Source organism: Miniopterus natalensis, chromosome 14, assembly GCF_054644295.1.
Source record: "Miniopterus natalensis isolate mMinNat1 chromosome 14, mMinNat1.hap1, whole genome shotgun sequence".
Taxonomy (NCBI): Eukaryota; Metazoa; Chordata; class Mammalia; order Chiroptera; family Miniopteridae; genus Miniopterus; species Miniopterus natalensis.
In genome coordinates this window covers 41274454-41335601 of record NC_142094.1, presented here as the reverse complement: position 1 = coordinate 41335601, position 61148 = coordinate 41274454, and the positions used below count along the sequence as shown (strand labels likewise).

Genomic DNA, 61148 nt, shown 5'->3' with positions numbered 1-61148 from the left:
TAAATTTTAGCAGCTGTATGCTATGGCATTTCAGTTTAACCAATCCCCTGAGTCTCCTAATATTCTAACAACACCAGGTGAGTGTCCTGAGTGGGATTTTAGCAGAACCTCGCAGGCGGGGGGAGGGGTCCATGGTGTGAGGAGGGGCTCTGGGGAGAATGGTCCTTGGAAGCACTTTTTCCACATATTCTCCCTATTTGGAGGTGAGTTTCTAACAGTGGGTTTCTGAGACAGATGTCAGAGCAGTGAAGACACTCCCCACTCCCAGGGTGTTTTTTCCTACAAGGGGAGCAGCCTGCTAACTAATGGGCAAAGAACAAAGGGGCTTCTAATTCAAGACAGGAGATACTTACAGATGTGGCCTTTAACCCCTGAGGACTCGGGAAGGATGCCAAAAGGCAGAAGAGAGATGTCCAGGCCTTCAAAAGGAAAGGTGAACCCCAAGAATTACGAGTGAACTGGCTGCAAGCCCCTCGGGCCACTGCAGAGGCCTGTTAAGCACTTGGGAGAGAACGTGCCTCTCTCCAGGGCCCAGTGACCGATGCTGCCCTCCCTCAGTTTTCCTGAGACCTGATCAAGGAGATTCTAGTGGGGTGTTTGGCCAGCGGGCTCCCTGAGGGGTTCACCACCCTACAGGCCACAGGACCGGCAGTGGGAAGCAGAGTCAAGCCCGAGCCTCTCTCTCCTTAGATGTCCCACCCCAGCACCTCCCGGACATTTAATTCCTTAATGAGGAGCAGGACAGCACAGAGACACTCACTGCTCTCACAGGCCCTTCTCCGGGCCTCAGTGCCCCTCACCTGTAAAATGGGAGTCCTGGGGCTTACGTGAGAGGCTGCACGACTGTGTTCAGCACAGCGCCTGGCACATGGGAGCCCTAGAGAATGGTCTGCAGAGATTACTCTCCTGAGGCCTGCAGGCGGCAGGGCTGCTGGGTTATGCAGGCGACCTCCCGCAACTGCCCCGTGTGGACTCGGAGGGGGCGTGTGCAGCTCAGCGCCCTCTGTTTAGTCCCGGCCCGAGGCCAAGTATGGCAGCGGGACTGCAGCTCCTCCTCTCTTCCTGCTTTCTCCCTGCTCCTCCCCCAGCTGAGGCACAAAAAGCTGAGGGCAAGCAAGTTACTGCTCTAGTACTGAGCAGAAATGGCTGCAAGTGGCCGAGGTCTCAGCAGGGCCATAGGTGCCTCTCCCTGCCCTGCTTGGAGACAAGCTCACTGGGAAGCCAAGGGACGCCTGAAGCCTGAGTACGACGCGGTGGTGATAGGAGCAGGTAAAGCGGGCTGAGCCAGAGCTGAGGGCTGGGGAGGGCCGCTGTGCTCAGGCTGGAGGGGCCCCTTCCCAACCTTCCCTGTTTTCTGGGCATGAGATAGCCAGGAGTTGGGGCAAGAGAGAGCAGGGGCTGTGGTGGAAAGCCCACCAGTCTACCCACACGTGCTGGGGTTCTGGGGTGGCTCTGCCCTCGACTTGCTGTGTAGTTTGGAGCAGATTCTTGCCCTCTCTGGGTTTAGGTCTTCCCATGTAGAATGACGAAGGAGGACTAGGTCATTCTATCGCCTGTGAAATTTGCTGGTTCCCATCACATTCTTGAAAAGCACATGGTACATAAGGGTTGGAAAGAGCCCTGGGACAACAGACCGGTGAAATCCAGCCATCCCAAGTGCCCCGAGTTCTGGTCACCACAGCCTGCCCTGGGTTCTGGGGATGGGTCACCACAACCCATCCCCAAAGGAAATGAATTGTTTTATAAAATGGAGCTAGGAAAAAGTAGAAATGAGTCCCAGAGATCTTAGTGCATGTCCACAGAGGATGGCAGCCCCCCCTGCCTTGCACATCTGGGTGTGGGATCTGCACCAGTGGTCCTGCCACACTCTGCTGACCCCGGGCTGCAGAGCCCCGATCCCACCCAGTGACTGCAAGGCTGTAGGCCAGGGCCAGATGGCCTTTCCTCAGGGCCTGCCATTCACACTCAGAAGGCCTGAATTTCAACTTTTGACATTTCCAACTGGGTTTATACAGAGAGACAACGATAGGACTGGAAGAAGAACATGCCCAGTAGACAGCTCTAAAGCTGCCCCGAGCTTTGGCGTTCCTTCATTTTTGTGTGCACAGAGCAGCCTTGTGCCAGTAAATGTTTAACAGTCACCCCTCCGGGGGGAAGTATGTGCAAGTACACACATACATCAGTTAATTAGAGATGCTGAAATAAAAGCAGTGGAGCACACAGTTTTACAGATAAAATAACAGTACACTAAATTCCAGGTAGCCAGTTGACTGACCAAATATCTGTGATTTTTACCAAACTCAGTAGCCAATCTGTGGTTGCAGTTGACAAATGAGGATAGTTCAAAAAAAATGTGTGATATTTTCATTTACTTAAAGAGTAGAACAAACATGAAATAAGTGAAACAATGAATATTTATGTGCAATCTTCACTCTTTCAGTGATAGGACTACTTTCCTCCATCAGCTAATATTTTTTGAATACTGGAAAAACATTTCCTCCATTTTTTGTCCCATTCACGAAGTTACAGCTGCAGACACAACACACTGTGGAGTTTAATCTGCATAATCAGCATTTTCTCCAACAGTTCTTAAGTCTATCAACAAAATAATGCATCAAGCCCCAATGTGTAATGCCTGCCGATTCCCATGGTGTAAGTACTCTCGCCATGGCCTTATTCAAGTTACCAACATGACGTCGCTGGGTGTGAATTTGGGTGGGATACACAGCAGCCCATCATATAGTATAGGCACCTTACAGATACACAGAGGTAAATTACAGCAAGAGCACAGTAAAACATGTAATAATTAGGAAGTGACAGTGTTGAGTATTGATTACCTTTGTTTTTAATACAATTTATTTCATTGTAAGTTTGTGTGATTTAATTTTTAACAACAGCTGTTTTGACCCCTCACACACATCCTGAGCTGGGGAAGCCAGCTCCAGCCCCCACCGACAGCTCAGTAAATGGAAACACCCAGCCCTCTCAGCCTCAGAGAGGACCCCTGCCTTTCTCTGTCCTTGATGACAGCTTACCCCTGCTGCTTCCTGGCAGGGAGATTGACTCTAGATCTCATCTCTGTATCCCTGAAGTCACACCAGTACCTGGGAGCCACCTTGAAGATGACTCTGATTTAGTCATCTGACTCCATATCCCTAAGAATGACCCAGGAACATGTTAAAATGCAGGTCCCGGGCCCTGGACCTGGTGATTGTGATTCTCAGGGTTGAAGGTGACTCCAGAGGTCAGCATGCCTAACCAACACTTTGAGTGGATCCGATGCAGGCAGCTGCAGCCCAAACGTTCAAGAGGCCTTGTTCAGAGCAGCTTCTCCACAGAGCCCTGCTGCCTGCAGATCCCGGGAGCCAGGCCTGGGGTTAGCTAAGCCTGCCTGCAGCTTAAGGCCACTTCAAGGGGCAAGGGGAGGCCAGAAGTCACAGGAGCGCTCAGCCAGAACTGGGGGGTGGAGGGTGGAGTGAGAAGGGTCCTGGGATATCAGATCCCTGACCTTTGTCATTTGAGACGTGTCTGTGCATTCGTAGGCTTATCTGTGATGATTGACCTGGAACCTACTGCCTGGAAGCCTTATTAGGTTTCCAAGATTTATAATCAACACTAATTAAAGGACAAATAGCTACCATCTATTGTGGGTCTGCTAAGGGCCAGGGCTTTACCTATATTGTCAGTTATTTTCTCCACCAGGCCCCCAGCATCCTCTCTGCTTCACACATGAGGAAGCAGAAGGCTCCTGGCCGGGCAACTCATTCCCTCGGCCGTGCCTGCGAAACAGCAGAAGCCAGGCTGAGCCCAGGACAGTGGCCTTCAGGTTGCATGTATTTGAGAGCAGGGCTTTTCAAGCCACAGGTGCCAACGCATTCATGAGTCCCACCCAGCAATATTTTTTAAATTTTCTTCAGAGAATTTTCAAGTGTGTAAAAATAGTATACCCACCAGCATTTTTAAAAATAAAATATTATCAAATAGATCATCACCTGCTTCTCACATGGTAAGAGTTAACATCGGATCATGAAACATTTGTTTCTGCCAAATACACTTGCGTGTGGAGAGTGAGCCCGGCCACAGCGTAAGATGTGTTTCTTCCCACGGATCATGGAGGAGTTTGAAACTCCGTGCTAGAGATTCCTTGAGTGGATGAGAGGTTGGCTCAGTGACCTCTAAAACCCTGGGAGTTTCTGTGGAAAATTTAAAATCAACTCAGCTGTGAAGAAATCCATCATGTGGGTCATTGCTGCTCCCCTGTTTATGGATGTTTGTGAAATTACTGGTTGAGCATTTTATTTAAGTCAACACATGTTTCAGGTTGGCGCTCAGCCTTCTGACGTCTCTGAAGATGCAGAGCGACCTTTTATTCCCCAGGACAGACACAGGCCGAGTGGGCCAGACTAAGCCCTGCTCCTTCCTGAAAATGGCTGGGGCCTGTCCTCTGCCGAGGACTCTCCATCAGCAGCTGCACCTTCTCCTGAAAGTAAGGAAAGAGGAAGCCACTCAGCCCTGGGACCACCTGCATCAGGACGACCTGGGAGCACGTGGAAACCCAGTTCCAGGCCCCGCCAACGGCCTGCTGAGGACGCCGGGAGGGGGCTGGGGGTCTTGGCATTTATGCGAGTCCTCGGGTGATCCTGAAGCTTCTCAGACCTGGAGAGGCACTTGCTACCAGTGGGTTTGATGTGGAACATGGGCTCCCACCCAAAGGCAGCTTTCCTAAGGTCTTGGGAAATAAGCTTTATGTGTAAAATACGCCAGTTTGCCCAATCTTCTGGCTCCCCTGAAGCAGACCAGCTGCTCCAGCACACACGGAAACTATGTTTAATCACTTCCTTTTGAATGGTGCTTATTTTATTTTGGGAGCACTGGGGATAGACAAAGACAAACCCATGTGCCTACAGCCTTCTGGGTACCACTGTGAACACTTGGCAAAACAAGGCAGGCTGGACAGCAACCGTCCACGTGACCAACTAGGTGGCTGCCAATTCCACGCCAGGCAGGGACCTCCAACATCAGGGTCCCGGCCACGTTTCCCTTCTCTTCCCTGTGACGCTCGTCCCACAGTCACCCTTCATCCTCACGTGACAGAGGCTCAGCAATATGCGGCATCGTGGGGTAGCTTTCATCTGCTGAGCGTGGATCCCTCCCCGCCCCTCGCTCCAGCGTGGAGCCCCAGCCAAGCCAGGGGAAAGGACACCTTCCAAGCCAAGGCAAGACCCAGGGTTTTCTGACTCCCCACAGACCAAGTGTCTTATGGCATCAAACTAGATGCTGTTCCAGCATCCAAGTACAGGCTTAGGGGATGCCCAGGTTTCTGCTACCTCTCCATCTTCACAGGCATGGAGACAGGGATGGGTGACCACACTACGCAGGGGCTGTGTCTGCCTGCCTGCTGACCTTTGGTGCTTTCCTCCTCTCTCCCTTGTGTCATTGCAGGTCACAATGGGCTGGTGGCCGTGAGTACCTCCCCTTCTGCCCCCTTCACTGGCCCCTGGGCAGGTGGCTCTCAGTAGCCACAGGAGAGAAGGAAAGGCAGGCTCGTCCCCTCTCCCTGGCGCTGACCAGTGGCCCGTGGAATGGACATCTGCGGGAGTTAAGGAGGATGTCAGGGGCTCGCTTTCCTTTCCTTCCTCCATGCACGTAGATGTCCCCCTTGACCTTGGGAGAGTCAGGGAACTGTCAGAGGCAAGCTGATGAAAAGCTGGGCATGTGTGCACTGGCAGAGCCTAGGATCAGGTGAAGAGAGCCAGAGTATGGGTGATCCTGTGTGTAGAGCCCTGTGCCCCCGGCTGGGTTCAGGCCACGTACCAGCCTGGAGTACACAGCAGCCACCCAGTCCCAAGTGCACCCTGGAGACAGGAAGGGAGCCAGTGCGGTGGAGGAGGTGCCAGTCTGAGCTGGGCCAGGGTTACCCCATGGTTGGGCTTCTCAGGCCTGAGTCCACGACTCCTAGGAGGCCACAGTGTCCCAGGGGTTGTTCAGGACCCAAGGCAAACACAGAGCATTTTCCCGAAGCAGGGGCAGCTCTAGAATATCAATATAGGGGACTTAGCAATGCCAGGGAGCGACAAGGTGCGTGTCAAATCGCAATACTTTCCCTGACATCAATTTTACTGGGACATTTTACAGGGGGACATCTGTAACTCAGCCAGTTGGTAATTTAAAACATCAATTTTATGCTAATATGAACCTGGTTTGTCTCCCAGCTCTGCCACGTTCTACCTGGGGAGGGAAAGCAAGTCCCTTAGGCTCTGAGCCATGGCAACATCAGGGTAAAGAGGCCCAGCCTCACAGAGTAGTTGTGAGGGGAACACAAATGTGAGTCATTGCTGGAGGTTTCCAGCCTAAGGCCCGCCAGGCCCCCGGCCATTCAGTGAGCCGGGTAGTGACTCCTCGCAGCAAGGAGGCGGCACACCCCAGGGAACCCGGGCGACTCTGAGAGGGCGTTACGAGGAGCCGATTCTCCGATGTGCACTTTGGTTGGATGACTCGAGGGAAAATCTAGGAAGTAGGGGTTTGCTCTCATTTGGACACTGTCAGAAAGTGGGACAGCTCTGTGGGCACCTGGATAAATCTTGTCTGGGGGGGGGGAGTGGAAACTGGTGACAAAGCAGCAGTCACTCGGCCCAGAACGGAGTGGCCCAGAGCCCCGGTCTGTGTTGGTGCTTAGACAGAATTGTGCAGGGGGCTTGCTCTGTCTCAGTCTCTGCTCTCCAACCACCCTGGGCAGAGGTGGTCATTCCAACAGGAGAGCCACAGGCTCACCTCCGAAGGCCAGCCAGCTGGGTTCAAGTCCCAGCACCTCTACTCATTGGCTCCGTGAACCTGAGGAGAGCGATTCATCTCAGCCTTGGCTTCCTTATCTGTGAAATGGGAAGAATTATAGTCCCACCTCAAGGGTGCTGGGTGGATTACATGGACTGATCCAGGCCGGTGTCTGGCACATAGTAGTTGCCAATTGAACTTTTTAAAAAGTCTGACTTCTGAACTACACCATCCCTGTTGTCACCTTGGTGGTGGTAAGAGGACCAGCACAGACTCAAAACCCAACTAATTCTACCCAACAAATATTTTTTGATTTCCAACTTTTCCAACTAAGTGCTGGAGAAAAATTAATAAAACCCCTTCATCACTTCTTCCTCCAACTAAAGCTGTGCCCACAGTCTTAGCCTCATTTACTGGGCACATCCTCTGTGCCACGGGCCAGCTCAGTGATTCCTCACAGCAGCCCCATGAAACAGGTGACGTGGACATTGCTACCATCGCCCGTTTCTGCACATGAGGGAACGGAGTCAGGTGGATGGGGTGCTGAGGCTGCAGAGGAGTGGAGGCCAGTGGCCTGGCTCAGGGCTCACAGGCGGGTCCCTGCTGCCCCTGGGGCTTGTGAGGAGGGATGAGGCCCCCCCGCCTCGGGGAGAGGAGCCTGAGTGCCCAGAGGCACCTGGGCCTGGCAGGAGGGAAGGTGACGCCAGCCAGGAAGTGGAGGGGCAGGAGCAGTCACGTCAGATCTTAGGAGATGTTTGGGGAAGTGAGAGTTTACAGGGGAAGCAAGGGGAATGGCTTTCCCAGAGGCGGGAACAGCCTGAGCTGAGGGGTGGCAAGCTGGCCCTGCAGTGAGGACCCAGAGGCCGCAGGCTAGCCCCAGGGGTGAAGGGAGGGCTCTGTGTGTCCCCCCAGGCGGCCTACCTACAGAGACTGGGGGTGAACACAGCCGTCTTTGAGAGACGCCATGTGATTGGGGGTGCAGCTGTCACTGAGGAGATCATTCCAGGTAAGCCCAGGGGTGGTGTGGGGGCAGGCGGCAGGGGGTGACCGTCAGTGACCACTGGTGACTGTCTCCATCTGATTTGGTTTCAGGGTTTAAGTTCTCCCGAGCGTCCTACCTCCTCAGTCTGCTGCGGCCGCAGATCTACACTGACCTGGAGTTGAAGGTAGAGCCCCCGCTGTGGCCATGGGGGGGGGGGGGGTTAGTTCCATCTTCCCACCTGGTGAAGGCTCCCTACAAGGTGATTCCCTGCACCTGAGGTCTCTTCCATCTGAGGGCTTGACTGTCCCACAGGGTCTCCTTGGTACATTCCTACAGTTTTGCCTAGTCCACTCAGTATCTTAAAAAATCGGGAAATTGCACATAAAACCGGATTTATCTTGATGGACGGGCTTTGTCGGCCTGAGGCCCGTGCTCTTCCACGCAGTGCTGTCCCATACCCGCTGTGGGGCACGGTCCCCAGCCCTGCCCTGCCCTGCGCATCGCTCTCTGGCGTCTTGCTGGCCCTCACGAGGAACCTCCTGAAACCGTGGGCCAGCCTCTGAGTTTGCAGAGCTGTCTCAGGACTGGAGCCTGCTTAAACTTTCATCCTGTTACCATTCTTGGCAGCTTGAGCAGGGAGCCGGAGGGACTTTCACCTCTTCTGGCCCCTGGGCTGTTGTGAGGAGATCTGAGACCTCTCAGTCCACCCTGTTGACCTCCCTTAGCTTAACTTTGGTCCACAGGCCGGGCCAGCACTGTCCCCACCTTTTCAGATTCCTTTCACCCCTCACTGCCTCTTTTATAAACTCTGCTCACCACATCCTGGGGCGCACTTAGCTTCTCCCTGCTGGTGCCTCTGTCACCCAAGGGAAAAGGGTCCTCCCTGCCATCTGCACAGGAAGCTGCTGTGCCCTTTAGCACTGACTTTGCTCTAAATTGAAAGTTTGAAATTAGTAAGACGGGGAGCCACACTGTTCACAGCCCTTCCGCTGCTGGAACTGGTTCATGTAGAGGAGTCCTCCAAACTAAGTAACTACAGAAACACACTAAAGATATTATTCTTTGAGCCCCTGAGAGACAGAGAGAGAGAAGAAAGAGCCTATCACCAGCCAGGACCAGAAGAAATCTCGCCTCGGAAGGGAAGTGGGTCTCTGGTCTCTACAGTTGGAGGCAGTTTGCAAACGCACCAGTTGGTGGCAGACGTGGTGGGGGGGTGTGGGTAGGCCCTCCTTGTGAAAATCTAGCTTCTGAAAACTGAGAGTCACAGAATAGAAATTTTCACATGATTATTCACTTTATTAAAAAAAGAAAAAAAAAGATGTGCTCCTGAAAAGTTCAGTGTGCTACTCAAATATTTGTAAATCAAATCATGCTTTAAATGCATCCCAGCAATTTCCATTTAAGGTGACCCTGGAGTAAATGAGTCTGCAAAGTAAATAAAATTTTTGATGTGAATAATTTATCTACCTTGTAAGTATGGATTTTCACCTAATTGTTTTTTTATTGTGTCTTTCCAAATTTTAATTATTTATCTCTGGAGTGGGGGCGGCTGTAGCCCAGAGCTGAGAGTGAGCCAGGGCTTCAGAGTCGCAGAGATGCGGTTGTGAAACACAACCCACCTCCCAATGTGACCTTGGACAAGACATTTAACTTCTCTGAGCCTCTAGTGTTGCATTTGTACAATGAAGGTGACCTAGAGTTGTTGTAAGTTAACCATTGTAAGCCCCAGTGCAGTCCCTGGCACAGGGTAGCATGGTGTGTGGCGTGGTGTGCTGTGGTGTGACACGGTGTGGCCTTGTGTGTTGTGGTGCGATGTGGCATGGTATGATGTGATACGATGCTGTGATGTGGCGTGGCGTGGCGTGGCGTGGCGTGGTATGGCATGGCTTGGCTTGGCACAGCATGATGTGTCCTGGCGTGGTGTGGCATAGTGTGGTCTGCCATCGAGCGCCTGAGCAAGAAGGCTTTTACACACTTTAATTAAAAATAGGAATCAAGACCTTGGGAACCTGCTTGAAGGAATCTAAATGGTCATAAACACAACCAGAGAAGGGTCAAGGGCAGAGGCCACAGATTCCTTCAAACGCTGCGTCTTCTGTCTGTGCTCTGCAGAAACACGGGCTGAGGCTTCATCTTCGAAACCCCTACTCCTTCACCCCGATGCTGGAGGAAGGCACGGGGAGCAAGGCGCCCAGGTCCCTGCTTCTGGGCACAGACATGGTGGAAAACCAGAAGCAGATTGCCCGGTTCTCGCAGAAGGACGCCCAGGTAGGGAATGCGACTGCGGCTGGCCTCCTCCCGCTCTCTAGCCTGAGGCGGCTCTGGAAAGGAACCGGGCCTAGTGGGAGTTGCCCTAGAGCACGTGCCCAAGGGCCAGGGCGTTCCAGCCTGTCCTAGCCTTTGATCTTGGGCACTGTGAAGAGAAGGGGATGGTCAGTGGTTAGGACCAGTGGACGCTGGAGCCCCTCAGCCCCGTGTGTGTTCAGTATGTGGCCACCATTCAGGTGCCCTCTGCCTGCTGAATTCCAGAAGGGAACCCACTGGCATGTACTTACGCCGTGTGTGCTTCTGTCTCTCCCGCTTTCAGACAGAACTCTAAGTGGCTATCAATACGAAAGCACATGAAGGCCAAAGAGAAGGATCAGGGGCGGATCAGAGACAATTAAGAATAGAGTGAACTGGATCAGGAATTTAGAACAAGAGAGCTCTAATAAATATTCATTCGATCTGGCATCAATCCCCTGGCAGCCCAAGGCAAGAACTTGTCCACAGTGGCGTGCAGGTCTGATGGAAGGATGTACCCCCATCCAACAGAGATGCAGTTTTTCTCTCGGGATTGCATTATAAGGAATTTGTTGGGTAGCTTTGTCTAATGAGTTATTGAATGTAATGGGCCTGGTGTGATTGGTTTTGTAGATATAAAAAGATTCCTTGAATGGCTATGTTTTTGTGCTAAGCCCAGATATAAGCTGAAGGCATAGCATTAACTCACATCTTGGTGCAGACATTTTTATAAGAACCTAGGTTAATACCATCAATGTGTGCTGCTTTTTATTGTTAATCCAGCATCGGGTAAAACCGAGAGAACCACAGACACACAGTATATCTCTTCAGCCAGTAATTTCCAAACCTGGCTGGCAGTCAAACCACCTAAGGAGCTTTGCTTTTCTTTCAAAGTGACTCTTTTGTGCAGCGGGTTGGGGACCACTGCCTACGCCCTATTCTCCAAATCCTGCCCATGTCAGATGCACCAGAGAGGATTTAGGATGAGGTCGGGCCCCTGGGCCTGCAGAGCAGCGGCTGTGGCCTTGAGTGCTCCCGAGCACAGGAGCAGGAGGCAGGGGCCACATACACGTGTGGAAGGTAAGGAGCCTGAATTCTGGCTTTGTCTTTGTACATTGTCCTATGAAAGGCCTGCTGCAGAGAAAGCTGCTTAACTTCATTTTATCAAGACTTCTCAAATGAACTTCAACACAGGACTTTTCTTTATGTAGCAGTCATTAAAATTCCATGGGTAGATCTGTGAGTCCAGATGAACCAAAATTAAAAGTTCTGGGCTGAAAAAAGAAGATAAGGCCTCCAGTGACACAGACATCCACCCAGTTCCTACAGTCCATCCAGTGAAGGAGGGTTGGTGTCCAAGTGGATTCTGTCGTGGGAGCTTGTGGGGTGAAAGGATGCAGACTAGTTCCTATTCCGCTATGATGAGAGGACTTGGGAGATTTGCAGACCAGGAGAGAACAGTCAGCATGCTGGAATATAAGCAAAGAGATCTTACTTTTATCAGTAATATATGGACAGACAGGAGAGAAAGAAACTTTTCCGTGGCTTTTGGTTTATCACAGAGACCGCATCCTAGGCACGTGCCAGTTTTCTGTGGTTGATGACTGGTCTTGGCCAGCATTAACCCCTTGTTCCTGCCACCACCTGGTAGCTCTTCCACTGCCCAGGCTCCCTCTGACCTCCCCTGGTGCTGACATCAGCACAGACCTGGAACAGGGAGCAGCTCAGCACAGCCGCTCAGAGACAGCCGGGCACCAGGCCAGAGGAACCACGGAGGCTCAGCTGAGGGGCAGCGGACCACAAGGGGGCAGCACTGAGGGCAGAGCATGGGGACAATGTCCCCTTCCTTCTAGGCAACAGGGCCTTGACTTGGGGCTCTGTTCCAGGCTTTTCCCAAGTACGAGGCCTTCATGAATCGCTTGGCGTTAGCCATAGACCCTCTGCTGGACGCAGCCCCCGTGGACATGGAGGTCTTCCAGCAGGGCTCCCTGCTGCAAAGGCTCAGGTCACTCTCCACCCTCGCCCCCCTGCTGCAGGCAGGTAAGTCCCCGGCGCCGGCATCAGGGCAGAATGAGTGACCTGCACAGAGCTGAGCCCACTTCCTCCATGATCAGACAAAAGTCCGAACTCAAGACAGCCTGCCAACTGCCATCCATTAATGGGCTGCCCAGAGCAGGTTAAGCAAGGAGGTCTTAGCCTAGGGTGCCCTAAACCAGAGCCTGATCCAAAGGCTCATGTGCGAGTAATTTGTTTTGAAGGGTGATCCAGGGAAGGGAGGAGTGAAACTGAAAAGAAAGGAGTTGATACCAAGTGTGCTGCTGTGCTGGCCGCCACGAGGCTGACAAGGTGCTGGGTCCCATGAGGACCCCCTAGAAGCCTAACAAAATTCATGTGAGGACCACTCCCAAGAGAAGAAAAGGGAATCATTTCTCCATCAGATTCTCTTCCATTGATCAAAGGTTGTCCCATGGGGTATTAACTCCCACACAGGGCTATGCACCCATGGGTGTCAAGTGGCTTTTTGTGGATGTTCTGTCATGGGGTCAGAGAAGCCCCAAGGTGGAAATGAAAAGGCACATCTTACAGGCTGGAGGTGAGATGCTGTGGGTTGCACCGTGTGAAACTGATCAAAGCCTGCACGAGTTTATCATCAAAGCCAGCTAGAATTAGAAAGAGGGGCCAAGCGAGTTTGAAGAGGTGCCCCATACAAAGAGGATGCTAGATGTGGGCTTAACAGGAAAAACTTCTGCGATCGATTAGTGATGTCTGCCATGGCTCTGAGAAGGGAAGTTTGGCTAAGCATGCTATTCTTTCTACTCCTCCTCTAGGGTATAAAGAGCAGTTTAGCTTCTCTCATAGAAAAATACTGAAACAGTTAGCTATGATCACAAAATTGCTGCATAAAACTGTAAAACTCCATTGGCATGTAAACATAAACACTTATTTCTCATGAATCTGCATGGTTTAGCTGATCCCAGCTGGGCTCAGCTGATGTGGTCTGGTCTCATGCATATGTTTGTGGCTGGGGCAGATCAGCTAGGGCAGCTCTGCTCCAGGTGTGTCCCCTCCTCATGGGAGCTGCAGGCTAGTCTAGGCACTGCCTTCTTACATTAATGGCAGAAGCTCAGAGAGCAAGCCCCAATGTGCAGGCCAGTTTCAAGCGGCTGTTTGCATCACAACTTAATACATTCTCTTGACCAAGTAATCCATGTGGATAAGTCCAGGATCAAGGAGCAGGGCAGGAGAACTCAGCTGTGGTGGGAGGCACTGCAGAGTTACATGGGAAAGTGTGTGGATATGGGAGGTGTGAAGGATCAGAGCCAGCAGAATCTATCACACACACCAAGAGGAGACATTATCTCTCAGATTACCAGCCCAGGGTGTCATGCAATAAAGATGCAATAAACGGTCATGCACTGAACATTTATTGAGCAACTACTATGGACCAGACACTAAGCTGAGTACTGGAGCTACAGTAACAAAGATGATCCCTGCCCTTGTGGCCTTATGGCCCTATCACTCTGAGATACTCTGAATCAGCATCAGAGGAGTGGACCAGCCAGGCAGGCTGCCTCCCAGGCTCAGGCCTTACAGAGTTCAATGTAAGGGAATGAGGTACAAATTAAAACTTTACCCCCAAATACTTTCAGCAGCTGAAATGTATTGAGTGCCTGTGAACTTGCCCACGCTTTACATATCTCATTTAATCGCACAGTAGGCCTTGGGGGCATGATATATTGCTCCCATTTTGCAGACAAAGAAACAAGTGCAGAGATATTGCAGGTCAGAGCTTCCTTCTCGCTATTTTATGGGTCTTCTCTTTCAGGCCGCATCCTGGGAGCCAAGCTGCCCCAGTATTACCAGGTCCTCACAGCTCCAATTACCAAGGTGAGGGGGTCCCAGCCTCAGGATGGGCCTCACAGTGAGAGTTGCTCTCCTCCCAAGGCCAGGCCCCTAAGCTCTTCTCCCTGCTGTTTGCTGTCCCAGGTGCTGGATCAGTGGTTTGAGTCTGAGCCTCTAAAAGCCACTCTAGCTACGGATGCTCTGATTGGAGCCATGACAAGTCCCCACACTCCAGGGAGTGGGTGAGTGCAGAAGGCGAGGTGGGGCAGTGGGAGTGGAGTGAATTCTCCCCAGGGAGCAGTAACAACAGTCATTTACCGAGTTCACCCCGTGAGCCAGGCACGAAGCCATGGACTTCATTCACGATTCCTCTAACTCTCGTGCTAACATCTAAGAGCCGTGGTTCAGAGAAGGAAAGCATCTTGCCTAATGCCACACAGTTACTAGGTGGAAGATGTGATTTGCAGCCCAAGTTGCCTGACCTCCCCCCCCCATCTTCCCTCAGCCACTGTGCTCTATTCATAAGAAAAGCCTCTCACCCACCACCTGCTGTGATATCTCGCAGGGAAGTGCCTTCTGCCTACTCTTTCTCCTCTTATCTCCCTCCCTCACTTCTCTTCCTATCTCTTCCCCTCCCAGGAAGCTGTTGCCCCTCCCTCTCCCACCATCCTTCCCCTGGGTCCCAGGACATGCGCACACACAGACACTTTTGTAAGGGTGGGAAGCTCCTTCCCCTTCGTGAGTGGAGTGTGCTGACAGCCTGCTCCGAGAGGGGGCAGTCAGACACAGTGGAGTCAGTGTGGTAGGACCTGGTGAGCCCCTGCAGGAGCAGGGAGGTGTGTGTATGTGTGTGTGTGCTCGCACGCGTGTGCACACCCACACGTGCACGCGGGGATAGAGGATGCTGCCAGGTGTTGGGCCATGTCCAATGCACCAAAAGATGCAGCTAAAAGCTGTCAATGTGGCTTTTCTCTCAAGGGATGAGAGCGCCCCTTGGAAGTGGTTTTCAGCACACATCAAGCCAGCTCCAAATCCCCCAGGGCCATGGAAAAGCGGGGCTGGCAGCAGTTGCCACGCCTTGGCCAAGCTCTGTGATCAGTCAGTTTGCATCGTCCAGCTGGGGCCTCCTATCCTCCTCTCTGTGGGTCTCCGGGAGGCTAAGCTACGGCCCAGGTTGTAAAATGTGCCTTTAAGTAATTTGTTTCTTCATTAATTCTTTCAATAAATATTGATGGAGCACTTGGCTGTGCGAGGTGCTGGAGCGACAATAGTAAGTGGAGCTGAAATCCTGTGGGCGAGGTAGACGCAGAGCAAGTAATGAGGGGCGTGCGGGAGTGCCCAGACGGAGAAAGGCGGCCTCCTGGCCGAGAAGCCTCCGCTCTAAGGCTCTAAGGACAGCAGGAATCAGTGGAGCAGAGGATGAGGGAGGAAGGGGGCCCCAGGCTGGCAGGGCAGCCCTGCAAACGTTGGGAGCTGGGAAACCGTGTGGTCTACTGAAGGCACTGAAAGAGGTTCAGTTTGGGAAGAGTGTGGGGCGAAGGGGGAGCATGGTGAGAGATGAGGCTGACCAGCAGGCAGGAGCCCTGGGGCCATTTCCAGAGTCTGGCCATGACCCCAAGAGCAACAGTGAGCCAGGCAAGCTTGACAAGAGAGAAGGGACAGGGGCATAGCTGGGCTTAGAGACTGGGCTCCAGGTTCTGCGGAGAAAAGTCTGCAGGGAAGAGCAGGGGACAGTGGTCCAATTAGGAAGACCTCGCTGCGGCCCTTTAGGGAGAGAAGAGCCGCCTGGGCGGGAAGAAGCGACGGGGAGCGGGCGTGGGAAAGTTCTTCAGGACTCTCGGAGTTGACAGCATGTGACTGGATGTAGGCGACAAGAGACTAGTAAGGGGGCAAGAGCTGACACCCAGGTTTATTTTGGGAACTGAAGGTGCCATTCACTAGGATGGGGAAGACTGAAGGAGAAATAGGTTGGGGGGTGGGTTTCAGATGCCTGCCAAGAACCCATTCAAATGGGGTATCAGTGGGTAGCTGGACAAAGGGGCTGGAGCTCGGGAGAGAGCTGGAGTGGTGGGTACCAAGCCACCTCGTTGCTGGTACCAAAGCTGCGTGCAGACACATTTGCACGGGGAGAGCATGTAGGATGGGGAAGCAAAGGACTCTCACAAGGGCCTAGAGCTCATTGAAAGGCTGGTGGGATGGGGCTGGATGGGGAAGGGAGAGGCTGCACGTACAAGACAGGATGGAATATTTGCACCTTGGACTCTGGGGAGATGAAATCCCACCTCTGGTGACCGATTCTGATGATCTGCCCTCAGGTATGTGCTGCTGCATCACGTGATGGGAGGCCTGGAGGGGATGCAGGGGGCCTGGGGCTACGTCCAGGGTGGCATGGGTGCCCTGTCTGATGCCATAGCAAGTTCAGCCACGGCACATGGAGCAAGTATCTTCACTGAAAAGGTGACTGGCCCCTCTCCCCCCTACTCTGATTATTGGCTGGGATCCTAGGATAGAACAGAATCTCAGATTTGGAAGTTCCCTTGTTTTTCTGATGGTCAAGGTGGGGCTTGGAGTCAAGGGGCTCAGGTTATACAGCCTGTTAGTAGCTGAGCAGTTGTCAACCAGGTCCCAGCTCTTCTGCCACCTCCTTTGAATTCACCACCACTAGGCCACACTGGAGCCGAGCCTTCCAGCTGGAGGGGGTGGGCTGTGGCTTCACCGAGGAGCTCCACAGGGTGGATTCAGGATCAGGGAGCTGTGAATGTCTAGGAGAAGCAGACACAGTGGAAATCCTGCAAGATCTAACCTCGTTTTCCTTCCCGGGGGTTTCTGGGGCGTCCTCCTGTGGGTCTAGACAGTGGCTAAGGTGCAGGTGAGCAGCAGAGGACGCGTCCAAGGAGTCGTGCTGCAAGATGGCTCCGAGGTGAGGAGCAAGGTGGTGCTGTCCAACGCGTCGCCGCAGATCACCTTCCTGAAGCTGACGCCACAGGTGAGGCCTGGGGGTGGAGGTTAAGATCTCAGCCAAGACAGAGGCTGAGAACTGGGGTGACCGAGGGAGCCAGGGCTACGTCGGGCTGGGAGATGCGAGTGCCAAGCCTGGCCACATTTGGGGAAGCCAGACCTTCTCTTTCTTACCTAGCAGACAGGTAGCAAACGGGAGAAGCCGCACAGGTGAGTAGGAAGGCAAGGGAGGTGAGGTGTCCCAGGCCATGCAGGTGACAGAGGACAGAGCCGGGGCTGGAACCCAGCCCTGACTTTCAATCCAGAGTTATTTTGGCAACTTTCCTGTTATCCCGATTTCTCCCTTCTGTCCAACCCTAGTCCCACTGTCTGTGTTGATATCTATTCCCGTATGAATGCCACATCGCAAACAGCCACGGGACTCCTGGGCACATCAAGAAATACTGATTCAGCACAGAGAGCTGGAGAAGTCCGTTGATCTGGCTGAGTTCAGCTGATTTGGGCTCCCTCGGACATTGGTGTCAGCTGAGTCAGCTCGCGGGCCCTGCCGACCTTGGCTGTGCTCGCTCACAGGCCAGGGGTCAGCGGGCTGTGGCTAGTGCGGGACGGTGTCTGCCCGAGTGGCCGGGGCGATCGGCTCTGGCCCACATGTCTTTCATCCCCTAGCACATCCTCAGCATCTGGCAGAGGCAAAAGCAATTAAACTCAGCCGTGCACCTGCTTTTCGGGCTTCTGTTAGCATCCTATTTACTAGCATTGGTCTTGTCTCATGGCCAACCTCAGAGTCAGAATGGGAGCACATTACAAAGGGGCATACAGGGAGGGGTGAAGATTTGGAGCAATTTTTGCAACTGACCACACCTCCCTGTCCCTAAAATGGATGATAATATGTGTATGAGCTGGAGCACCTGACCATCCTTGGGACTAATCTTGGGACAAGCACCACTTTTTCTAAGTGATTCTGCTAATAAAATCCAGCAAGCATCAGTTCTAAAGCATCTTAAGGCCCTTCTGAGATCATCACACTTCCAAGCGCTTACAGACCAGAGGAGAAGGGAGGCCTGCAGACCACTGGCCATATCTACAGCAGGAGTCAGTGTGGGCCATCACACTGCAAGTCAGGACTCTGCAGATCACAGAGGAAGAAGTGGTTAGCGCTGAGCAGGTGGGAGAGGGCTTCCTGGAGGAGGTGGTTTGGCTGGGCTCTGGAGGAGGGAGAGATTTCTGGAAGCAGAGGTCAAGAGACCAGTCTGAGCAAAGGAAGAAGGCAGCCACTTTGGGCCCTGGCCTTTTATAGAAACTTCTGCTTCCAGGAGTGGCTTCCTGAAGAGTTCGTGGAGAGAATCTCTCAGCTGGACACCCAGTCACCTGTCACCAAGATCAATGGTAAGAGACAAACCCCACCGCAGAGCTGTCTCTTTGACACGGTCTAAGTGAGCAAGGTCCAGGGAGAACTGACCTACATCAGCATTTCTGTCCCCAACCTCCAGCCGGCCCCCCAATTTGAAGGTGAAACACTTTTTCATACTTTCTCTTCCCAGCAAGGTGATGGGTAGAGGAGGTGGATCACGGGGGGATGGAGAGGCTGAGGACCCCGGCCTTTGGGCCTTGACTCCCTTGCGTTGGTTTCTCAGTGGCTGTTGACAGGCTGCCTGACTTCCTGGCGGCCCCCAATGCTCCCAGCGGCCAGCCGCTGCCCCATCACCAGTGCTCCACCCACCTGAACTGTGAAGACACCCGCCTGCTCCACGAGGCCTTTGAGGACGCCATGGGTGGCCGGCCTTCCCGCAGGTGGGTGGTCCTGGGCTTTGCATCCCCAGGAGCAGGCGGGGATGTTCAGGAGCAAGCATCTTTCAGTACTGTCAACTGTCCACCAAAACGTACTGAAAACCTATTCTCTGCCAGGCTCTGATAGGCAAAGGTTGGGGGGATCGGGGACCGGGTAGGGGCATGAAACAGACACTAAGTTTATCATAAGACAGGCACACAGACATTAATAGCATGAGGATGTGTGCCCTGAGAGAAGGGTAGAGGGCACAGTCCACTTATCCATTCATAAATATTTTTGGGCCCCTACTCTGTGCCAGGCTTAGTTCAGGGGCCTGGGAGCGAGGCAGCAAACAGAGTCAACAAGGCCTCTGCCCTCCGATCACTGACACTTCATGGTGGGAGATAAGATAGTCAACAAACATACTGATGATATGGAGAAAAATGGGTCAGGGGAGAGGAGAGGTTACTGGTCTTTATTTGGAGGTCAGAAAAGGCTTCACTAATAACATGACATTTGAGCAGAGACCTGAAGGAAGCAAGAATACAGGTCTTGTGTGTATCTGAGGAAGAACATCCAGACAGAGGGAAGGGCAGGTGCAAAGGCCGTGGGGCAGGAGGGTGCTGCTGTGTTGGAGGCGCAGAGATGAGCCCCGAGTGGCTGGAGAAAGAGAACCTGGGAGTGAAGGGTAGCAGGTGGGGTCTGAGCTGCAGCTGCTGCATCCTGCTGGGCTGTGTCGGCCACTCCTGGATTTTACTCCAGGGAAGTTTGTGCAGAGCCTGACTTACATTTTAGAAAGACCACTGTGGCCACTGTGTGGATTAAAAGGGCATCTGTGGCAATCGGTTACTATTAGAGGATCCAAGGGAGAGGGGTTGGTGCCTTGGTCCAGGGTAGGGGCAGTGGAAGTGATGAGAAGTGGCCACATGCTGGGTATTTGAAGGTAAAGTTGCCTGGATTTGCTGTTGGTCAGAGAGCGGGGTGTGAGTGAGAAAGAGAAGCCACCAGGAGATGGTGTTTCTTTTGTTAAAAGGGGGAGGTGGCCTGTGCAGGGAGGAACAGGTCCTAGGGGATCCCAGGCATTTTGTTTGGACAACTTGCTTTAGAGATGCTGAGTGGACATCCAAGTTCAGAGGAAACATTGCAAGCGAGGGATGCAGGGAGAAGGCATTTCACTTGGCCTTAAGGATTGTCAATTTGGAGGCCAAAGGAAGAATGCGCTTCAGGTAGAGCAAGTGTTGTAAATAAGGGGGGGTCGGGAAGTGGTTCCGTTCTGCTAGGTGCCAGGCAGCCCCGGCAGCTCTGTTTCACGTGGCCTGCTCAGGAGAGGAGGTCAGGCGGGGGTAGGAGTGGCTGAAGCCTGGCTGCCCGAGCACCTGCTGTCTTAGCCTGGCCCCTTCACTCATTCGTGTTGTCTCTCTGTACTCTGGGCACATTTGAGACCCTGGTGGTTCTACAGGCGGTGTGGCGGAGGAAGGCAGGGACAGGCCACACATTCAGGGCCAGGGGAGCTCCTCAGGAGGAGTCTGGACTCTCCTAGTGGCCACTGCACCATGCAGGTGAACAACCACTGTAGCCTAACAGAGATAATCGGCCTGGCCTTGCCATCATCTCCTCCCATGCGTTCATTTTGTCCCCTGTCATCTCAGAGCGCCCCCCAGCCCCTTCCCTCGGGACAACTGCTTCTTCAGGTCTGACCTCCCTCCTGTCACAGGCCCATGATTGAGCTCTGCATCCCTTCCTCTCTGGACCCCACCCTGGCTCCTCCTGGCTGCCACGTGGTCTCCCTCTTCACTCAGTACACTCCCTATACCCTGGCAGGAGGCAAAGTCTGGGACGAGCAGGAGAGAAATGCTTATGCAGACAAAGGTAAGGAGGGCTAGACTGTCCCGTCTGCAGAGTGACTGCTGGCTATATGGTCTGAATTCTGACTACGCCATTCAGGATGACAAGGGGAGAGAACCTAAGTCAACATAATGAATGCCTGCTAGGGTCAGACACTGGGCTAAGAAAGTCAAAAGGCACAGTTCCTGCCCCGGAGTTGTTCACAGTCCAGTGGGTTGAGTAATAAATGAATCTTACAGTACAAGGTACTGTGTGAACCAAAGGAGAAAGTTGTGAGCCAGAGAGACAAGGAGAGCTTTCCAAAGGAGGGGACATTTGAACTGGGCTTTAAAGGATGAATAGGAGTTAGCCAGGTGAGAAAGGGCATTCCAAGCAAAAGAAACAGCTTGAGCAAAGCAATGAGGTAAAGAAAGCTTTGCATAGTCAAGGAGAAACAAATAACTTTGTGTTCAGGGTTGGGGTTAGGAGATGGGAAAGAGTGGGGGCTGGATTAGCCGAAGGTTCATAGGACTTTGTATTGAATTATTTATTTACCTGTGGACTGTTTTGTTTGTTTTGCTTATTGAGATATAATTTGCATATGCTCAAATAAACCCATTTTAAGCGTATAGTTTAATGCATTATAGTAAACTTGCTGAGTTGTGAACCATAATGCTTTCTCCTGACACTGTTCCGTCTCCCTGCTGTCTGCACCAGTGTTCGACTGCATCGAGGCCTACGCTCCTGGCTTCAAGGGCTCCGTGGTGGGCAGAGACATCCTCACACCACCTGATTTGGAGAGAACCTTTGGGCTTCCTGGAGGGGTAAGAATAAGTCTGGGGGTTCCTCATCACATTCTTCTCTCTGCACCCCCACTCCCTGGGTGCCCTCCACACGCAGCTTTCATCAGAAAGGAGGACAGTGGCAGAGACCAGAGCTGTGAGGGGACAGAGGAGGGGTCAGACCTAGGGGGTGGGGGGAGAAGTGGAGACAAGAGAGACAAGAGAGATAGCACCCACTGAGAAGGTCACCAGCATTGTGGCCCCTCCACCTGGACATCATGTCAGCCTATTCCATTTGGGTTTCTTCAGAGGGAGCTCCCTTCCTTAAGGCAGCAGGTCCTCAGACTTCTAATCAATGTGCCAAAACTTCAGAGAAGGGGGCCAGGAAACCAAGTAGGAGGCCGATTCCTGCACAGCAGCCATCAGCCCCATGTGGCTGTTGATGGCTTCAGTGTGTCTGGGCCCAGATGAGATGTGTGCAAGTGTAAAAGCACCAGATTGCTAAGACTTAGTGTGAAAAAAACATAAACTGTCTCATTAATAATTGTCATATTGATCCCATTATTGAAATCCCATATTGAAATGATCTACTGGGTTAAATGAAATATGCATTGACATCAATTTCACCAGCCCCTTTTTAAAATCTTGATGTGGCTACTAGAAAACAAAAGTCACATATGTGGCTCATGTTGTGTTTTGTTGGACCACACTGGTCCAGCTCTAGAATAAAGGAGGCCAGGCAGTGGGAAGGGGGGGCAATGGGTGGGTGTAGAAGGCATGGAGCGAGCAGAAGTGAGAAGTCTTGGTAACAGTGCGCATGTAGGTGTCAGGGTGGAGGTGACATGAAGGATCCAGCCTGGAGGCTGAGGAGAGGAAGGTGGTGTCATCCACTGAGGCAGGGAAGATGGGAGAGAGCAGTTTGAGACATGTTGAGAGGGCTGGCTGGGAGGACATCCGAGGGGTGACCTCCTGCAGATGTTGGTCTTTTTGTCCAGACCTGCCCCACGAGCCTGACCTTCTGCTTGTCCACACTGCCTCCCTGCGAGGCCCAGGCCACTGGAGCAAAACCGAGCTCAGGTCCCAATGCCCTTTGTCTGCCACTTACTGTGATTCTGCTGGAGCTTGGAAGCCTAGGGCCCAGGCTCAGATGGGTGTCATGGTCAAAGAAACATGTGCCAGCAGCCAAAATAAGTCAAATTCCTCTCTTTTCAAACCAAGTGAGTGGGATTCACAGTCCATAGCAAAACATTTAGAATCTCCCTTTAAAATTTCGGTTTCTTCACACTCTGAAGATACTCCTCACCCTTCTTTCTTCCTGAAGAAATGCCTCTGGAAGACTCCCCCCCAGCCCTAGGATATGCACCTATTCCCTCTCTTCCCCTCCCCTTTCTGCATTGTAAGAGAGAACATCCAGGAAGGAGAACCTTCCTTAGAGAACAGGGGAGGGGGAAGAAACCCTCAAGGACAGTGAAACACTCCTATGTTAACGACTGTGGCCCTGCCTCCCACAGAACATATTCCACTGCGCCATGACCCTAGACCAGCTCTACTTCGCCCGCCCGGTGCCCCTGCACTCCAGCTACCGCTGCCCCCTCCCAGGCCTGTATCTCTGCGGAAGTGGGGCGCATCCCGGTGAGTGACCCTCGGTCCCACCACCCTGTGTTGGTGGTGAGGGCTGGCTGGACATCAGAGGCCTGCAGACGGGGAGAGGGAGGCAGGGAGAGAGGGAGGGGGCACAGGACTCCCACAAGAATAAACCATCCCCCATATGCAGAATTCGCAGAGCTCAGGGAACATGGGGGCCTCTGCCAGGCTGGCCACAGCCGCAGGTTAGGAGCTCACACCACCTCTCAGTTTAAAAATTCTTCCCTGCACCTGTCCCCAGCTTAACTGAGCTCCCTGAGGTCGCCGTTCATGTTGATACTTTCTCTGAGCTGCATGGGCTTCGGGCCCCCAGAAAGACCCTATATTCCCACCTCTTCCCCCCAAGTCCTCAGTGTCGCGTCTGTGTCACTACACTGAGGGTCTGGCCATTCAGTACATCGGCTCTCAGGCTGAGAGGAGACGCTTGCTGGGCCCATGCGCCCGGCCCCTCCCCAGGGCTCTGAGGCAGGAAACCTGCAGGGGAGCCCAGAATCTGTCTTCATCGTTGTCAGGGTGGTTCTGATGCCCTTGGCAGAGCACCTCCCTCAAGCAGCCCTGCTCTGCTTGGCCGCTGGCTCCTCTGCAAGCCTGGGCCCTGCGCGCCCCCTGGCTCCCTGTGGGGGTGGCGGGGGGTGTGCACCTTTGGTTCATGGAGGTTCCCTTCCAGGCGGAGGTGTCATGGGAGCCGCTGGTCACAACGCAGCCCAAGTGGTCTTCCGGGACCTCAAAAGCATGTGACCCTGACCCAGGAAGAGGAATCCACCCTTGGGCTGTGAGTCCCCATTGGGTCATCTTTCCAGGCTGTGGCTGAGGCAGACCAGTCCTCAAGGCTTAAGCGACTATTTTAGAAAAAACATTTAAGTTACATTTGGTACTGGTTAACCTTGTGCCTGTGACTTCATGATGAACTGCTTTGGTTTTATTAAAAATAATGTTTTGTACAGACAGCTTGCACTTTCCCGTACGTTAGTAGAATTGGTCAAATGTAATTATGTAATTGTGTGTCTCTGTGCTAACGGGGGTACTTGCCCGGAATACTCAGGATTCTTACCACATCAGCCCATTTGACCAGCAAGGTCCCCCTCTCACTGCTGGGCCCTCACCCCCAGCGGATCAGAGGGCTGTCGGGGAGGCCCAGTCCACATCCCAGGCAAACTGTAGGCCAAGCCACCCACGGGCCGCAGGCCTGCACAGTGCTCGGCACCTCACACCATCAAAACTGCCCACCAGGCAAACCGCAGTCGCGGGTGAGTGCCAGGTGGGTGCCACTGAGGGCATCTGGGAGCCCACATTCCTGATTCTAGAGCATTCCGCCCCTTACTTCCCATGAGCGAGACATGCCTATGGCATCACTAAACTCTCCCCACATAAGCTTATGTTCTTGTAGAGAGGTTGTCATTCCTGATGAGAAAGATTCGTACAAATGTCCCTGTGCTAGTACAGCTCTCCCAGCAGCTCTCCAGTCCCAGCAGCCATGGCCGCAGGCCCTGGGGGCCCCATTGGCAGAGGAGGCGAGGGTTCCCTGGGGCCTCTCCTCCCTCCTTTCCCTGGCAAACTTATACAGATTAAGATATTCCCACCTCATTACTTAACCTTGCTAAATTCAGCTTTCTGATTTGTAAAGGGGCTGTTTTACAGATCAAATAAGACAGTAGGTCATGTTTTCTTCCAGTATCTGGCCCATGGAGGTGGTCTTGCTGCTAATACTGTTGGTGAAGATGTTACTGTCATTTTTGTATTCTGTGGGAGGGAGGGAGGGAGGGCATGTCAGGTGAGGGCAGGTGCCGGCAAATACCTGTAGTGAGACGTGTCTTCACTCTGGTTTCACGGCTCACCCCTCTCTAACTCTCGCATAAAGAGAACAATTGAATAACAAATGAGACCTTGTAAAACCTTCAGAGGCCTGGGGCAGATCACATCAGATGTGATCGTTCAAAATATTAATAATGGGGAGGGGTAGATAAAAGTTACAAATAATTTAGGAAATTTAAAAAATATAATAAAAAAGAACATAAAACTCAAACATAATCTTGCTGGGAGAAATAATGGTGGTTACCATTTTACAGTATTTCTAGCTAGTCTTTTACATAATCTGGATCATGTTCTGAATTCTATGTGTGTTTTATATTTTTCTTTCATTTTATTTCGTGTCGTGAGCATTTTGCAGTGTTATAAAAATTCTTTGAAAACATTTTTAGTAGATGCCTAATATTCTCTTGTAAGGATGTACCGTAATTTATTATGGGACACTGAGTTCAGCCTTGGCCTTGGATGCTAATTAGCACCAGCCGAGGGCCGGGAAGCTGCTCTCTCACCACATCTGCTCTTACTGGGATGACGCACCATCGCGTGGACCAGGATGCAGCTGCTCCCCAGGCAACATTCCCGCTAAAGGAGGAGGAACTCAGGGGGTGCAGGGAGAGGCCAAAGGGCAGCTTTAGCGCCGAGGGGAAGAATTTCCCACTGTTCGGTGCTTCCTGTCTCTCTGTCTCATGGCTCTGGAAGATACATTTGGCTCAAACTGAGATATGTGATCGGACCTCCGCCCTATGGGGTGCCTGGGCTCCTGCAAGCCCCCAGCACATGCCATCCAGCTGAGCAAGGGGGACTCCGCTTCCCCAATGTGATGACTGTGCAAATTGGCTGTGGATCAGTCGATGGGTCTCATGCTGACTTCAGAATGTAAAAGTCTTACAAGGATAAATAAGTCAGCACCATATTGTTACCTGATTTATAGTTGTGCGTTTCCCCAAAGCAGTGGGGATCCCTTCTTCTAGGCGCAATCCTGTAAAAACCCCAAGGCGCACATGAACTCCACCTGGTGAAGTCGTTAGGTAATGCGGCCCTGGTGGCCCCTGGGCGGTGGTGTCCAGAGTCTGGGGGCGAGGTGAGGTTTACAGCTCTGGGAGGAATTCGGACATCCTAGTTGGAAGGATGACAAATGTGGGCAACCGAGCCGCCTGCGGGCCTTACGAGTGTACATTTTCCGACACACGTTCTGTTTGCAAAGCGTTTGACGGCACCAGGTTCTTGGGCGGGAAACCGACGTTCTCTGCGGGGAAGGAAGGGAAGCAGGGAAGAGGGGACTTGCCCGAGCGCAGGTGGCTCCTGCAGGGACGGGATGAGTGAAATAAGGCGGGACACAGTGCGAAATAAGGGGAAGCGCAAAGGAACAGCAAGCCTAAAAAATATCTGACCTCTCCAGGAATCAGTTACATAAAGTTACAGCCAAGCTATCATATTTTCCTATAAAATTAAGAAAATTATTATAATAGAAAAGTACCAGTGTGGGCAGAAAAGGTTACTCTCGGATGCTGTTGGCAGTGGTGTAAATTTTTTATTTGATAATGAGACTCAGAAGACAACATCCAAAGCCAGCCCATTTGGTGGGTTATTCAACGTCTTGTCATTTAGCCCAAGGACAGCGTCAGAGCTGTCCCCAAGGATGGAGGTACAAGCATTTCCATGCAGTGTTATTTGCAATGGCTTAATATTGAAAACAGCTCAAATGTACCATAATAGAGAATTAGTTAAATTAATCAATGTACTGCATGAGATGGACTATCAAATGGCAGGTTTTTTTAAATTCACATTTGGAAATTACTTTTTTCAATCACATGGAAAAATGCTGATAAAAAGTAAGACATGGTGGAATCCCAATTTTGTATACAGAAATAAAAATAGACATTTTTCTGCCTCTCTAATATATGTATATATATTAGAGATATATGTAATATACTATACACACCATACATGTACATACACACAGACAGACACAGAGAGAGAGAGAGAGGCAGGGAGAGAGGGAGAGGAGAAGAGAGAGAGGGAAAGAGAGGGAGGGAAAGAGAGGGAGAGGGGGAGAGAGGGAGGGAAAGAGAGGGAGAGGGGGAGAGAGGGGGAGGGGAGCTGGAGAAGAGGGACAAATAGGGGAGAAACAAGTGCACCTGATATTAGCAGCAGCCTGCAGTCTTTCTGCCACTTGCTGGCAGTTTGGGAAATGTTCCTTACTACCTTCATATAATCTGTTTTAGCTTAAGAACAAGTCCAAAGTAAATGGACAGAGCTTTGCAACTTTAAAATTATGGCCTAGTCCTGGTCCAAATGGTTTGTGCATTACTTGTGCATTAATGTACTGATCATAATAAATCAGAGACTTCTGGACATGGCCTGGGTCTTAGATTTCCTAGTGGAGGGGTGGGGATCTCCATCACCTTCAGTTCCCTTGACATTACAAAGGGGAAGGGCAGCATTTTGTCAGTGTTTCAACAGCCCACTGGAAATCCTGTGTGCTAGTGGGGAGGCTATGGAGATGAACCCAAACCTGGACTTTCTTTGGTTTTACCTGAAATTACACCAGTTCCTTTATGCTGGTTGTCAGATCAACAGCTCTATGGTGAGATATGTCTTTGACTAATAAAGAAATTGGAAGGTGAATTAAAGGAGCAAAGGATGTTTGCTTGATAACTTGGTATGCAGACATCTTCCAAAACAGTGGGTCTCTTTAAAAGTAACAAAGAGTGTTGTCAATAGAGAAAAAGCACTGGAGCCAGGCCTCCATTCTCCACTGTGCCGTGGCCCTTCCTCCCTTTTGGTCTTTCCAGGCCTGTGGGAGGTGCAGGCCCGGGCCCAGTGCTGCGGTGCACACGGCCGCGGATGCCTTCCTCGCAGAGGGCACGTGAGGAATACGTATGCAAACATAGCTCGCCCCAATATGCATACCCTACGCCCGGCAATTCCACTCGATATATATACAAGAAGCTCTTACGTGTGTTCTCCAAAAGACGCACTAGACCCCTCATAGCAGCACTATTTGTAACACCTCCCAACTGGAAACCGCCCAAACGCCCGTCAGCAGTAGAAGAGATAAGTAAATTGCAGAATGTTCACACAACGGGGTCCTATTCAGCAATAGGAATGAACATCCTAGAACAATAGGCCACAGTAGTATGTTGAATAAAGGAAGCCAGGCGCAGAACAATACAGGCTCTAGGATTCCATCTATAAAATGTGCAAAAACGGGTGAAAGTAATCTATGCTGTTAGAGATTCGCCTTGAGGGTGTTAGCGGCTGGAAGAGAGGCTGAGAAAAAATCAGGGTGCTGGTAATATCCTGTAGTTTGATCTGCGTGGTGGTTACACAGGTATGTCTGACTCTGAAAAATTCACCCAGCTCCACACTTGGGAGGTTGCCGTGTCTGTATGTATATTACACTTCAACAGAAAATGAAAAGAGAACTAGCCTGGTGCCTGGCATAAAGCGACAGCACTTGTTAGCATCATTACTGTAAAGCTCTTATTTCCAGACAAAGCCTTAGGTCTGAGTCTAGACTAAGATGTGGAAATGAAGGAGGAAGGTAGGAAAGGAGAAGAGGGGAAGGACCAGAAGGTGTGACGGATAGACCCTCAAGGTGTCCCCACCCGTGATCCCTGCTTCCTAGTGTTCATGCTCTTGTGTGACCCCCACCCCTTGACATGGGAAGGACCTGTGACTGGCGTCTAACCAATAGAACATGACAGAGGTGACAGGATGTATGTGATTATGTTATAAAAGATAACAGCGCCCATCATGCAGGAGTCTCTCTCCCCCTGGATGGCTGTGAGGAAGAAGCTGGCCACACTGGGAATCCCCACGTGGCAAAGTAACTGCGGTAGCGTCTAGGATCTGAGACTAGTTTCCAGCCACCAGCCAGCAAAAGCCTGCGCCTTCAGTCCCACAGCCACAAGGAACTGAACCTGCCAACAGCCATGTGAGGAGGCAAATGGGTCCTTTCCCGGTAAGGCCTCCAGGTGAGAGTGCAGCCCTGGCCAACACCTCCATAGTAGCCTTGTGAGTCCCTAAGAAAAAGACTCAGCTAAACCTTCCTGGACTCCTGATCCATGGAAACTATGAGATAATAAATGTGTGTTATCTTAAGCAGCTACTTTTGGGGTACTTTGTTACACAGCAACAGATAATACCAGGGGAGGCCAAACAACCACGCACATTGTGGGTACAAAATCTATCCCATGATTTCATTTCAAACTGTGCTCCTAGATTTCAAAGCATTTCCAGTTAAAATGACCCTGTGATCTGGACATCCCTCCCATGGTGGCTGGCCATCTGCCCCGAAGCAGGGCTGAGCCTGGAGTAGGCCATCATTGACTAAGGTCATTAGTCAGATGCACGTGGGTTTGGATCCTGGCTCTACAGCAGTTTGACCTTGAGGAAGTTCCTTAACTCTTCTGAGTCTCAGTTGCTTTTACTAATGGAGATAGTGATGTTTGGCCAGGTATGAGGCACACAAGAAAGACTAGTTTTCCTCCTTCTTCACAGTGACATGGTTACTGCATTCAGAGAGTTCATACAGGATGAGAGGCATTCTGGAACATTCTGGGCTCATGTGAAACAAAGGAATGAAATTAAAGCTACCATATGGCCTGGTTGGTGTGGTTCAGTTGGTGAGCATCGTCCCATGAACCAGAGGTTCACCAGTTCAGGCCCCAGTCAGGGTACATGCCCGGATTGCGGGCTCGATCCCCAGTAGGGGATGTGCAGGAGGCAACCAGTCTATGTTTCTATCTCTCTCCCTCTCTCTGAAATCAATGAAAACATATTTTGAAAAAATAATAATAAAGTCACCACATAAAGGAATGGAACAAGATTTCTTTCAGTTTCAGGTTTGAAGATTCCTCAGAGAGAGGCCCCCAAGCTAGAAGCTTCCATCCTGGGACAGCAGCACCCACACCCACCTCTACAATCAATTACAGCAACTCACCCACACACAGATCAATATATCAGGGTAAGAGACAAGGAAGCAGGCAGGGCAGTTGCCAAAGGCAGAATCTGTGTGTGGGCTGGCAAGCTGGATTTCTGGCCCAATAAATCAATCTGCCTTGAAAGAGCTCCTCCAACTCCATGACTGTAATTGGAGCTCCCTTCCGCAGCGACAGTTTGTTACACTCAAGGTCAGGTGACAAGCACAGGTTTTCAGAGTTGTACACAGTCAATCTGCCTCTGGGGAAAGCTCTGTACTATCTGGGGAATTCGCTAAAAACTAGCCTGTCTACAGGCTGTTGAAAAGTTGGGAGAAAGAGGACAGGGTTAAGCTTCGATTACTCCCCTTGTTGGCTTTCCATAACTCACATCAACATTCTCTCTGGGACGCCTCTCCTAGAACCAGCGTCTCCATTAATTTGCTACTTGTTGAGTCTTGCTGCAGCAGAGGCACCTGGGCACAGGCCCAAAACAGAACCAGATGATAATAATAACAGCTGCTGTTTATTGAGTCCTGACTCTGCGCCAAGCACTGCACCAACCAAGCATTTCATACGCATTACTTCACTTAAATCCACAGCAAACCCAGAAGCCCTCCACACTGCGTGCCTTTCACAGATGAGAAAACAAGCCCAATAAAGTTAAATAGCTCGCCTGAGGTCACAGAGCTGGGAGTAGACACAGTTAAGATTTGATCCGAGATCTCTCTGACACCAAAAGTCATGTTCAGAAGCTGTACTCTGGATCCAATTGCTAGACAAGTGATTGTAGCTCCACAAGTCCTACTAATTGTTGACCTATTTATGTTAGGGCTATCCACAAATGTGAAGCAACGGTCCCTAGACTCAAAACACCTGCAGTCTGCCCGGCCAGCCGTGGCTCAGTGGTTGAGCATCAGCCTATGATCCAGGCAATTGGGGTTTGATTTCCATTCAGAACACATGCTGGAGTTGCGGGCTCGATCCCCAGTGGCGGGGCGTGCAGGAGGCAGCCGATCAATGACTCTCTCATCATTGATGTTTCTATTGCTCCCACTCCTTTCCTCTCTCTGAAATCAATAAAGATTTTTAAAAAAAAAAAAACCATCTGCAGTCTAGTGAGGGAAACAAAAAAACATGCATATAAGGATTAACAACTCCAGTGCTGTATGAATCTGCACAGAGCACACTGGTGGAATGTGATGGAGAGACGAGCTGCCTGTGATTGTGTAGAATCCAGGAGTAGTCCTTCCAGCAGAGGGGACTTGAGCCAGGATGGGGTCACTCTAGACTCAATGGGTAAAAAGACTTGATGAGTGAACAGGATGGAGAGGACACTCTAGTTCCTCCAGGTGCCAGGTGGCGAAGGCAGGGAGGTAGGAATGGGTGGAGAGATCAGGAGCACACAGTTGGATAGTAAGAGGATTTGTGGAAAGCAGTGATCAGAAACAGGTGGGACAAAAGGTTCACGCTGCTGAGAACCCTGATGCCTGCTAATGGCAGGTTTCATCCTACAGCCAATGTGGAGTTTGAGAAGATGTTGAGGATTTTACACGTCCAGTTCCTTAACTTGCTTAAGTGGTCAATGCACAGTGTTCGAAGAGACCATCCAAGGCAAGCTTTTGAGCTGCTCTCACCCCCTCTTGACTCTCTCCCAAGACACTCAAATGAGTTGTTGAGGGATAGAAGTGAGTTAGGAATGGGGCATTGTCTCCAGGAGGCTAAAGCCAGGTCTTTAGGCCTTCACACCCCACTGTCTGACCAGCCAAGAGCTCAATGTGGAGGTGTCAGCAGGAGGCCAGTGTGGCTCTGTCACCAGCAGCCTCCATGCCAATGGCCCCTTGTTCACACACAAGGAAGGAGAGAGACTGGCCATGGGACCTGGATTCGGGAAGCTTTAGCTGCCAGCCTCTGCTTCTTGTCAGAGATGTTTGTAAAACCATGTAAGAAATGTCCTCTAGAGCCCTTTATTCCAAGAGCGGCTCAGACGCCTCTCCTGTGAGCACCTGCTTTGGGACTGTGCAGCCAACCTGCATTTCATCAAGGATGGGGGAGGTGAGAATCTAGGGCTGGGTTTCCACGCTGCATAAACTGGAGCAGCCAGTATTTGGAATTAAGAAGAAGTTTAATAATAGTAAATAAACTTCCTTGGAAAGGGTTGGCCTAAAGGGGAACTGGCTATTAAGAAGAGAGGGGAAAAAAAACCCCACCACCACTGCTTTTATAGTAACCCTGGCTCAGTCTATAATGAGAAAACCTCTCTTCTGTAGAAATGACCTTCTAGAGTGAGTCACCCAAGCCCCAGCTCCCAACCCTTAGCCCAGGAAGCAGAGCATAAAGGAGCAGTCAGGTGTAAATTATAGGAGCCCATCAGGGCAGGAAGCAAAGAGAGTTATAATAGTAGAGTAAATTAATTTCACATAAGTGGGATTAGCAGTAAAATAAATAGCAGTCCAACCACTAACCCTGTCTGGAATGCTGAGTGTCTGTCCCCTGCCAAGGGGACAGAAAAACCTAATGGCTGAGCAGAAATCAGGTCACGACATACTTCCTACCCACTCTTAAAAACAGCTCCTCTGGAAATATAAGGCAGAAAAATGTTTGTTTTTACCCACTGAGGACTCAGAAGGAGATGCTATGTGGGGGGAAAGCTGTCTCTCGTTGATGGGTCAGCCACCTTTCTTGGTGGCCACAAGGCCCCATGAGCAAACGGAGCCCCAAATGCAACCTGAGTGGTGGGGGAGGGGTCACCCAGGATGTGGGGTAAACTGGGGGCAATGAGTCCCGAGGATGGACCCATCCATCAGGAGCTTCCATTCCAGGCCAAGTACGTGGTGGTTTTATTTTTAACTTGTCAGCCTGTTTGTTTGTTTGAACTTTCTGAGGCTTCTGCCCCTTTCACAGTTTGAAAGTGACCTCTGTTCAGGTGAGCGGAGTGCTGGGTCCTTTGGGACCTCGGAGGCTTCGGGTCGAGGTGGGGAGACCAGGCGTGTGCAAAGTCAGGCCAAGGGATGCCAGCTTGGATTCCAGCTCGGACCCCTGAGGTACAAAGCAGGATCAGTCATACTTCGTAGAGTTGTTGTGAGGACTCAGTTAAATTAGATCAATCTCTGGCCTCCCCTCTCCCTTCCTGTAAAACAGTGGAGCCAAATGAGAAAATCCATATTGGATGCTATTCAAAGGGTGGTATGTCGATCTCAAAATCTCCCTAAGGTGAGGAGAATTACCTACCTTCAGATAATTCCCATTAATCCCGAGGCTGTGATTCTCACTCTGCATTTGTTTAGAATCTTGAACTAAGGCCAAGTGGACTTGCAACCGTAGGCTGCGGGGGTTGGTGGGAGGAGGAACATTCATGTGAATCCTGTAACCAGGGGTTTCTAAACTTTTTTACTCCACGCATGTGGGTGGGGCCAAAAATCACCAGCGTCCAGTCTGTTCCACATCTCCCCGAGTTTGATCACTAGGGGGCTGGGGTTTAGAGGAAGGAGGTGAGAATTGCAGGGGAACCGAATGAATGCGTTACATGAACTTGTTGAACATGCAACATCCACGACTTTCTATTTATGTTAATAGAAAAGAACTTCACATTATACAGTTGATTTTACACTCTAAAGGAATGGCCTATGATCTCAAAAATAACCCTCCTAGTTTTATTATACTAACCTTGCTTGTAAAATGAAAGTTGTGAGAATAGCACGGGATTTATTGGAACAGCACAGGCAAGCAAGCCATCAATGAAGTGTCCCTACATAGGACGGTGACCGTTCGAGCCAGGTTGCCCAGATTTTCCTGGGCTTAGTACTGAAAGTCCTGCATCCTGGCAAAACCCTCCGTTCCGAGCAAGCTGGTGCGGCCGGTCGCCCCACCACACACGCAACCTGTAAGGGCTCAGGTCCGCATCTCCTCGAGCGATAGGAATACACGAGCGACGATGACTTATTGAACTGCTTTATTTATGTACAATGTGGACAATTTATAGGCCGAAAATACCCACCCAGGACAACCCACAACCTCTCATCAGACTAAAATGGATAATGAGGGCACAAAATCAATAGCAATTTATAAATAAAAAGCATGAGTAACAGCAATCAGAAACCACAATAGCCAGTAACAACTCCCGAAGAACTAACTAAAAATCAGCCTTCAGAAAATTGGAGAAAGGCCACCGTGGAAAGGAGGCGTGGAGCAACAAAGCCGAGGCCTTAGTAAACCACGTGGGCACCAATTTGGGTTTTGAATACCACATTTTTGTGGGTTACTGGCAAGTGGCCTCTAATTGTACTTGAAGAGGAAAGTCTATGGAATGTGCCTGAGTCACCTGCAGGAACGAAGGGAAAGATTGGCATTCCTGGGTCAGTTCACAGTCATCGGTATGACACCTAGTTCTCACCAAGATGCCAAGGCCAACGCCATGAAAGCCACTGCTTTAGCTTATTTAATAAATGAGAAAACAAGGGCCCAAAGAAGTTCAATGACTTCAAAACAGCTATGGTTGTCAGGGAGACCCCAAAAGAGTTTCTGAGTGTTACAGGGGTGTGTTAGGAGGCAGAGCTGTAGGATTTTTAGATATTTAGTATGTCCTATTATATTCACTCCCTCCAGATACCCCTGAGATAGTGAAAGAGGATTGATTCAGTTGGCCCCCCAAAAGATACCTTGAAGTTCCTACCCCCAGTATCCTTGAATGTGACTTTACTGGGATGTAGGGTCTTTGCAGATGTAATAAAGTTACATTGAAGTCATTAGGGTGGGTCCAAAGCCAATGCCTGGTGTCCCTATAAGAAGAGGGAAACACACACACACACACACACCACGTGAAGACACAGACACAGAGGGAAGGTGGCCATGTGAAGATGAACGTGGAGACCTGAGATGCGATGCCACAAGCCAAGGAACGCCTGGGGCGCAGATGGGTCCTCCCCTAGGGGCTCCAGAGTGAGCAGGACCCTCTGGCCCCTTGATTTTGGACTTTGGGCCTCCAGAGCTGTGAGAGAATAAACTTCTGTTGTTTGAAGCCGCCCAGTTTGTGGTACTTCGTTACTACAGCCCCAGGAAACTAATACAGGACCCGTAAGTGGCTCCCAGTCCCAGGGGCTGGGTATCGCCCCCTCACACCTCTCCCTGCCACTGGATGGGAACAGGAGAGAAGGGGCAGTTCCTTCCCAGTGTCTTCACTGTGTCTTTCCTATCTGTTCCACAGCAGCATTGGAGAGCTTTGGGGTCTCCCTCCCCTGGGTGGGCAAACAGCTTGGGCATGATGCCAGAGCCTTGTCTGGGCACCAGGTGGGCAGGGGAGCTCTGAGGGCACCCCTCCCCTCTCCTTGAGGAGGATGATGTAGACCAAGTGATTCCAGCAGGGCCACTTGACATTTTCCTCTCCACACCCCATTTGGCAAAGGGCAAGAGGTTCGATGAGCAGTCTTGCCCTTCACTGTTTGTTTCCAGGACAAAAGCAAGGAGCTCGTCAGACTGCGCGAGAAGGATTGCCTCTGCAGAAGCTGAGGAGGCTCGCATTTTCTTGCTTTTATGTTTAAAGTCTCCTTATAGATGCAACTTACAGACTCGGTTGAGCTACAGGCTACTCTAGGATCTGACTGCCTGAGAACTTCACTGGAGGAGTCGGCTCCCCTTGGCCAGGCCGGCACCAGCCCGTGCAAGGTCAATGGTTATGAATATTCCCTGGATGCAGAGCATGATCCTGATTTTATAAAATAAATGTGCTTACATATCTATTAAAATATCTGGAACGATAACACCAAAATGTTATCTATCCAGGGTAGAATTAGAAATGTTTTTAGTTTTTATTTCTTTACTAATATTGCTACATCAAACAAGAAGAAATGATGTAGTAAAACTAACAAAAAAAATCACGCATGAGCCCTGGCCAGGTGGCTCAGTTGGTTGGAGTGTTGTCCCCTACACCCAAAGGTCTCGGGTTCGATTCCCGGTCACAGCGCATATACCTGGGTGCAGGTCCAGTCCTCGGTCAGGATGCGTACGGGAGGCCACAGATTGATGTTTCCCTCTCACACTGTGTTTCTCACTCTTTTTCTCTCTCCCTTCCTCTCTCTAAAATCAGTAAACATATCCTTAAGTGAGGATTTTTTAAAAAATCACCCATGATTACAGCTCTTGAGTTCAAATACTGTTAATATTTTGGTGCCTAATAAGTAGATGAAAACACCGAGAGAGCTATAATGGCATTAACCCTTTCTTACCCCAGAAGGACATAAAGAGAGCTTTTTTTCAGTGAAGTGATTTTTTTCCCTAGCTGTGATCATCCTGTGTTTACAAAACTGTGGTTCACTTGGAGTCCTAACAAGCATTTCCCCATGTTGTTCCAGACCCTTCATTTATAATAATCATAATATTGAACAGGCGCATAATGGTCCGTTAGGTATGTAAACCTTCATTTACTTAGTCCCCATAATTGGGCATTTTAGTTTTAGGTTTGGAATTTTAAAATTAGCAATTTTGTGTTTTACTGCTAGCATTAAAATTCAGAGGGCCAGGTAAATTACAAGTTCTATTATCTCTTTCGACCCCACGGGTTTATTTTTATTAATGAGCAATAATTTATTTTGTAACTCTCTCTTATGCATATGTGTGTCTTTCTGTGTCATCACAGTGTTGTCAACTTTTTTCAAATTACAATGTTTTAAATTTAAATTTAAAATTTTGCCCCACAGGTCAGGCATTTAGGGTACTACTTTTTACTTGGCTACTAGCCTCATTGGATTGAAAGTGACACTTGATACTGAGTAAAAGAACACTATTTCTGCCACCAGATCTCCAGTTTCCTAAAATGCCTGCACTGTTTTCAACTTAAATCCTGCCCTCCCTTCATCCATACAACATCCCCGCCTTTCTGCAAGGAGGCAGATGTGTGGCATATGCCCCGACATTCCTCACCCCTCGCCTGAGGCCAAACCACCCAATGGTCGCCGCCTGGACACAGCGTTGATTGGCATGGAGCCTAAGGCAACCTGTGTCATCCCGGACTCAATAATGTCGAACGTCCCTTCTAACACTGATGCTCCGTGAACCTTTATTCAAATCTTTCCACTTTCACCTTTTTAGTTTAAAACCTGAATTATGTAGAATTGCAGCCAGAACATAAGTCTGTGCAATACGCAGACCCTGAGGTGAGGAATCCTGGTACGAGGAACAACCACTGTGGGGTGGGAACATTCTGGGAGCTGGAGGGAAAGCCTTCAAGGCACGTAGACGATAAATCCAAGCCAGGTGATAAGAGAGACACTTCCTGAACCACACTTGGCTGAGGATTTTCACCAATCCTCGGTGAGGAGTGATTAGAAATTAGTATCAATCCCGCTGTGGATCTGTGGTTCACAGTGTATAATTATGCTTAAGTTTGCTTTACAGTCAACTGTCTGTAATTCTCATTCCATAGTATAGGTGTAGACAGACTCAAATTTTCTTCTGTTGTTATAAATCCTACACTAAAAACTTCACTGGATATTGTAATGTTGTAAATCTGTCCAGAAGGGCCTCCCAGGTGACTGCAGCAAAGAAGATTTCAATTCCCAAAGTGAGGAGACCAGGTGGACATGCTGCTTAATCAAACTGAGTTTTGACAGGGGTACTACACATCACAGCAGCCTTGGGGGGCTCATACATGCGGCATTCGTTCATTTCACAAGCATTCACTGAGCACCTACCATGGAGCAGGCACTGTGCGAGGTGCTAGGGCTACAGCAGAAAATAAAACGAAGTCCTTACCCTCAGAAGCCTCCAGGAAGTAACAAGCAATAAAGGTATGAGTGGGAATCGGGTTTTAAGAAGAGAAGGTCTGGAATAATCGCTAAGGGTCAAGGATGAGGCAGACAATGAGAAATTAATCAAAAGGCTGATACAAGCCCAGGCCCAAATTGTAACAGGCCAGCTCCATGGAACCTGCATGAAACATTGAGGATAAAGGCATGAGAGGGCTGGCCTTTCTGTTGCATGTTCTCTGGCATAAATAAAGAGTGAGATTCTGGAGGGTATAGATGGTTCTGATCATCGAGATGTCAGGTGGCAAGCGCCCTGGAGTGCGTGCAGCTGGCTTGAAGTGGGGCGCATGAGCAAGGAGGGGCCGTAGTGGGAGGCGGAGCTGTTAGCGAGCACTGATTGAAGTGCTCATCCCGGAGCGCAGCTGCAGGAAGGGCGGCCAGCGAGGGGCAGGCAGGGTAGGAGAGGATCGTTTCATCAGGTTCCATCTTTGTGCGATGCCAGCCCATGAAAGGCAGAGCAGGGAGGCTTGGAGGCAGCCCAGCTTTGCTAATGCTCAGCCTCAAGGAGCTTACTCACCAGGAAGGGTTGGTGGGAAAGGAGATAAAGCTTAAATCAGAGCTTTGAAAATGACTGGTGGAATTTATAACTCTGCCCTCAGGCCCTTTGGCCTGGGGATGTGTGACGGAACCTAGACGAGCCTCATCCATTCCCAATGCTTGAAGTTGAGAAGAATCTGAAAGTCCAAACGACGGCGTCCCCCAGGCTCCCATCCTCCGCCCCTCCACCCTTCACTCCCTTACTGTGGTTTGCAACTGTGCCTCCTGCCTCCAGCCACTTATTCCGAGCAGCCTGGCCTGACCGGATAATAATAAAAATTATACTGTTGCCTCCCTATATCTATATATAGCCCACCGCTTACAAACTTCTGACAGTTTTTATCTCATTTGCTAGAACAACGTGGAGACGGAGACAGAGGAAGAGCATGTTATTACCTTCCGATTTTACAGCAGAACAAACTGAGGCTCAGAGAATAGATGGCTATTTTCGCAGTATTGTAGCTGGTAAATGGTGCTAGACTTCCAACTTGTTCGACTGCATTATGTGGGGTGTTTGTAAGACAGTGGGTCTGCACAGTTGGTTGTAAGCTGCTGATTGGTCTTCAACCTTACAGTTGGATCTTGTAGGTTTCTGCATGAGGACTAACTCCTGAGAGGGGGAGGAATGCTGCCTCCCAGCAACCAGGTTTGGAGGATGTGGGGCCCAGCTCTCTGCTAGAAGAAGATGGTCGTAATGACGGTGGCCATGTCAATGGCGTAAGACTCAACCTGCAGGGCCCTGCCTCAGCCCTAACCCAGTTTGGGGTGGCTAGCAACTTAGTCCCCCAAACCTGGAAAGTTCTGACATAGTAGTAATTTGCTCTGTGGGCACTCAGCATCCAATTCTCCTTCATTTGCTAACAGCATTTGGAGAGTTAGGTGTCTGTGCCCCATCACGTGTCGTCTCTTGTCTCTCAAGGCTTAGGGGTACACACAGGTAGCCTCAGTGCAACCAATCAGGCTTTCTCCTGGAACCCCAACAACTGCACAGGGTGAGATGAAAATCATTGGAGCAAATTTATTCCAGTGGCAGAGCCCCAAGGAAGCTATTAATTAGTTTCTCCTGCCAGACCCTAGAACATTCTGGTTCTTGACCTTTTCCAAGCCCAGCTCCCCTACATCCCACTGGACTCTGGAGGCCACCTGCCCTTTGCCACCCAAGCCAGCTAGAGTCCATTTCTGTTGCCGGCAACCAGGGAGCCATTGATCGACTCCTTTTCCCTTCCATGCCCGTGTCCCCTTTGTCCCCTGTCTCCCCCTTAAGCGACACAGAATGGTATGGAGAAGAGAGCCCTGGAATGAAAGTCAAACTCTAGTCTCTGCCAAGGCTCTGACTGAATGGCAAGTTGACAGGGAGTGACATGCCACCAGGACACGTCGAATGGAGCTTTTATCAATAGTTCATGAGATGTCAGGTCGATTGAAAAAAAACTTCTAAGGTAAATACGAATAAGGAAGAAACTCATAAAGCCGAGGGTAACACTGTTTGTCCTGGGGGAAGAGCTGGAACAGGATCCCCAGGTCTTCCGTGATCTGTGAGGGGAGCTTTGTCCCGGCTGCTTCACGAGGAGAGACGGCGGACCAGAAATATCCCCACAAAGAAGAGTAAACACACCGGCCCCCGGGCACCGAGCAGGACAACCGTCGCCTTTCATTGGGGATAAAGAGGGCAGTGAGCTTGCGAGCGCCGAGGGTGGTTAAGGTGAAGTCGGAAATTCCGGCTACGTCAGGCTGGCTCCGAGTCAGGTGGCGTGTTTGGGCCGCACGGCCCTTTCCTGTTGTGCGTCTGTCTCCTGTTTCAGGCCGCGTGTGGGGAGAGGGGTCACCGGGGCTGTGTGCGGGCCTCTGTGTTACCCGGAGGGACGTGCTGGTCCCTGAGCTGTAATTAGGCTTCGGGAAGTCAACAGGGGGCTGAAGGATCAGGGCCTGACTCAGGCTTTGGAAATGTGGAGGCGAAGCCCGGGGCTGCTCTGTTGTCTTTCCTGCCTGTTTTCGTTGCTGGGAGCAGCTCGTGCTCTGTGCTCTTCACTCGGCCCCTCCTTTCGTCTGAGTCTATTTCCACTGAACTTGAAAATAACTTTTTTTTGTAACTTTTGTTCTCTGCTTTGACTCCATGTAGCTTCCAATAGCCTTCAGGGCCAGAATGACAGAAGTTCCCCTGGGCGACCTAACCTGCTCCTCCTGGTTCTGAGCCAGAATTCACTTCGGATCACTGTTCCATCAGGTGATGTGTGTTTCTGTTCAGATGCATGTGCCCAAGCGAGCACTATAGTTTGAGCCACATCAATAGGCTTTCTGGGATTTTAGATTAAATCAGAGCTGTCTGCATTAGGCCTTCTGAGGCCCACCCAGAGTCATGTCTTTAACCTAGCACTTCCAAAATGGTTAACAAATAATAATAATAACTTGTCTGAAAGTGTGGAAAAGAGTTTTGGTGACCACTAAGCCCTCAGACAGCAAAGCCTGGCATTAGACAGGGGCAAGAGAGAAGAGGTCCTCAGATGCCCCTTTGCTGAGGCCATCAGCTCTGGGATACTGGTCCCAAAGGACACATTGCTTCCCTTCTCCCCACCTGTTCTCTTCATCTCCAATGGTGAGGGACAGAGAGCCATGGGCACCAGTGGAAATCACCGCTAGTGACTAAGGTCTGCCCGGAGAGAGACTGTGCCCTCTAAGGTGGGGAGCAGGACCTCCTTCGGGAGCTTCATTCAGGTGCTTGATTCAGGAGGGCTTCTGGGTGGTCCCGTGGCACATTGTCACTGTGATTAACCCATGTTTCTCTCAGGGAGCAGCTCCCACCCAGCTCTCCAGCTGCACAGGTTTGAACCTCTGCTCCACATTGCTAACATCATGAGCAAGCGACTCAAGGTCTCAGAGTGGTGCCTCCTCATCTTTAAATGGGGACACTAGCGCTTCAGAGAACTGTGATGATTCAATAAGACCCAAGGGAAAGCCTCTGGCACAGTCCCTGGCATATAGCAGGTGCTTAATAAATGTGACTTCCCTTTCTGTAGTTGGTTGATGGCAGTAACTGCCACAATTTGTTCTCTGTCTTCACTCCCTGTGGAAGTGTCCTTCCATACTGGTTCTGGGCTTGGCCATGTGACTTTCCTTGGCCGATTGGGCAGTAGCAAATGTGACAGAGACTTGAGAAGTGCTTGCATTCTGGATGTTGCCCTCTTGCTGCTCCTGGAACCAGGTCAATATGTGGACAAACCCATGCTAGCCTGGTGGAGGAAGAGAGACCATGGGGAAGGGACAGAGGTGGTCCAGCTGACAACAGCCAACCTCAGCTAACACAGACAGATGTCATTAGACAACTTACTTCAAACTGTCATCGATCCCTCAAATGTGCACTATTTAAGGGTTAGTCTCTTATTGTTCCCATAGCTTTGTCCGTGTTAGAATCCTTCGAAACAATAAGGTGACTGACAATATTTAAACTTTCATTCAGTAGTCTTGTATCCTGTAGATTTGCTTCTCATATGCCTCAAAATGATGGCAAAACAGTGAAGTTTTGAAGGAAAACTTTCTGGAAATTAGGTTAAATTCATGTTCTAGGATAAATAAATGGACCATGGAGAGGAAAGTCCCCTGATGTCTAGTTTGCCAGGGAGCTCTACAGAGCCCCACCCAGGAGAGATAGGCTGGGCCAAATGAGGCAGTTGCCCAGAACAGAAATGGAAGCCTTGGCCAGAGCGAGGTTCAGGGTGTGCATCCAAGTCACTGTGGTCATGCTTGAGCTGATGAGGCAAGACAAGGCCAGAAGTAGGGAGATGAGCCATAAGGTCACAGTCTGAGAAAGTCAGGAATACTGGGGAAGTAAGAAAGCTGAGATCATAGTGAATAGTTTCAGGACAAGACCTATAGATACTGTGAGTGAACAGGCTATTCTCCAACAGCATGGCCCTGGAGTATTTGGTCTCTGGCTTTTGAATCACCAGAGACCCCCTCAAGGATTGGCTGAACAGGATCTCAGCAGATCAATTAATGGGTATTAATGAAGTGCCACTGTAACCCTAGGTTGGTCTAGGCACTCTGAAGGCTATAAGATCAGGCTAAGACCCCTGCCCTGAAGCAGCTTACAAGTTCTCTCCTGGAACCCATGCCAACCAGATCCAGAAAAGTTAAGTTCACAGCAGTTAGTGGAAAGTTGAGTGACTCTGTATGGATTTCTGGAGGAGAAAACTTGAGTTAGGCCATGAGGAATGGCTATAATTTAACAACAGAGAAACTTTTTGGCCTGGGATCAAGTCAGGTCAGTATAAAAGAATGCCGAGATTGATTAGTGATGTCTCCAGCTTAGATGATATTTAAAGTCCCTTTGATCTTTAACAGTCTATGACCATTCTAAGATACAGCAATGGTACCCACTGTCCACGTTACTTAGGGTGGTCATGGGAGAAGGGAGACCAGTATTATATTTGTCCTGTCAGGATTTCTCATCCAGAAACCTGAGAAATTAGTTAATCTTGTCTAGAACCCTCCCAACTACAAACATGTTGGCCAGGATGAGCAAAGGAGCACACAAACAGAAAGCTTAGAAAACAGCCAATGGAAAGAAAAGTAAGGGAATGATTAACATAAAGCTCAGGATTTCCTTTTGGAAGAGGGAGGGGAATTCCACCTGGCAGGGCATACAAGAGTAATATCTATTATTTAAGCTGACTGGTAAGTACTTGGGTATGTGATAGGTGAATATTTTTAGTATTAATAGACATTTGGTTTGTTTTCACTTTTGGCTATTATGAATAATGCTGCTATGAATATTCATGTATGAGTTTTTGTGTTGACATGTTTTTATTTCTTTTGGGTATGTACCAATGAGTGGAATTGCTCAGTCATATGGTAACTCTCTGTTTCACATTTTGAGAACTGCCAGGGTATTTCTCAAAATAGCTGTACCATTTTACATCCCACCAGCAATATATAAGGGTTCCAATTTCTCCACATCCCCTCCAACACTTGTGATGACGTATCTTTTTTATTATAGTCATCCTCATGGGTGTGAAGTGGTATCTCATGGTAAGAGTTTTGTAGTTCTAGTCCTTACATTCAGGTCTTTGATCCATTTTGAGTAAATTCTTGCATATGGTGTGAGATAAGGATCCAACTTCATTCATTTGCATGTGGACACAATGTATATTATGACCTAATCTCAGGAATAATTACCATTATTTCTCCATATCTTATTGGCCACACAAGCCAATACTGCTACAATGTGGAAAGGGACTGCACATCCTCTTCTGGTCGTGAAGACCAGGATAATCAGGGCATCATCTTGGAAGCTGGTTATCACACCACAGACTGTCAATATTCATAAACCAGGGAAATCCCTTGATATTACCTTTACTGAATAACAAAAGGAGATTACAAAATATCCCCTCATCTGTAAGTGATAACTGATTTATTCCTCTATTATTGATTTACTTTCTTGTGTGTCCTGGTAATAAGACCTATCATTTCTTGAGCAGCTACTTGGTTCCTGGCATATAGCCAATTTTCCTACTCATTATTTGTAGTTCCCACTTATTGGGTATTAGAAACAAGGGATTTTTATACTCATGTATTAATAAAGGAACCAAAAGAGAGGTTAAACATGTCTAAGGTCACCCCGCAAAGGAAGTGGTAATCAAGTTCTAAAATCTTGGCTCATTGACCCTTGGGGTCCTTCCTTTCCAACCCTCTTCAACTACCTACTGTCCAAAAGTTTCCTGGGCTTATGAATCAGGGCTGGGCCTCTCTGCTTCTCTGCTCTCTCCATGCCACACCAATCTGGTCATTCTTTAAATCAGCCTCCTCAAAAACTCAGAAATGGACACTGAGGCACCATCAGAGTTACTCTGCACTAGATCAAGCGGCAGGATTGGGGAGCGGATGCCACAGTGGTTGATGGGCTCTGTGGGGTCTGTTCAGCTCGGCAGCCACTCTTGTTGCTACCGCAGCTCTCTAAGGTGTCGTGCTAGAATTCAAAATATAATCCAAGTACATTTTTATTTGCATTTTATAGTCTATTTTGAATAGCTGAGCTCCTTAATAGTTATCCAAAGTGTATTATTTTCTTTTAAAAGCACACTGTAATATGTTTCACAGCATCCAATATGATTTTATTACTTCTTGGAATCAAAATGTTTTCTAAAATGAATGTCTGATTTTATAACTCAAGGCTATCAAAAAAAATAAGCCTAGTTACACATGCAAAAATTACATTAATGGAGACTTTTATGTGTACCCATTCCAAAAGGAGGTGTGATACCTCCCACCCCCCACCCCGAATTTTCAGAAGACTCAGAGACTAAGTGATGGGCATAGAGACAAGAAGAATATTTGGGGGGCCCAAATAAATTTAAAACCATTTTCAAACATTAAGTTCTTTGCACCTTTGGGGGAAGATTAGATATTGCATCTGGGGCGTTTTCACTTGAAGCATTTGCCATAAAAAGAACAGCTGTTGTTTTGTTCCTTTAAAACACACACCAAACCACAGGCAGGGTTCTCCTTGTGCACCAGTCACTTCCATCCCACCCCCTAACCTCTGGGGATTTTGTGTTTCTTGGGAGGGGCAACATGTTGGAAATCTAATTCGCTAGCACAACTTCAGCCGACACAGAATAAGCAAACATATCTGTAAAAGTGGCTCATTTATTTTGCTGTATTTAGTTGCTTCCTGGCACTCTGGTGGCTCTCAAGTTCCTCCAGGTCACAAAAACAAGCCTGTAGCTTCAGAGGGATGCCTGCAGCTCCAGGGGGCCTTCAACAAAAGCAAACACAGAGGCCCCCCTTGTCCCCAGGAGATAATCTGTGAGGCTGGAAGGCAGCAGCTCCCTTGGACCTCCGTGGGAGCTTCCCCCCGGCCCTCCTGGCCCCAGGTCTCCCTGCGTCCACCGAGACTCCACTCTACAGAGACCTTTCTCTCCCCAGCTTAAAATCACACTGATGGCAAGAAAGGAGACAGCCAGGCATTATGAACCCCTTGAAGTAGTTTAAAAAAAAAAAAAGAATCAAACTTGACTCTGATGACATCTCCAGCTCTCCCAATTTACAGGAAACACACAGAGAGGCACATGTAAAATGACACCGTCGTCGGCATGCAGCCTGCAAAATACAGCCTGGAAAACTCTACAAGACAGATTTCTTCAGCAACAAAACACTGCAAGGGAAAAAAGAGATGAAATGGGAGCCTGTGAATTAAAAGGGCTTTTTAAAAGCAATATACAAGCTTTATATGGCTCCTGAATCAAATAAGCAAACTGTTAAAAAAGAAAAAAAATAGGGAAGTATGAACACCCAACTGGGTATTTGATGACATTAAGAAAATACTGTTAAACATTGTAGGTGACTTAATGGTATTGTGCTTATGTTAAAGGATCTTTGAAGGAGTCCTTATCTTTTACAGACACATACTGAATATTTACAATTGAAGCACTAAGATGCCTGAGATTAGTGGGAAATTAATTCAGGAGAGTGAGGAGAGGTGAAGGCCCCGCTGAAACGGGCCTGGCCATGAGCTGGTCATTGTTGAAGGTGGACATTGGGCCCATTCTATTATCCCCTCCACTTTTGGTATGTTTGGAAAATCTCTATAATAAATGTTCTGATACCTCGTGGTCTATATCAGCGGTGATGGCTCTAGATCTCATTGAGATCCTGATGAAACGTACAGACAATCCTCTTTAAAAATGCACATATACTCAGGTATTTCCACGCATTCTGGAAGATCACACAGACCCCTGACGCCCCTGACACTTCCAGCCTTCAGGTTCCGGTATAACCACTGCCTTTCATGGTCTGGCCCCAAGGCCCTCTCCAGCTTCTCTCCATCACCTGCGCCTCTACTCACAGGCTCTGCCCACACCCACTCCCCCACGCCTCTACGCGAGGCGCCCTCTGCCCGAAGACCTTCCCTAAGAAGGCCCCCATCAACCCCTCGCTGCTCTCTGCGGCCCTCCCTCACCAGCCGCACACCCACCGCCCCTGGCCCTGTGGAGTGAGTTCCCCAGCCCCCTTGCCCTCCAGCATGCCGCTCATCTACCAGCCCGTGTGCTGCCCTATGCGAGAAGCCTAGGCTTACAGATTTGTTCCTGCCATGAGCTCCCTGAGCTCACCCCCTTTTTTTCTCCTATGCTGAGCCCAGAGCTTTGCACACAGTCAATAAATGTTGGTTAAAATGAATTCAGTTGAAAACGTAAGCCCCAGGGTCAGGGGAGAGCTAATGGGACCTTGTAGCTCAAATGCTGTGTTTCAGAGGTGTCAGAGTAGGGAAGAAAACGCTGAGCTCACTGCTAGCAGGTCCTCGTCACATTTGTCAGGTGAGAAGTCTGTGCCCCAGGTGGTGGGGGTGGAAGCGGGGAGGCTTGGCCAGGTCCAGCGGCCAGCACAGCCTCACCCACAGGGACCCTGCCTTGATCTCAGCTAAAAGGCCAAGGCCACCAAAGACTGGTGGAACTGGTTAAGCCTCCCATCTGGTGCTTCCTCCTGTCCCCTGAGAGCCTGGGGAGGGTGTTTGTGGGGTGAGGAAGGGGTTCTCTTGAGCCAGGAGCAATCACACTGCCCCTGAAGGTGTGTGCTCACCCGCGAACCTGGTAACTGCACACCCCCCACCGCCCCCCACCCGGGACCCTCCACCCCTCACCCCTTCTGTCCTCCTGGGCTGCAAATAATTCCTGAGTTAAGCCCATTCACCTCTCAGTGTAAATTAGTGCCAACTACCAGGCCAGGGTTGGATGGAGGACTTGGGACAGCCAGGAGACACCTGGGACCCAAGGTTTCTGGGACAGCAAAAGCAGGACACTGGAGAAGAGTTCAGAAGAGGAGGCTTCAACCAGAAGGGATGGGCAAATGTTACGTTCAGGACAAACAGCAGCTGAAACTAGGAAAGAAGTCACCAGGTCCCAGAGGAGCAAACACAGGGGTGGGTCAGGAACAGGCAGGGACAGATACAAGGCCCCAGGTGGATCCCAGGGGAGGCTAAGATGCCCACCCACCCACCATGGCATCTGTCTGGCACTTGGTATTTCTTTTAAAGGGTTTAGGCTTTCCTGTTTTTTAGAAGGCACCCCTGGGCTTGAAAAGATGGGAGAGGGACAAAGGGGTGTAATGAATTTTCTGAGCTCACATCAATGTCTAAATTACAATGTTAGGTGCAGTCTCGGCAGCTGCAGACGAAGATTTTATTTGCCCATCCGGGGGCCTGGGTTTCCCTTAATGCACAGGAAAGGAAACGCTTTCTTGAGCATAGTTCTGAGGATAACTCGGCACCAAACCTGCTATCTTAGGAGATCTTCATTGTCACCCTCTGAGGCAGGTAACGTTATTCCCATTTTACAGCTGAGGAAACTGAAACTCGGCAAGTTAACTGAGTAGTAAAATCCCTTTCCAGGAAGACATGGTAGCAGGTCGTGGCACTGGGGTCAGAAGCCAGGTGTGACTTGCTCAGAAGCCCAGGGACTGTCACAACCATCATTTTCCACATCTCATGTTTCCTTCCAGTCTTCAGAGAACATCCGTGTGCCTTGAATCACTCCGCCAGCTTTCACCACTATTAGTACTGCCGCTCATCACCAGCCCCGGTAGTAATAAAAGTCCTCGCAAATATCACATGGCTGGACGGGGAACTGGACTTGCAGGCTGCGAGGGAAGCAGGCGGGGACGCTGACCCAGGAGGCGAGTGCGGGTCGCTCACGCCCCTGCGGCTTGGCCAGTGTGGGCTCCCTCTCCAGCTCCCCCCCTCCGACGGTGAGGCACCATCGCTAAGAGAAAGTTCTGTAATTAACCGACCTGTGCGGGAAGTGGTCCTTCCCCTCCAGGGCTTACAATTCTGAAATCCCCCATTTCCCCCTCTGTCAGTAGCAACTTAGAGGGGACCCCGAAATCGTGTTTGAGTCTTAGGCACACCCATGTTTTCTGACAGATCTGGAAATTGCTCTTATTAACCTCTCATTATCTCATTAGCGCTTTGGTTTTGACTTGCCCGTCTGTCCTTCAAAGCTCCGCGCCTCCCCCCCGCCCTTCCCACGGGCTGATGAAGGATGTGTTGCAGGAAGAGCTGGAGCTGCTTCCTCCCTCTCCCTTTCTTGTCTGCAGAACTTTAATGCTCGTTACTCATCCTTTCCTTTCTTCTTTAATCACAGATCTCCGTAGCCTGGCCTGCATACTTGCCATTTTTCTTCTCTGCGCTTTGCAGACTTTCACGGGCGCTTCCTGAGTCTCCTGAACCTCTTCTGTCCACAGCTCATCTTGTGCGTATTTTCACGGCTCTCTCCTCCGCTGCGATTTTAACTCCTACACAGCAATTCCAGGCACCTGGAGCAAGAGACGCCTTGCCGGCCTCTCACCCCTTCTCTCTCCCGGGCAATGCCCCCGGGCTCCAAAACCGCAGGCACATATGGCACAATAGCAACATTAACTGACATTGGAGAGGGGAGTTGCAATTTTCCAAACCTATTTGTATGCCAGGTAACCTTCCCAGCAACCCTGTGACTATTTCGCAGCAGGGGAAACTGAGGCTCAGAGACTCTCCGAGGTGGCGATGCTGGTGAGGGGCATTGTGGGAACTGCAAGCCGGGGCCTGCGATTGGCAAGTGTTTGCTCCTGCACCTCATCTGTCACTGCCAACAAAAGCCAGGAATGTCAGACGCATTCTTATTCCACGAGGATCTGGTTGTGGACTTGTGTGGATTTGCCAAACTGAATTCCAGGACCACTGCTCCCTGTCCACCCCCGCCATGGTGTGCGGGAGCATCTCTCTCCACACGTCCTCAGCCCCCTACAAAGGGTAGGATTGGCCTCCTGTGGGTCACTCCTGTGACAAGGTGGCATCTGCCCTTCTTTGTCCTAAGTTCCTGGGCTCCAGGCCTTCTCTGCTTTCTGAGAGAAAAACATGAGGAAAGGCGGAGGCCAGAGCCCTCCACATACTTGCGTGTCACCAGAGGTCCCCTCTCCAGCCCTGCCACCCCTGGCAGCTGTCCTGAATTTACAGGTTGCCACAGGTCTTCCACCCCTTCCTTTCTGCACTTTTCAAACACTTTATGCGAGGCTAGCATGGGGGCTCCGCAAACATCTGACTCCCACATGAGCGTCCTCAGTAACCTTGGCATTGCCCATCCACCTCCTCTCTCCCTCCTGAGAGAGTGTCTTGTTGGGAGCAGGGCATGGTTTGGACACAGGGACTGAGGAGAACACCATCCTTGCATCTACCTTGTCTGATTTCATCACCAGAACCTGATGATCTTTTGGTTCACACTAACAAACACTTAGTATAAAAAGTGGATTGTAGCAGATAGTAGAAGAAGCATAATTTAAGAAGTCTAGGTTATCAACCCTAAACAAGAGAATGACTTTGTAAAAGAACAAAACTGAGCAAGAAGAACGTTTTCTCTAGGATAGCGAGGTAGCACGCCTAAGAAGAGGTGTGATCCGGAGGCTTAAACAGAAGGACAAGCCACGTAGCGTCAGGGTTGGAAGGGCATTGCCAAAAATCTCTGGGGGAGGGATGGAAGAGCTGAAGCACCTGGCTGTGGGCTCAGGCAGGCACTATAGATACACACAATCTACAAATTCCAATCTCCTCCCCACCACTGCAGCAGTGATGCTGTTCAGAGCATGCTCTTGGGGTACTTGCCCAATTCCTGCCTCAACCACTCCATTCAGTAAAAGAAGAACTTCCCACCTGCAGCTTCATTTGCCTTGGAGATATCAACACTGGATGCTGTGTTTCACCCCCTCCCGGTTCTAACCAGGCAAAACCCATAAAGGGCCATGAGCTGTGAGCAATCGCCGTGTGCTGGGCCTAAAGGAAGGCTCTCCTGAACAGTGAAAAGCGGGATTTGTTTTAACTCATCATATACCACTTAAGGATTCATCATATATTTCATAGTACGGACTCATGGGTTCATAGTATCGATGTGAATTCACACACGTGGATCTACGGATTTATCCCATCCTACCCAGGCTGTAAGCTTCCACCCTTAATTGGCATAACCACAATGAAACGTCTTTTTCTAGAGCATGAACTCCCCAGACTATTTGCCATCCCAGAGCCACCTGGTGAATTTCCTCCTCTGTATAGTTTCCCCCTCAGGGCAAGCAGATCATCTCAGCTCCCATTCAGCCAAGACTGTTGAGGTCTTTGTTTTTCCTTTAACAATTTCTTTCTCTCTCAAGAAATCACTTCAAAATACAAGTGAGATGGTGGTGTTTATAACAGTGGAATCTCAAACATGTTTTCTCTCTTTTCCCTTCCCAGCATGATTACTTTACCTTTGAGACAAATGAGTTGTAACATGTCACACCTGCTCATGACACCGCGGTTGAGAACCAACCAGCCCCCATCATTTATCCTACAGGAGGCATCATATATTTTTAAGTCGAATCCAAGGATGCCTGAGACTCCAGCAGGTTGACTATGGTCAGAGTCTCTGCGCAGTCAGTGTGGCTGCTGGCAGAATGTCACTAATTTTGAAAGGCCTTAAGGTGGTTTCCACTTGGCAAGCGCGATGACTGCTGTTTAGTGAGATGGAACTTTTGGAAGTGGCTTGATGTGACCATTCGCAGCCGTTACTTAAGCGTAACTTCTTTCCCTCCTCTTTTTTATGGCTGCAAGGTTTTATAGCTACATGTTAATCACATTTTCTACTTCCTTCTCGGCTAAGCTCAGCCGGGGCAGTGATATGTTTAAGAGCCTCCTCTCAGCATGAAGTAAGGGTGCCGGAATTCTCAGTTGACAGCAGCTTGCAGACTTGGAAGGCTTTTCTCTGTTATCTCGGAGAATGTGGGCTTGTCTGAGGTCAGGATGTGGGAAGTGTCTGGGTTGACCAGACCCGCCGGGTCCCCAGGGAGCCGTACTTTAACGGCAAGAAAAATGTATACTTCTCGCTCTTGGTTTCAAATCCAGATGTGCACGCTCTGAAGAGACAGCACACTGAGAAGTGTGCAAGGCGAGCGCTCAGGGCAGCCGCGCTTCAGAAGCGAGGCCTGTAATTCGGCACCAAGTACCCTCCCCTGCCGTTTGTCTGGAATTGACATTGACGTTACCGTTTTGAGATAAGCTATAAATCTCTCCCTGCATCTGATCTGATCTAACAAGCTGCCAAGGCTCATGGGACCGGCAGGTGGGTTGGCTCCTCGGTGGGGTACCTCCAGCGGTCCTTCAGGGGGTGCCCTCAAGAAATGAATTATGGTCCCAGGACCGTGATCATTCCCAGGAAATTTTGAACCTGAGATTGTTGCCTGTGTCTGCAGGTCTCAGGAGTGCAGGAGAGCTTAAATGTTCCAGACGAGTTCTTGGACGTAAATGTTAGAGACCCAGGAGAGGCTGGTGCTGGGGGATGATAAATCTAAAAGGTAACTGACAAATAAGGGGAACATCAAGTTCGACATCCAGAGGAGGCAGCTTGATGGGGCAGGTGGTTTGCGTTAAGGCTGTTGTTGATTTTTCTTCCAAGTGATCACACCAAGAGGTGTTCTTGCCTCGAGATGAGGTATCTTCCTCTAAACCTAACATGTTCTAAGTTAAATTTTACTGTGTACCAAATACCCAACATGAGACCTCTCAATCCCCACAACAGCCCTCTGAGACAGCTGTTGTGATTCTCATTTTATTAATGACGACACTGAGGCTTAGAGAGAAAGAAGTAACGTGGCCAAGGCCCCTCAGCTGGTAAGTAGCAGAACAGAAGTTTAGATCACGCCTCCTTCTTGAAGTTACTCTACAAAGAAGGTATATCAGTCTGGAAGGAGGGGTATGAACCTCCTTGGTCCGCTCTAACAAAACACAATAGACTGGGTGGCTTTAACAAGAGAAATGAATTTCTCACGGCTCTGGAAGGTGAGAAGTACAAGATCAAGGTGTGGGAAGATCCAGTTTCTGGTGGGGACACCCTTCCCGGTTCATCAAATCAGAGCCCCACCCTTACGACCTCCCTTAATCCTGATCACTTTCTTAAAGGCCCCATCTCCAGCTGCAACCACACTGGGGGTTAGGGTTTCGACGTATGAATTTGGGGGAGAGGGACACACACACGTAATCCATGACAGAGGGCTGCCAGTTCCCACCTGACATGGTATGTTGAGGTCATGCATGAAAAGCCCTATTATCCAGTTCAGCATGAAATAAACCGTTGTCTGCTTATACAAAAGGAGAGCAGGTACAGAGCCACACTGAGAAAGGTCTGATAAACGGGGCAACTGAGGACTGAGCTGGCTGGAGCTGAGGGCTGACTCCAGGCCATGTGTCCCTGAGAGGCATAGGGCTGGCTGAAGAGGACCATGTGAGTCACTGGTTGCTCCGAGGTAGGTGTGGGGAATGTCTGAGATTCCCCAAAGGGGGCCTGGGATTGGGGATGAAAAAGATTCTCAAAGAAGCAAAATGGCAGAGGTCCATGTTTCTTCCCCTCCTCTCCCTTTCCTCTTCCCTTTCTTTCCATTTTCCCCATTATTTTATATTAATGATATAGTTTGGTCTTTGTCTCTAGAGTCCTATAGGCAGGACCAAACGGAAGCCACCTTATATCTTGCCTAGTATCATAGTAACTCATCCACCTACAGTAATTCATGCCACAAATTCATCCTGCCTCTTCTTGAATACCTCCCCTGACAAGAAACTCACCACCTCCTGAGCCAGCCCATTTTCAAATATATTTAACTGAAACAAACCCCATCTCTCTGCAGGTCTTGGTTCTACCTCCTGGGGCAACGCCAATGGTGTCAGCCCTTTAGAAGACATTTAGAACAAATCTCTCTCTACTCAAAATTCACAGTTCCCTGACCTGTTCTTCATGCTCAGAGTTTCCATCCGTATTTCCATCTCGGATGGAAAGAGGATGAACAGGTCACTTTAAAAAAAATAAAAGAATAGCTTATTGATTTTTAGAGACAGGAAAGGAGAAGGAAAGAGAGAAAGAGAAACATCGATGTGAGAGCATAACACTGATCAGCTGCCTCCTGCACGCCCCCTCTTGGGGATTGAGCCCGCAACCCCGGGATCAACAGGCAACCTTTTGGTGCATGGGTCGATGCCCAACCAACTGAGCCACACCGGCCATGGCTGAACAAGTCACTTTCTAAGATATATTTTATTTCTATACCAGCATTAGCTTCCAGTTAAATAAGCATGCATTTGCCAGAATTAAGCCCAATTTAACCACTCCCTGCACTGCTTCCGTCTGAGCCAGGAAGCTGCCATTCATCCACTCCAAAACCACTTAGTGAGCATTATCTACGTGCCAAGACCACCCAGGGCACAAGGACTACAGCTCTGAGTCAAATGGTCAGAATTCCTACTCTCATAGAGCTTTGAGTCTAATAGGGGAGACAGAAATAAGCAGGCAAATAAGAATGTCAGGTAGGAAATATCACCAAATAGTGACATTTTCTTTCACAATCAAACTACAGTTTAAAGTGTAGTGAGCACTTAGTTTGAGCAAGGCACTCTGCTAATTATGGAACTAATAATCTTGTACAAAATTATAGGGTGTGTTTTATAGGTTTCATAGAGCTTTATGCTCTTTGATCCTCACAAGAACCTTGTGAAGTAAATAGGATGGGCATTATTTTGATTATTAAGCCCATTTTGCAAATGAGGAAAGCGGAATTTACTTTAGCAGCAACACAGCCGGGGAGTGCGGGAGAACTCACACCAGCACTCTCTTCACAGCATCTGGCTGCCACAAATTAGTGGGTTTGCTGATAGCTTATCCTTGCTTCCCAAACCAGCTCTAATTCAGTCATTAGCAGTATTATATGCCAGTTTTTGACAAATGCACGCATTCATATATTTATTTGATGCCTTTGGCGGTTTGGAAAATATATCTTGCCTCTCACTGTCATCATCAGTCTTTGTGGGGAGGACTTTAATGTGGGGAGCCAGGAAGAGGCTTGCCAGGATCAAGAGACATCACCGCAGAGCAGGGGGGCTGGTTTCCGAGTCAGGAAGTGCAGGGGGAGACATCTGGGGAGGTCAGGCGGCCACTCATTCACTAGGCGGGATTCAGGGGCAGGCCTGGAGCCCCAGCAGGCGGGTCACTGCGCACAGCTGCAGGGGCGGCCGAGCTGGGCCAGCGGGGTGTGGGGGCTACAGGGCAGCGGAGTGAAATGTCTCCCAGCGACTGAGGAGGCAGCCGCCTTTGGAAGTCTGCTAAATGAGGAGGCCTGGCTCCCTCGCCGAACACTCTGCCTTACCTGGGACTCTCAGCCCTCCCCTCCTCCCTTCTGCTCTCTCAAGGAGGGGCAACCCAAAACAGAACTCCCACACCTTTCTTTGGGTAATATTTTCTTTTTAAATAGCTATGCAGGGCAGGTTTTATTTCTTCTCTGATTGGCTCTTGAGTCATTCTGCTACGTGACCTCTCTGTGATACACGTGCCTGTGGATAGACATCAAATCCCTGGCATTTGTTCGGTGAGCTAGACCAGGGCCCAGACAGGGAAGCTGCCAGGATGTGCCATTGAGATGGGACAGGGCTGTGTCAAAGGCCTGAGCTAAAAGGGAGGGAAGGGGAGGGGTGTCAGGAAGCAGGCTCTACTCAAGAAACCAGAGAGAATCGAGGGAAGTTTAACTGGGCACGAGAGAGCATGAGGATGCTGCAGGACACAAGGGGCGCAGGCTCTTTATCTTTTTCATCCTGCTTGACCAGTGGAATTCTGACCCTGCAGAAGGTCACTTTTTCCAAAATAGCCTGGCCATAGCAGCAGAGATCCCAGGGTAATATGACTGTCAGGGAGACAGCAGGGCCTGGGAGCTGCTGGTGGGCTCCCCTGCCCCGCACTCGGGAGTTAGACCCTATTGCTCTACAGTGAGCAGCATGAGTTGTCCTTAACAAAATGTGAGGTGAAATGTCAACTAGGGGAGTAAAGAGCAAAGTCAAGTTTAAATTAGGAGAGTCCAATTCAGACAACCTTCAGTGGGCTTGATGGCGTGAGACTGGTCTCTCTGAGCCCATTTTCTAGTCCAGAACAGGACAGGAATGAGTCACATGAACTCCAAGCTCCCCCCATGCTCCAAGATACTGGGTCCCGGTGAAAAAAAGTACAAGAGGAAAGAGAAAGCAAAAGAACACTTGTAAAGAGCTCTTCAGGGGGACGAAGGGCTTGAGAAGTGCACATTGGCGGTTCTCTGCAACATGGTCAAGGGAACGCAAGGCCCAGCTTCGGGAATATGGTCAAGGACCGCGCAGTGTTGAGGGGGACTAGAATTCCTGGGAGATGGCTTCGTAAGTTATAGAAATGTCTAACCGCTGTGCTGCACACCTGAAACTAATACAATATTGAATGTCAACAGTAAGAGAAAATTTTTAATAAATAAAATTTTTAAAAAATAATTCAAGGACTCTAGATGTTTTCAAATCTTGCTAATTCATCTTCCTTTTGCACCACACTTCACAGTTTACGGTGTTATCACGTGTATTAGAGCCCTCATTAAACCCTCAGTGACTGAGCGCTGCCTCCTTTCACCGGTGATGCTGGGGCCGGGTGGGTGGAACGAGTTGTTCAAAGTGACGCATGTCACAGAAGCAGGAGGCAAACCCAGGGTGTCCGACTTGGCCCCTCACTGTTCGCTGCCTGGCTCTTGGACCCATCACATCGCCCTGCTTCGTTGTCCATGGGACTATCTCTTCCTCCTCAGGTGTACTCTGGGCCTCTCGCCTTGACTCCTGCCTGAGGCTCACATTCGCCCCATCTGCACGGGGCTGGAACGATTCTCCCTTTACCGCCTTGGGGCTCCCTTCCCTGCCACAAGCCTTCCTCAGTCTTGAGTCATGTTGGTTTTATTGATTCAGGCAATACTCAGCTCAGACCCCGAGACTTACCCTGGTGTGAGAAAGGAATTCGACAATAGTGCACAAAAGAATTATGCACATAAAGCAAGGGGGTCTTTCTGCCATATCTCCGAACAGGAAAATCAATTCAACAAATATTTATTGAGCACTTACTCTGTGCAAGGCACGGTCTGTATATTAAAAAGAAAAATGGTATGGCCTTGAGGTGGTGGAAAAAAATAAAAACATGGTTCGACCGATTTGTAATAGTCCAAGGGCCTACAGGGAACAAGGAAGGCTCCATAAAGCACTTGTCCAATCAGACTAATATTTCTATTTATTCCAGAATAAGAATAATGACATCTCCAAGGATATGTCATCTCTATGGACAGCAGTTTGACTTCTGTTCCAGAAGCCTAACAATGAGCTACTTGGAGAAGTGGCGCTGTGCTGAGGGCACAGCCTGGGCAGTCAGGAAGCTGGCCCCTGGGAGGCAGCGGTGGGCGCCCCTGGCGGGGAGTGACACTGAAAGGTCCAAGGCAAAGCTTCGCAGGGATGCATGTGCTGTTTGCCTCTCCTTGATCAGCTTTCCCTTCCCCTTTCCACTTCTAATATCCAGTTTGGCTCCATATGCATCCTGTGTGTTCCTTTTATCTTTCAGAAGGACCATTGTCCATACCTCCCTGACACAAGAAACGAAGGCCGCTGGGGATGTGTTTGTTGGATAGAAATTGGAGGTAGAAATGAAGAAAGCAGGCAGTGGCGAAGGCCCCTGGAGAATATCCCCTTAGGCGTCAGGCTCAAAAATATGCCTTCTAGGGCATCACATGGAGTCACCGAACTGCAGGAGTAGGTGACACTGAAGTCCTGGACACCACTTCCAGCAGAGGGTCCCCAGCCTCAGCCCAAACACCTACTCTGGCCATCGCCACCACGCTTGCTGACCAGCCGACCTGAGGGCAGCTCTGCTCATTAGTGAGCTCTCTCTAATGTCCAGTTTCCCAATCACACCCACCCCACAATAGCTTCTGTCCCTGAGGCCATAACAAACAAGCATAATTCCTGGAATTTTCAGTGTTTGGAAGTCTAATGCAAGATTTAAGATCTCCTAGAGTATAGGGACCTAGTTAAATATGTGAAATCCTTTTAAAATTATGAAAGAAATACAGCCCACTGTATAAAATTCAAACCACATAAAAAAAAATTCAGGTAGGCCTTCCCCCCTTCCCCAGGGATACCCACTATGAACAGTTTGCCACGCTATTCTTCCGGACCTGTTTTCATGCATTCCTATGGATGAAGGGTGTGGTCCCACTTTTTAAAAGCTTCTGGGTGGAGAGGAGGCTCCTGGAGGAGCCTCGAGAGGAAACAGTACTCCTCTTAGTCGAGGGGAAATGGTGGCAGCTCAGGAGACAGAGCCCAGTGGCCAGGTCCCACATAATTTTGGGTGGTAGAACCGGTAAATAATTGTTGAGTGACTCACTGAACCAATGTTTGAGGTGACCTTCCTTTTGCTGCGCTTCTCTTTTGTCTCCTTCTCCCTGGCAACAGTCAGAGAACCTGAGAGCTTTAAAAATAGGCCCAAGAGTCCCCTCACCTGCCATCCAAACACGGTCCCTGGACAGCGGAGCAAATGACAACACAGGGAACCGCCACCTCAAGAGGCGGAGGAGACCTTCCCGTCTAAATCCCTATTTTTAAACACTGAGTCCTTACTAGAAAGTGACCCTCCAACGGGCATGTGTATTTATTTCCTGACTGTTTCCAACCCCAGGGTGGAATTTGAAGAGGCCGGATATTTGGGAAAATAGCCGGCTCACACCACCTTTTGAATTGCCCCAGATTTATCCCTGGGGTGTGAGCCTATTTGCCGATTTCTTTTCTCTTCCCCACTTGTTTTTAAATTGCTGAATTGTCCCTATACATAGCCAGGGAAGAGGCTGGCTTTGCATGAAAATAGCTGCTTAGAGAAACAGAGCAATTTGGAATAAGCAAAAATAGCTCTTTGCGGTAACTCGAGTGTCTCATTTTCGATACTGATTTCCGTGCTCTCTCGAGTGTGGTTTCTCTGGCCTCGAATGTGGGGCAGGTGGCAGTGCCACCCTTGTTTATTTCCTGGTCCACACCATTATTTCCTGGTCCCCGCTACACGCGGTGGCTCTCGGGTCACGTGTGTTTAGAAAGCTGAAATAAACCCAGGGAGCAGACTTATTTTCACCTGTGGTCACAAAAACTGTAGGTACCACATTCATGATGGCCCATGGATGTCTTACAATGTATTTCAGACACCACAGAGCATCCCACCTTTTCTATGAAACGTGGTTCTCACCACGGGGTGCTGTCTGAATTCCCTTCCTTTTGCTTTAGTGTTCACTGCCCAGGTGGCTTTTGGAAATTAGTGGCATTACTTTAGAATAGTGGTTTTCCACCACGCCACACGGCAGACCTGTGAACGCCTGGGGGTGGCGTCTGGGCCCGTGTAATGTAGAAGGCTGCCTGCTGTGAACCCTTCCAGTCCTGTTGCTTTGGAAACATCTGCACTTGCACGCTCACTCCTGAGACCCAGGGAGCTCCAGAGTGCTTAAAACGCAAGTGTCAGAAACCCCAGGCAGCTGCAAGGCCATGCTGGGAACCCCAGCGCAGCCCTCTAAGAGGTGGTCCCCTGGCCCGCGTCTCTCGCTTGGAAATACTTTGTCAGCCGTGTGCTAGAGAAAAGGAAGTCCCACCGAAAAACAAGTCAATAATAGACACCCTGGGCGAATCTCAAAATAACTATGCTGAGTAAAAATAAGCCAGACACAAAACAAGTGCATATGGTAGGATTCTATTTATGAAAATTCTAGAAAACGCAAAAACCTATAGTGAAAGAAAGCAGATCAGTGTTTGCTCTGGGATGAGGGGGGAGAGGAGAGATGAATTATGAAAGGGCACAAGGAAACTTTTTGGGGTGATGGGTATGTTCATTACCTTGATTGTGGTGATTGTTTCCTGGGTCTATACATCTGTTAAAGTTTATCGAATTGTACGCTTTAAGTATGTGCAGTTTATTATATGTTCCTTATACTTCCAAAAAGCTGGAGGGAAGGGGGGGATTGCTGCAAAAGAATTAGATGTGCAACGTTATTCTTGAGCCGTAAGAAGAACGTTAGACTGCAATAGTAGCTCATCTTAGCCCCTGCCAAGCCCTTACTTGCATTATCTCATGTAATTCTCTAACAGCCCTGGGAGGAAAGGGAGCTGTAGAGACGATAAGGAATTTGCTCAGATTCCCAATAAGGAGTTTGCTGAGATTGGACCCATGTCAAAATGATTCCACAGCCTAAGCCTTAAGTCCAAAGAAGTATTTAGCCCTGGCTCTGCCACTAAACAGCCATGTGACTGAATTGGGAGGGTTCCCAAACAAATGTCCCTTGGAAGGCCTGAACACCTTTCAAGCACTCTCTCTTTATAATAAGACTTTCTTCTTGAGGGATCACCAAATTATCCCCCAAACGAGTCAAAGTCTTAAATAAAAGCTGCCTGATGCCATTTAATTATAACGTGGCAATGTGAATGTAGGAGTCACTATGTTTGAAATGTAAGAGTGCATTTGGCTTTCAGCTTTATACTTTGAAAGGATGGGGGGTTACTTTGGCTCCTCGGTAGGAGTCCCTGGTGGCCACCTCCCTGGGCTCAGAGGTAGCAGGCTATCCACGCGGTCGGCGCTGCTGATGGCGACCTCTGAGCCCACGGCCGGGAGCTGCTCCTGCCCTCACCAGAGGAGGAAGTACCGGAATCTCGGAGCCCTTAGCTACATCTCGGTGCTCCACCCTGGCTGGGGGAGGCCTGAGAAGCTGCACTTTCTCCCTCTCTGGGTCTCAGGCTTGTTTCACCCACGCTTCGTAAGCCTCCACATGTTCTCCAAGTCTCAGCTTTCCCCACTGAGCAGGGAAAGAACTAATTTCCCGTGAAACCAAAAAGGTATCCTAGCGCCGTGACTTGAGCAAATGACTTCAGTCTTCCTTGCACTGGCTTCTTCAGATGCAGTCAAATGACAGTGAACCAGCTAAGTGACGGTGGGCAAATCATCTAACGTCTCTGTGCCTCATTTTCCTCATCTGTAAAATGGGAATAAAAAGAGTTGTTTTGTGTCATATATTTAGTCGTCTGACTGATGTAAGGCTTGGATGAAATGATGAAAGTAGAGCAGCCAGAGCAGAGCCAGATACACAGCAGACCACCGTTCGCTATGGTTGGGCTGCTGTTGACTTTGCCGCTTGCAAAGAGCTTTAGGTGTTCATTTTGCCCTCGTGTTACAGAAGAGGGGATGAGTGTGCGAGAAAGTTGGGTAACTTGCTCAGCTGGTGAGTACAAGATGGAACTTGAGCCGGGAATTGATTAGATACTGGAAAAGTCCTTCACACTCTCGCACTAGGTAGTTTTTTGGGGTTTTTTTACATCGGCAATGTTAAATCTGCAGTACCCTTCTTAAAAGGTCTTCCAAATCAGTTACAACTCCTGGGTTATCATGGGGAGACGGAGGGAGAAGAGAGTGCACAGGGGAAACCTCCACTGTAGTGCACTGCCCCCTGTTGGCCAGGAGATGGAGGTGGGGTGAGCAGGAGGGACCCCACCCCACACACACTTTAGTACACTGCCCCCTGTTGGAGAGAAGGCTAAACCCGAGCAGCTTCCTTAACTTGCAGTTGACTTCTGTTCACCTGGGGTCCACTGCCTCCTGCGAAAGGGGTTAATTTTCCACCCCCAAAGTATCTTCTCTTAGCGAGTCTGAAAACTTTTTTCTGATATGAATTCTGAAGTTATTTGGAACTGGATATAAAGCATCCCCAGTACTCTTGAATCAACAGCAATCCTGAAGGACACTCAGACACTTGATTTAGAAGGCATCTTTGTGAACCAGACTAAAAATCTGGGACAGCAGTGCCAAAACTATAACTTCTGATTCATCTTTCTTTACTGCTGCAAACCCCAAATCTTATCTGGCAACTCAGTGGTCTACTTAAGAGGGACATTTTTCATGGACAAAAATGTTGAACTGAGTTTGCCTTCAAAACTGAAAGAAGAAAAACGAGCTAGTATTTGCTTGTAGGCGCCTTAACACTCAGAGTTCTGGCTTCCTGGTGCAAGAAGCAGAAAGCCACATGGGCTAATTTAAATATACCAGCTTTGGAAAGAGCAAGGGGCATCTAAAGGCCACAGGTTTATATACTCATATCTGTATTCTTTTTCTTAAATGTTTCTTAAATAATGTATTCTTAAAGAGGTATAAGCTTTGGGCCCTGCGAAAGCTGTACCCATTTCTGTGCTCCATGCCTGTTCTCCCTGCTGACCGGCCTCTTCTGCAGGCCTACCCACCTGTATGCAGCGGCTGAGGTGGTGGCCTCAGGCCAGTCTCTGCATGTCATTCAGCACAAGTACTAGTCTCAACACCTAGAGTCTCTGCCACGTTCAGCTCAAGTCCTGGAAGAAAAGAC

At 49.7% G+C, this 61148-nt stretch overlaps 1 protein-coding gene across 2 annotated transcripts; it reads left to right on the top strand.

The window, feature by feature from the left end:
- Positions 1–1061: 1061 nt before the first annotated feature.
- On the top strand, positions 1062–23990 carry PYROXD2 (pyridine nucleotide-disulphide oxidoreductase domain 2). 2 transcript variants are annotated; one of them, XM_016220094.2, is made up of 16 exons: positions 1062–1269; positions 5443–5462; positions 7684–7777; positions 7864–7937; positions 9866–10021; positions 11923–12076; positions 13863–13924; positions 14024–14121; positions 16195–16336; positions 16731–16865; positions 18151–18223; positions 18472–18628; positions 20320–20474; positions 21147–21253; positions 22723–22843; positions 23523–23990. In XM_016220094.2, exons 1-16 carry the CDS (start codon positions 1143–1145, stop codon positions 23591–23593), a joined length of 1746 nt encoding a protein of 581 aa, XP_016075580.2. In that variant the 5' UTR covers positions 1062–1142; the 3' UTR covers positions 23594–23990. The 2 variants fall into 2 exon arrangements, with proteins under 2 accessions (XP_016075580.2, XP_087680283.1); XM_087824157.1 differs by having other exon boundaries at positions 18151–18250.
- The last annotated feature ends 37158 nt before the right edge of the window (positions 23991–61148 follow it).

Excerpts from the sequence above, each read along its gene's own strand:
- PYROXD2 (XM_087824157.1), top strand. The coding sequence starts at position 1,143 with ATGGCTGCAAGTGGCCGAGGTCTCAGCAGGGCCATAGGTGCCTCTCCC. Across the intron at positions 1,270-5,442 it reads CGCGGTGGTGATAGGAGCAG|GTCACAATGGGCTGGTGGCC; the intron begins GTAAAGCGGGCT and ends GTGTCATTGCAG. Across the intron at positions 7,778-7,863 it reads CACTGAGGAGATCATTCCAG|GGTTTAAGTTCTCCCGAGCG; the intron begins GTAAGCCCAGGG and ends ATTTGGTTTCAG.